This window comes from Salvia splendens, chromosome 6, assembly GCF_004379255.2.
Source record: "Salvia splendens isolate huo1 chromosome 6, SspV2, whole genome shotgun sequence".
Lineage (NCBI taxonomy): Eukaryota > Viridiplantae > Streptophyta > Magnoliopsida > Lamiales > Lamiaceae > Salvia > Salvia splendens.
Window position 1 is genome coordinate 26,838,791 of NC_056037.1, and position 60,948 is coordinate 26,899,738.

At 39.3% G+C, this 60,948-nt stretch overlaps 5 protein-coding genes and 1 non-coding gene across 9 annotated transcripts; 4 read left to right on the forward strand and 2 right to left on the reverse strand.

Annotated features, from left to right (window-relative positions):
- Positions 1-27,021: 27,021 nt before the first annotated feature.
- On the forward strand, positions 27,022-28,287 carry LOC121809039. The gene has a single exon (XM_042209590.1). It carries the CDS (start codon positions 27,022-27,024, stop codon positions 28,285-28,287), a length of 1,266 nt encoding a protein of 421 aa, XP_042065524.1.
- Positions 28,288-32,754: 4,467 nt separating this feature from the next.
- Positions 32,755-34,074, forward strand: LOC121809040. Its single transcript, XM_042209591.1, has one exon. The coding sequence runs from the start codon at positions 32,755-32,757 to the stop codon at positions 34,072-34,074; it is 1,320 nt and encodes a 439-aa protein (XP_042065525.1).
- Positions 34,075-42,522: 8,448 nt separating this feature from the next.
- On the forward strand, positions 42,523-42,624 carry LOC121810132. Its single transcript, XR_006052390.1, has one exon. It is a non-coding gene; the product is annotated as a U6 spliceosomal RNA (small nuclear RNA).
- Positions 42,625-43,639: 1,015 nt separating this feature from the next.
- LOC121807178 (cell wall / vacuolar inhibitor of fructosidase 2-like) lies at positions 43,640-44,408 on the forward strand. The gene has a single exon (XM_042207385.1). It carries the CDS (start codon positions 43,740-43,742, stop codon positions 44,265-44,267), a length of 528 nt encoding a protein of 175 aa, XP_042063319.1. The 5' UTR covers positions 43,640-43,739; the 3' UTR covers positions 44,268-44,408.
- Positions 44,409-47,316: 2,908 nt separating this feature from the next.
- Positions 47,317-51,208, reverse strand: LOC121809901 (chromatin assembly factor 1 subunit FAS2-like). 4 transcript variants are annotated; one of them, XM_042210744.1, is made up of 12 exons: positions 50,876-51,147; positions 50,354-50,465; positions 49,738-49,764; positions 49,583-49,655; positions 49,313-49,416; positions 49,019-49,230; positions 48,831-48,927; positions 48,650-48,722; positions 48,364-48,452; positions 48,126-48,264; positions 47,944-48,044; positions 47,318-47,872 (listed from the first exon to the last, which is right to left on the reverse strand). In XM_042210744.1, the coding sequence occupies exons 1-12, from the start codon at positions 50,987-50,989 to the stop codon at positions 47,622-47,624; spliced, it is 1,392 nt and encodes a 463-aa protein (XP_042066678.1). In that variant the 5' UTR covers positions 50,990-51,147; the 3' UTR covers positions 47,318-47,621. The 4 variants fall into 4 exon arrangements, with proteins under 4 accessions (XP_042066679.1, XP_042066681.1, XP_042066678.1 ...); XM_042210745.1 differs by having other exon boundaries at positions 47,317-47,872; positions 48,126-48,452; positions 48,650-48,927; positions 50,876-51,003; positions 51,077-51,208; XM_042210747.1 differs by having other exon boundaries at positions 47,317-47,872; positions 48,126-48,452; positions 50,876-51,151.
- Positions 51,209-59,318: 8,110 nt separating this feature from the next.
- On the reverse strand, positions 59,319-60,113 carry LOC121807394 (transcription factor HEC3-like). The gene has a single exon (XM_042207609.1). The coding sequence runs from the start codon at positions 60,021-60,023 to the stop codon at positions 59,538-59,540; it is 486 nt and encodes a 161-aa protein (XP_042063543.1). The 5' UTR covers positions 60,024-60,113; the 3' UTR covers positions 59,319-59,537.
- Positions 60,114-60,948: the final 835 nt, after the last annotated feature.

Here is a 60,948-nt window from a genome sequence, read left to right on the forward strand (position 1 = left end):
ATAGTACAAAAGCTTAAAGTAATCAGGACCACTGAAAAGAAATTGCGCATTACCAAAAAGCTGCTACGACAAAAAGTTGACAGAGACAGTTGTCTAACTACCTACGGCCTTCTTCTACGATTAACAAAAGCAGAGCAACGAAACATCCATAGCATATCTAAACAGAGCATTCATCTAAAGCAGACTAGAAAACAAATTCAAGACGAATCCATGCAATTCGAACATGCAGGGAGCAGATCAACATGAAACGACTTAAACTTCATGCAACCAATATCTCAAAACTCAGATCCTAACGTAAATAAATAGAATTAAAAAATTCCAAACGTTAACAAACAAATCTAGACTAGTATCGGAAATCAAGCGAAATCAAACACAGGAACAACAACCATCAACTCAGAAAACATCAGATCCACACCAACTTCAAACCAAAACTTCATTTCATAAGCGATCTTCACAAATCTCAACTTAAACCTCAGAATTCCAACTCAGATCCAAGACCGAATAACAAAACAGGAAATGACAAGAGTTAACTACGAAAGAAACATCAAACAAATAAGATTTAACAGTAATCCAGGAAAGTAAAACTAAAAACATAGTAGCAAATGGTTCGGCCCCTCGGGGTCTAAGAAAAACACAAACATAGGATGATTCTTCGATGATTCAGCTCCCTTCTTCCTAGATGAGGAAGAAGAGAGGGATTGGATGGTAGAACTTTGACTCCAGCTACTCCTAGGTTCCTTGCTCGATACTATCTACGGCTTAGTGTCTACGAGAATGTTGAGTGAGTAGTGATTCGTGATGCTCTTTGCTTCAATTCCTCTCCTATTTATAGGACGGCATGGGCAACAATCACTAGGGTAAAAGTTCTCCTGATTTGGCATTAATACCACTTGCCAAAAAGAGCATCCCTGCTTTCTCTCTCTTCTGAATCATCATCATCTCATGTCTTCATTTGGTTAGCTCCTCTAGGTCAGCTTGTTGAACTAGTCTCCACTTGATCAACTTGCCGCCAGTTATTGCTTCTTTCCTGAATTGATCAAGCCGGTTCTATACTTGGCCGCTTCAGCAATTTTTTGGTTCATGCACACTCAAACAACCACTTTTTCTTATCCTTAGCACCCCGATTAGTGAAATAACTACCAATAAACCATGCTTGTAATGAGCCCTATCACATTGTGTCACCATTCTTGACATACACCCGAAAGGGACGAATGAGAGATAAAGGAAGATGTTGTTGCTCGGTAATCGTAGGATGCAGAAAGTCCCCATCACTGCCAGTATCAATGAGAATGCAGACCTCCCGATCCTGTATTAAACCCACGACCTTGAGGATGAGACTTATTAGCCAAGAAGAGGACGATGAGAGGGAGATTGGCCCTCTCAAAAATACTGATGACTTTGATGTGCACGAGGCATGGGTTCTAATAACGCACAAAGGTGCTAGCCAGTTCAAGACCAGATACTCCAAGGGGCTTGATATCGCAGACCCTATTCTCCGGCTAGCGCAAGTTTTCTTGGCGTACAATCTCTTAGGCCAAGCAAACTCAATCATCACCACACCGGAGCTGTATTTTATGTGGTGTATGCGGAAGAAAGTCAAGGTCTACCTGGGCTATTGGCTTGCGCAATCTTGCCACATGGTGGCGACTCATGCCGTCCACCACCTCTACTCATGCCACCTGCTAGGAGCTTATATGCAGCGGAATATCATCATGAAACTGGCGAGGCCAAATCTCTCCCTGACGATGTGCGACGCCCCTGGCCTATTTGACGTGACCTTCTTCATCAATACAAAGCTCATCAAGGCGAAGGGGTCGACACTACAATTCTATGAAGTCAGGCAATCGGAATGGACAGTTGTAAAGGTTGAAAAGGAAGAAGAAGAAGCAGCCGCACCTGATGAATGGAAAGGCCGGATATAAGACATGATGTGCAAACTGGGTATTGCCACTCTAGCGCAGCGCGGGGTGCTGGAAGCCCAAACAGAGCAAATGGCCTAGGCCATACACCTAATGGAGAAGATGGTCTCCTTGGTGGAAAAGAACATCCAGCCAGCCTAACAGCACACCGCCAGCAATTGAGAACCCACGCAGATTACCCCAGGAGATGCCACAGTGAAGCCAACAATAAGTAAGCAAGTAAGTACCCCATGGAAAAAAAAGGAAGGAAGTAACCACTACCACCAATACCAGTAAGTAACCACTACCACCTGTTGGGGTTAGTATACCAAAATATGCTTTGAGCGTACATGCCTTTGTACAGTCAGCTTATGCATGTATACGAGAAACGCCACGTCCACTTGTTTACCTAATTATGAGAATAAATAATATAATATAATGGTTTATTTATTGAAGTATAATAAATAAGTCTAAAGCTTCTTACTAAGAAGGTCAAAGTATGGAAATCTGATGATTCCTCATGGGTTTTCTAGTATGGGACTTGACCAGATCTAGTAAGAAGAAAAACGTATTCACAACCTAGATAGGCCTTGGCCACCTATTGGCATGGTTGTAGTGTTGGTGATAATTCTCGCTTACCTAAGAAAAGATTAGTAACACTGGTGTGGTAAAGTATTGAAAGGATCTAATACGAAATGTATTCTTTATTGCTATCTACTGAAAGAATATATTTCGGAAATTTTAGTATTTTCTAGTCTATGAAATTAATATTAATATTGTTTATTTAATCAGACGCCACTTTAACTTATCAATATGGGAGAGATTTTCGTAACTCAAACATGATATCTTGGGTGGTAGTAATTGAATAACATGAAGGTATTCGAATAATATTTCATAGAATTCGCGTACCCAGTGTGGTATGATTAAATCCCCAAAAGGTGTTTGAAAAAGGAATTTATTATTCAGAAATCTGCGCAGTTGGAATTTTATTCCATGAATAATAAATAAAGTTTCGAACTAAAAAAACTCTTTGGAGAATTAATTTAATTCAAGTCACAAAGCAGACAAAAGAATTAAATTGACGGATTAAGATAATCTTAAACGCGAGAAATATTATAAAATAAAATGGACCAATGTTATTTGTAATTTGGTGATTTAGATGGGAGTGCAATATTACTTTAGTGGAACAAAATAATATTCTATTGGATAATATATTAAATCATTGGTTAATGGATTTAATTAGATAATCTAATGGGTGAGCCCAACATCTAATTCACTCCATAAATCTCCATTCTAGCCCAACAAGTCCAAGCTTATAAATAGTGATGAGATGTGGAAACCCTAATACACTTGTGATAAGGCTCATATCATGCATCGGTTTAAGGGTGAAATACATGCTACTTGATCGGTTTGTCGCGCAAAACAAGTGTTAAATGTGCAGAAATACCACTTAACCAAGGCAACAAGGCCGAACTGATCAAGCAAGTACAAAAGGCGATAAAAGGCCAAGAATCGGGGGAGTTGATCAAGGGGGAGCGATCAAGCAGTTAGGTGGGGACCGCTGGCTTCTAGAAGAAGAACACGTGAGGAAATGAGCTGGATATAGCACACCATTCTGTTATCAAGGACGACGTTCTAGAAGGGGACACGTGCTGGAATATGAGACGCAAGGACGGAGCTGAGTCACGAATCTGTTACCAAAAAGCATCGTCATTCTAGAAGAACAGCACGTAGCAATCAATGAGTCGCTCACTCTCAGAATGAGCGAATATTCCCTGTCAAGATCGTTATCCAGCTGGCGGCCGAATCGAGCTTATAAATAGAGGGTGTGCCACCACAAGAAGGAATCCGAGACTTTACTTTCCGTCTAGTTTAGCTTAGCTTAGTTATTTAGCGTAGTTCAGCTCTCTAGCTTAGTTTAGTTCAGCTCTCTAGCTTAGTTTAGTTCAGTTCTCTAGCTTAGTTAGATAGCTTAGTTTAAAGGGAGACCGAAAGGGAGCGCTGCAGAATACTCATTTCTGTTAGCGTTATCTTAAGTTTCCTGCTGAGATTTTTCTCAGTTTTTACCGCTTACTTAGATTCCAAAGTGTTAGCTTAGTTTAAATTTCACGTTGTACTCAGCTTTTAGTTTAATCAAAGTTATTTTCGCTTTTAATCCGCGCATTTACTTTTCTGTTATTACCTGCAATTCACTTGATCCAGTAGTTAAATTTCCATTGATCAAGCTAGCTAGTTTAATTCTGTCTAGATTAAAACCAGTAGTTAAAAACTCCCAAGTTAAAGCGTGGCAGCAGCCAACCCCCTTGTTCACTACTCACACACTCGACACACCAACTTCTCTGTGGGATCGACCCCGAACTTGCCGCTTTACTGTTAAAGTTGTGCAAAATTGGGAGTTATAACCTACTTTGGCAAGGCGGAAAGGGCGAGAGCTAGATTGCATTGATTAAGTGGCAACGACATTTGCTAACTGATCCAATCGGTTCGGTTATCATTCCATATAACTTGATCCGCATTCTATTCGTATTTTCGACCTCTTTCCAAGTCCTTCCAAAATGGCGCCGTTGCCGGGGAAGCATGGTGTTACTTTATGTTTATGCGTAGTGCGTAGGTGTATTTAATTTTGTTTCTCATTTTTTTTGTGTTTATCCTGCTGTTGATGAGAAGGTACCACCAAGACGATTACTGGAATCATCCCTTGATATACAGAAGAACTAACACTCAGTGGAGAGTCCAGGAAGCCGGTGTTGTCATCATTCGTCGCAGAGCCGCATTAGAAGCAGCAGCAGCCACCGAGCAGAAAACACAACCACCACCACCAGAACGAACGGAAGCAGAGATGGCCATTGTCGCCGACGACTCGGGAATCGGCTCTCTACACGCTCATGATGAAAGAGAGCCCACACATGCCATCACCGCTACTCCTGGAATGCGGACCATCGCAATCAAATCATGAGTACTGGCCGTTTTGTCCCATTTCTATGGCCTTTCGAAGGAATATCCGTATGCTTTCCTAGAAGAATTCTGCAGATACTGTGATATTCAGCCTGTGCCAGCTGGATCCACGTCCGAAGATTACAGGCTTAAGGTTATTCCCTTCGTTTTGAAGGGCGATGCGGGTGTCTGGCTGTCAAGGCTGCCGGAAGGATCCATCAGGACGTGGGCTGAGTTCCGTATGATATTCCTCGATCATTTCTTTCCAACATCAAAAACAAGTGCCCTGAAAAGGGAAATTACATAAGCCAGACAGGAGTATGACGAGCCCATCGGCCAGTACTGGGATAGGTTCTAAGGGCTGCTTCAAGCATGCCCTAACCACAAGCTGGGAGAGAATGAGATCTACTCGATCTTCTATGGAGGACTCACGGTGGACAGCAAGAATGACCTCAACCTCGCAGCACAAGGGGATTTCTCAAAAACCCTTTTTAGCCAAGCTAAGAATATTTTGGAGAGGCTGATTGAGGCTAAGCGGTCGTACGAAACATCTCGAGGGTAGTACAGAAGAGGAGCAGTGCACGCACCTGAGGCGCGCAACGATGAAAAGCAGGAGGCTCGATTTGAGCAGATGGAGAAGAAACTGCTGGAAGCAGTAGAAAAAACGAGACCGCCGCCACCGCCTGCACTGAAGGAGACACAGTATGTGCCGCAGCCGCCACCACCAGAAGAGCATCATTACTATTACTGCGAGTTTCCCCCTGAGGTAGAGCAAGTAAACGCCGTAGTCCACTGGAACACAAATGGCAAATGGATCCAGGGGAAGCAGAGAGATGCTCCGCGGAGGGACCACCCCAACTTCAGATGGACTGATCAGAATCAAAGCCAACCACAACAGGTACAGCCCTCTGACGGGCAGTCCAACTGGCCAGCTCGAATATTGGATAGACCAAACACTAGAGGGAATAGAATGCAAGGAGGTCAGGCAGGTTGGTCAAGTGGACCTCAAGGGAACTGGTCAAGTGGAGGACAGCCTAACTGGTCAAGTGGAGGACAGCCTAACTGGTCAAGCCGACAACAGGAAGGAGAATTGGGGGTACCAACACCAAGCCCCTCAGTATAGCAACCAGGGTAGGCAACCAAGTAATCAAATGGTAAGTTATGTCCCGCAGTACCACAGGGGAAACCAACAATCCCAAGGGAACCAACAGTACTTCCAAGGAAACCAACAAAATCATCTGTCCTAGAACCAACTAGAGCAGTATGGGTCTTCCGGTTTTTACCAGCAAGGCTATGGAGGAGGCCGATTTAATCAGAGAAATAACAGGCAGCAAAATGAAGGTTCAGGGGATATGATTCCACACCAGTCCCATGATGTTGTGCGAGAAATGCAGGAAGCCCAGAGAGAACAGAGAGCTGCATTGGAAATGCTTACGAAGCAGTTATCTCAGGTCGCCATGTCACTGGGCGAGCTAAGAGGTAATGAAGGAAAGATTTCGGCTACAGTGCAACCTCCAGCAGGGCGAGAGAATGTCAACACAGTCTCTCTAAAATCAGAAGGAGTTTATCTGAGCTCAACTGCAAGTTTTCCAGCATCCAGGACAAGTCTTAATAAAAGCCTTGAATCCAGAGCCCTTGATCAAGTCATAGCGAAAGAAGAGTCAAACATCTATGAACAGGGTGCTGAAAAGAGGAGGAAGGTCGAAGCAGAGGAAGTGACCGGTATGATCCAACCTAGTTATCTTCCCTCCAAGAGAACTGACCCAGGGGTATTTACGCTCCCAATTTCCATCAGAAACGTTCAAATGGAGCACGCAATGTGCGACCTAGGGGCTTCCATCAATATTATGCCATATTCTATATACAAGAGGTTGGAGAATGCTAAGCTCGTCAAAACCAATATGGAAATACAGCTAGCAGACGGGTCTTGCATTTACCCCGAGGGAGTTCTGGAATATGAAATCGTCAAGGTAAACAGATTCATGTATCCCGCCGACTTCTTTGTTATAAAAATGACGGAACCAGGAGTAGAGGAATCTATTGGGATCCTTTTGGGGAGACCTTTCCTATCCACCGCCAACACAGTCATTGGCGTCCGCCATGGGACAATTAATCTGGAGTTTAAAGGAGAGCGACTTAGGGTCGACATTAATGAAGCGGCAAAAAAACCACAGTGCAGAGAGAGAATACAAATAGTAAACGCTATCAGCCCTCGGAAACAGGAGTATTCGAAAAAGGAATCCTTCGAAGAGCCATCCTCTGGTTACACTGAAGATGAGCAGCTGAAGAGAGAGGCAGCAGAATGGTTTGATACGACAGTGACTGGAGCAATGGATGATCAAGCCATTAGAAGGGCAATTATGGAATTTTGCCATCCGTCACAACCAGCCGAGGCAAGAGAGATTACTCAACCAAGAAGGGTCTAGAGACCACCTGACCAAGCCGCTCCATTAAAAGGAATGTTGAAAAAGGAATCCTCGTTTACAAGGCAACTACCTTAATCGCCAAATGCCCTCAAGGACATGCCCGACCAGGCGTATCACAGTCCAGTTGAACCAAGTCTGCATGGACAGGAGGTACAATCAAGAAAAAAACTGAGGCTGGGTGAAGAAGGCGTCAAGTGGAAATCAGCAAACCCGATGGAAATAAATCCGAATTTATGCATGCACCCAGTCACAAAAAAAAAGAAGTGACCAACTTCTCCTCGAGAAAGGAAGAACTCATCGGTAAACAGAGGAAGCTACCATTCCAGAGTCAAATCAAACTAATGACAGGGAAGCGGAATTCAGAATGGGCAGATCCTGAAACCATCAAGGCGAGCACGCACCAAGGAGACACCCTTAGTTCGTTCTTTTTCGAGGTGAATGGTCCTCGTGTTGATCCCTACAGAGACAAGACCAAAGTCGGAGTGGTGGAAGAAATTCCACTAACCTTCCCTAATCTCAACCATTGACCAGGTATAAGGAGTGATCGGGTACTCCTGGGCAGTCTGCTTGATCAAACAACACATTTCAAATTCATTAAAATGATCAAGTGACAACCTAGGAGAACCTGGTCAAGTCATTATAGTTAGTATAATTAGTTTTTCTTGTGTTAGTTTTTTTTATTTCAATTCTTAGAGGGTTAAAGGACAGAAATAAAGGCGAGAAACTGATCAAGTGGAATTATTGAGTTTTCATCTGGATATAATGGACCACTTGATCAGTGCAACAAGGGCTAACCAATGGCCACAGTGATTTAATTAATCAGGGACAGGTGGCAAAAGGACATATGCAGTCATTGGAGGGGTCAGATAGTGCCAACTGTCGTAGTGAAAAGATGTCCTGAAGAGAAGCGTGTAGGAGAAGCTAAGCCAGCTGGCATTCTGAAAAGATGAGCCTGTACGCAAAGAGTCGCAGAGATTTGAACAGTCACGGAGATCCCAACAGCCGCGATATCAGTATAAAAGGACGCTTTATGACCTGTACCCTACTTTTTACCAACTACCTACAGCACTCATTTATTTGCTCCCGCCTATTTATCAAAACCTTTCTCAAATCGCCATTCACTCCACGGAAATCACCTACGACTTTCAAATGGACTCTCCTTCAACCGAACAAGACGAGAGAACGCTGAGGATAACGGCCCGCCGTAGTATTCCGGTATACACACCGGTGGAAAGTAGCGAATCAGAAGAGGTGCAGTACTTGCGCTATCATTCTGAGCGCAGACGAAAAGGAAAGCAAGTGGCCAAAACTCCTACAAAAAAACCAAGGACGACCTTCCCTACTGCGGAGATCAGGGAACCTATTAGGGTACCGTTCACCGAAGGAGAAGAGGTAGCTGGAGAAGACGGTGGAGAAGAAGCGGAGGTCGACAGGTCAGGAGAACCTACCTACGAGAGGAAGGAGGTGTTGGTCACGGAAAAACTCTTGAAGGAAATGGCTCATTTTCCCGACCCACAGAAGACAAAGATTTATGCAGAACGCGGGGCAAAAGGGAAACAGACTAAGTCAGGAAAGCGCTACCACCCGGAATCTCTTCAGGAGATAGAATCAGAGGATGATTTCCTGTCTTACATACGTACAATCGGGTTCAACTGGTTGCTCAATCACAGCACAGCAAAGGTACCGGTTGCCTTGGCGAAAGAGTTTTTCACTTCTTTCACGTTCGAACAAACGACAGACGTATCTGTTGAGTCTATCTCTTTCCGGTTATTTAACAAGAAGGTATCAATGAGCATTCAAGAATGGTCTATGATGATGGGGCTACTCACAATGGATGAGGATATCCACGGCATTTGGGACAAAAGATAGATTGGGCCCCCCAAGGACATGCCGGGATTCACCCCGCAAGCGGCTTGGGACTTGCTTACTGAGGGGCATGGTAGACGTTTCAAACCCAGCGTCTCAAAGGGAGTCCACATTGCCGACTGACTCCTTCGTTTAGCCCAAACCTTCATCGCCTACAACTTACTGGGACAGGTAACTGCCACCCTCACCACAGCTGAACTCTATTTCGGCTGGTGCATGTTCAAGGGGGTGAAGGTCCACTTGGGGTACTGGCTGGCCCAAGCCTGCCATTCACTGACCAGCCATACATCCCGCCATCGATATCTCTGCCATCTGCTGGGTGCCTATCTACAGAGGAATATAATCATGAAAATACCTAAGCCCGCCCCCATCCTCCTAATGTGCAATCCCCCAGAGCTATTCAACTTGATTTTCTTTTTCAACAAGGGACTCTTGTACATGAAGGACGATGCCATCCACTTCTACGATGTAGAGGTTGAAAGGACTGAGGTAACCGTCAGAACTGGGAAAAAGAGCAAGGCCGACGCAAGTACAGAAGTTGCAGAATAGGGCAACTCAGAAGCGACAGCAGAAACTGACGGAGATAGCAGGGCTAAGGGCCACTTGGACACAGAGGGGAGAGTTTCGACAGAAACGGCAACGCCAGAATGGAAAGAAGACATGGCAGCGCTAGGGAGCGCCTTGAAGGACGAAATGACTGCCATAAGGAGCACCATAACAGAGAAGACAGCGACCATGGGGACCAATGTAACGCAGGCACTGGTGACTATAAGAGGCGACATTGCAGAGGAAATGGCCGCTATAAGGAGCAACATCCAGGAGATTCAAACAGCAACAAACGTTTCAAACCCAGTTGAGCACTCTTACAGAGATTCCCGGAGCAACTGCCCAAGGAACTCAATCGGTTTTTCCTTTCCCAGCGGCCCCTCCAAGAAGCAACGTGCAGCACTCCCCTACCGAAACTGCACAGACGACAATGTCTGATGATCCCCCACTTCTACCCTCCAAGCGCCCAAAGGCGTTACCAAGGAAGTCAGGTCCATGAGGGACCGGAAAAAGCAGTTGAAGTACCCCTCACCCCATCTCAGCTAACGTTAATTTCAAAACAATTCAGTTTTATTTTGTTATGTTATGTATAACTGTCATTCTATTCCGTATCACACTTAGACATGTGTTGGGTCTAAGTGTGAGAAGTATGCATGCCCTATTTTCTATGTTGTTAGCCTGCCTATATCTGTTTTATTTTCATATTTTTTGTGTGGTTATTAGCATGTTTTGATTGCTGGCACTGCCTCACACTTAGCCCAGTGTCTGGTCTAAGTGTGAGAAGTTCCCTTGATTGTTGTTATGCCATCGCTTGTGCCTAACCCTTCTTTCCACTGCATCCAGTCCCTCGAGGACGAGTTCATATGTAGTGGGGAGGGGGGACGGGTTAGTTACAATAAGATCATACATGCTAAAAAATTTTCTCAAAAATAACAAATTCCAAGTAGTAATAAATAGGCAATATGCATGAAATTGGATAAATGGAAGACTTGATTACTTTTTGGGAGAGTTAGAAAAAGGATTCAGTATGCTCACGTGTAAAACTTGATTGCAAAAACTTGATCAATTTGAATGACGCAAGTATGATGGAAACACTCAATTTCTAAACCAACTGTGAAGTCTCTCTATATGTGAGTTATAAGCCAAAAGTAGAACACTTTCTACTATTTTTACAAAAGGAAAAAAATTACGAGAGGCTGACTTTTAATATTGAGATGAAAATTGCGCAGGTAGTAATGACTAAAGGCATTAGGACTTAACCATTTGAGCCGTGTTCTTCTTTCGTTCCACAAACCCGCCTCATTAGTCAAGGCACCCCCTAGTAGCCAATTCAAGCCCATACACTCTTTCTCTTTATTGAAGCCTTAAAACCAAATTCAAAGTTTCATATCACATGAGGAAAGATGGTCAAAGAAATGAAGTTTGTCAAGGGAAACAAAAGGGGGATAGCAATAAGAATGGTTGGAATAAAGGGTAGTCGGGTTGATCAAGTTAGACAATCAGGTTGATCATATGAAAAGAATAAAAAATAAAAATAAAAAGAAAGGGCAGAAAATAGTTGTAACATGACCCAGGAAATCAAAAGTAAAAATAATAATAAGCCGAAGGTTATAAGGCTAAAGGTCGAAATCTGACCAAGAGGGGGCACCAAGAAATAAATATCCCAATTCTAATCCAGCGAGTTTAGTCAAATCTTTGGCCTTTCGACTCATGTGATTTTTCTTTAAAAATTTTATATTTAAACTTAGAACCCCTAGGACCCTAACCTAACACGTTACTACTTTTGAGCCCCGTTACAACCCAAAACAAAGACCTTAAGGAACTATCTTGTGTAGTCCGATTCAAAGTATTAAATTTGTGGCAACACCGAGTGAACAGTCCTAACATCTCTAGTGAGAAAGGAGTGACTAAGTGAATGTGGTTTTTAAATTGAGCAATCTTGACAAGCTGACACCTTGATCAAACAAAGGCGAAACAGAAGGAACACAAGCTACTGACAAATGGATTGACCTCGACCTCGGGTATGATTGTTGGAAAATTATTCGGTCTAATACATACATGTGAATACGTGTTTTTATCTTAAAGTTTTATTTTTCTTTTCGTTTTCCTTTACTAGTTAAATAAGTAAACCATGCCTGAAATCTGCCTTATCTTTTTCTTTAATTTTTCTTTATACTTGAGGACAAGTATATTTTAAGTGTGAAAAGTTTGATAAGGCTCATTTCATGCATCGGTTTATCGCGCAAAACAAGTGTTAAATGTGCAGAAATACCACTTAACCAAGGCAGCAAGGCCGAACTGATCAAGCAAGTACAAAAGGCGATAAAAAGGCCAAGAATCAGGGGAGTTGATCAAGGGGGAGCGATCAAGCAGTTAGGTGGGGACGCTGGCTTCTAGAAGAAGAACACGTGAGGAAATGAGCTGGATATAGCACACCATTCTGTTATCAAGGACGACATTCTAGAAGGGGACACGTGCTGGAATATGAGACGCAAGGACGGAGCTGAGTCACGAATCTGTTACCAAAAAGCGTCGTCATTCTAGAAGAACAGCACGTAGCAATCAATGAGTCGCTCACTCTCAGAATGAGCGAATATTCCCTGTCAAGATCGTTATCCAGCTGGCGGCCGAATCGAGCTTATAAATAGAGGGTGTGCCACCACAAGAAGGAATCCGAGACTTTACTTTCCTTCTAGTTTAGCTTAGCTTAGTTATTTAGCGTAGTTCAGCTCTCTAGCTTAGTTTAGTTCAGTTCTCTAGCTTAGTTAGATATCTTAGTTTAAAGGGCGACCGAAAGGGAGCGCTACAGAATACTCATTTCTGTTAGCGTTATCTTAAGTTTCCCGCTGAGATTTTTCTCAGTTTTTACCGCTTTCTTAGATTCCAAAGTGTTAGCTTAGTTTAAATTTCACGTTGTACTCAGCTTTTAGTTTAATCAAAGTTGTTTTCGCTTTTAATCCGTGCATTTACTTTTCTGTTATTACCTGCAATTCACTTGATCCAGTAGTTAAATTTCCATTGATCAAGCTAGCTAGTTTAATTCTGTCTAGATTAAAACCAGTAGTTAAAAACTCCAAAGTTAAAGCGTGGCAGCAGCAAACCCCCCTTTCACTACTCACACACTCGACACACCAACTTATTTGTGGGATCGACCCCGAACTTACCGCTTTACTGTTAAAGTTGTGCAAAATAGGGAGTTATAACTTACTTTGGCAAGGCGGAAAGGGCGAGAGCTAGATTGCATTGATTAAGTGGCAACGTTATTTGCTAACTGATCCAATCGGTTCGGTTATCATTCCATATAACTTGATCCGCATTCTATTCGTGTTTTCGACCTCTTTCCATGTCCTTCCAACTTGCAACACAATTCACACCACTCAGCCCTAACCCTAGCCGCCATTTGTCTGGCCTCTCTCTCACTCCTTTGGCTAAATTTTTGAGCTCCAAGATAAGGGGAGGCTAGGGTTTTTGGTTTAATCTTGTCTTGTTCATTCTAATCCATAGAATTGAATTGAGATAGATTGTTTTGTATAGTGTTCTTCCTAGATCTCATTAAGACTATTATTGATTCTTCAAGATCCGCCCACACAGATGAATAATCAAGGACATGGGAATAGAATGAAAGATGCGTGGTCGATAAATCAAGGATCGTCGGGAGGTGCAGCTAGTAACGTCAATCCTTCAATGGATCAAAAGGTAACAATCAAATCTACATCAAATTGCATGTTAATGTGTTCTTTGATGTGTTTATCTATAGATCTAGTATATTTGCATGAAATTGGAATCGAATACGTAATCACCGAAATAGATCCGTAAGGACCTGTTTGTTTTCAGTGTCTTCCGCTGCGGTAGTCCCAACAATTGGTATCAGAGCCAATTTTTAGGCTCTGATTATGTATTTGATTAATTGAATTTTTTGAAAAATTAGTGTAAAAACTTGGGATTTTTGAAAATAATGCAATTACATGTTATATGTTTATAATATGTATTGGATCTATGTTTTTCTTGATTTTATTTTCGGATCTATGATCTGATGTACTAGATCGATGATTGAATATTGAGATTATTGGATTTAAATCCTAAGATCTAAAAAATATTCTAGATCTATGATAAACATCATTAGATCTATATATTCTAAGTAATATATACTAGATTATATGTTCGAATTGTTACATATATGTATATGTTTAAGTGAATTATGTGTTTGAATCAATAAATAAAGTGATCCATGATTGAATACTTGGATCGATGAAAGAATAATATGAATCTTGAATTTTATTCAAGTTTTTCACAAGAATATTCTAGATCTAAGCAAGTATTCGTAGATCTATAGTCTTATGTTCTTAATATGCTAGAACAATTTAAATTTCTAAGAAGCTTGAATTTTAAATATGCATATTGGTGTGAACATAAAAGATTGTTACAATTGAGAAACGATTAAATAAGATTTAAGATCGCGGTCAAGCGAAGCGACCTCGATGAATCAAGTTAATTAAATTGAAAACGACTAAATGAACACAAGGGTTAAAACCTAAGTGTGTTTCCGGTCCGGGCTGTCTTCATCGGGGATCCGAGATCCAGATCCGGTGAGAAGAGGCAGCAGTGATGTAACGCCCGCACTTTTATAGTGCTTGACGCGCGTAACTCGAAGAACGGTTGAGGAATTTATAGTTGGAACAACACCAAATATTAATTGTTGCGTTGGGTGATTTTAATCGTTGTGAAGACAAGATAACGAAATCTAATAAAGTTCCCGTGAATTTTAATTATCGAAAGAAATGCGAGAATATAAAGTACGTATATTATTATTTGGGCTTCTCGAATTAAGTTAGAGTCCAAATGATTATCTACAAAAAATGGCTTGGGCCCTAACTATTTAAGAATCTAGCCAATTAATAAATATACAAACTTGGACTTGCAACTTTTGAGCCCAAAACAAATTAAATAAAAAATGGGAGCATGCCCAAGAATTCTTTTCTTTTTCCTTCTTTTCTTTCTTCTCGGTCGGTTACATCCTCCCATGGAGACCCTCTAATTTCCAATCCTTCACCTTCCCTCTTCCACATTCAATTCTCCCACCCAAGAGTCACACAAGTTAATACATTAGCCCTTCAATCCTTTTCTCACATTGCACTTCAAAAAAAAAAGAGAGAGAGAAAGAGATAGCGAGAAAGAGCCGAGAGAAAGGGGAGAAGGAGAAGTAGCTTCCATCTTGTTTCAACCACAACCAAGTTCAATTCTTGGGGTATAATCTCTAACCAATCCCCAAAGCATGTTTTTTTTTCACAACATATCATCATGCTCCACTTCCCACATAATTCAATCAACAAGCATCTTCAATCACACAACACGAACTCCCCTTTAATCTTACAAACTTAAAACGCAAAAAGAAGTAATTTTTTTGATTGAACACACAAACGAAACTGAACTGTAATTGTTAGAACTTTTGTCGGGGCTGTTTCGGGTTGATATCGGGGTGGTTTCGGGGCTGCGCGACCACCGACGGAGCAGCGGCTCCCGGCGGCAGCAGCAGCAGCCTGACCCGGCAGCTGAGAGGCGGCGACGAGCAGCAGCAACCTGACCCGGCGGCTGAGAGGCGGCGACGAGCTGCAGCAGCAGTGTCGCCTGCACCGCAGCGGCGGCATCCCGTCTTCCCGACGAACAGCAGCAGCAGCCGAGGCGTTTCGGCGCAGAATTTCGGTTCAAGAGCAGACCGGGGGTAGCGGAGACTGCTCAGTAGCAGCGATGGCTGCTCGGAACAGTGACAACAGCGACAGAGGAACGACGTCGGAGATTTTGGAACTCCCGATTTGGGCGAGGGAGAAGAGAGAGAGAAGAGAGGGAGAAGGGAGACAGTGAAAGGTAGAGATTTAAGCTTGGGCCTCTTTTGTTTTGTTAGATTGGGCCTTTTTATTTTTTTGAGGTTTATTTAAAGTTTGGGCCTCATACAAATTTGGGGGATGTAAATCTAAGCTTTGGGCTTGTGGTTTTTTCTAAAAAAGAAAGAAGCTGGCCGATAATTAATTTAATTGTGACGAATTATGTAATTAATTCCGAAATATTTTGAAGGATGAATAATGCTACCCAAATCCGAAATAATACTCTTTTTTTTAACGATAAATAGTTGCAATAATTAAAGTATACGCTTAAATAATTTTTTAGAAATTATTTTTGACGTTATGGAAAATACGAGGAGCCAACGGAGGAAAGAACGAGCGTAAGCGGCCGACTGGCGTCGCACGCGACGCCTTGGGCGGCCGCCGAATAACTTAAAATGCACGAAAACCGAGAAAAAGAATTTAAAGATTTTAATTAGAGTGCATGCATTCTAAATATCGTCGTTACCGAGAATTGATATGAATCTTATGTATTTTCCGAAAAGGTGGTTCGCACGCACACTAACAGTCGGAACGAGGAATTTTACGGAAATTCTAAGCTTTCGAGGTGGGCTTTATTACTTAAATTCTTTTATTTTGAAATGATATGTTTATGGTGAAATAAGGGTGGTTTAAAATAGTATGTCATGCCGTTTTTATGTTTTGAATTGCCATCTGATTGTCTACTGGGATAATATCCTACTAGACTTTGATAGTTAACGAATTCGGGTCTGACTAGGGAGTGAGTCCCTACTCGGACTAGTGCACTGATAGGGATCGTGAGCCGTCCCCTAGGTCGGCCGGTCCAGTGATCGAGATTGTGGCCACAGTCTCGTTTCACATGATAGTTCAGATATGGTACATGATGGAGATGATGATGGGCTGCGCAGCCATGTTTTATGATAGAAATGATTTTAGTGTTTCTCGGCCTTTTTAAAGTAAAACCCGAGATTCACTCGATGATGGCTTGACATAATTTAATCGATGAAAGTATTTCGGGCATGAGTTCACTGAGTGCATCAAGTACTCAGCCCCTGCATATGTTTTCCCTATGTGCAGGTTGAGCGTGGACGGGGGACGGAGGATGTTGAGCATTGGACAGAGACAATATACAATAAATGATCCGGTTGCTATTGTGTCTTCATACACAGTAGTAGCTAACTCTCAAATGCTTCCGCTACGTCAAGTTTTAAGAATTTCTTTTAATTCCTTTGAATTGTCAAACTATGTCATTCACGTTATGTACCTTCGGGATTTGAAACCTTGTTGATAAATGAAATTTCATCGTTGATCGATAAGTTTTATTGTCTTGATCGTTTTCCCCCTTCTTCCCCGCTTCTTAATTCCCCCATTAGTCGCGATTTTCCCGTGCTTCCTATCCTTAGGAAGTGCGGTCGTGACAGAATGGTATCAGAGCAATTTTTCTTTCCGCTCTGGACCGAGAGTCTCTTATTCAATCTAGTCTAGACTCGTTTCGCTAGACTAAAAGTGTATTCATTGAAGGCTCAACATTCCGTCTCGTCGCGCTCAACAAGAGAGAAGGTAAAATGTTTTGAAATGAGAAAGTTTTCGAGAAAGCAAAGTGATAAAGTTTCTGAGAAAGAAAGATAGAAATGTTTTTGAGAAAGAAAGATGAGAATATTTTGAGAAAGAAAGATGATGAAGTTTTGAAGAGGAACGATGGATTGTTGTTCTACATGAAAGATGAAAGTTGATGTTAAAATATGTTTTGAGTTTTAAAGTTTAAAGTGAGATGTAGAAATTTTGTTGAAAGTGTGAGAGTTTAAAGAAAATTTTTATTTCAAAAGTTTTGAATGTTAATGAAGTTCGAAAGTGTTTGCTTTGGAATGTTAGAATGTTGTGTGTTATATTTGGTTATCCTGAAGTATGAATGGTTTGATGTTGAGATGTGAGATGAAGAAGAAATGATTTTGAATTCCGACTTAGTTATGAGGAGGCTACATGGGAACTAGAGGATAAAATGAAAGAAAAGTAATCGGAGTTGTTCGTTAGAGATGAGCAAATTTCGGGACGAAATTTCTGTTAAGGTGGGTAGAATGTAACGCCCGCACTTTTATAGTGCTTGACGCGCGTAACTCGAAGAACGGTTGAGGAATTTATAGTTGGAACAACACCAAATATTAATTGTTGCGTTGGGCGATTTTAATCGTTGTGAAGACAAGATAACGAAATCTAATAAAGTTCCCGTGAATTTTAATTATCGAAAGAAATGCGAGAATATAAAGTACGTATAATTATTTGGGCTTCTCGAATTAAGTTAGAGTCCAAATGATTATCTACAAAAAATGGCTTGGGCCCTAACTATTTAAGAATCTAGCCAATTAATAAATATACAAACTTGGGCTTGCAACTTTTGAGCCCAAAACATATTAAATAAAAAATGGGAGCATGCCCAAGAATTCTTTTCTTTTTCCTTCTTTTCTTTCTTCTCGGTCGGTTACATCCTCCCATGGAGACCCTCCAATTTCCAATCCTTCACCTTCCCTCTTCCACCTTCAATTCTCCCACCCAAGAGTCACACAAGTTAATACATTAGCCCTTCAATCCTTTTCTCACATTGCACTTCACAAAAAAAAAAAGAGAGAGAGAAAGAGATAGCGAGAAAGAGCCGAGAGAAAGGGAAGAAGGAGAAGTAGCTTCCATCTTGTTTCAACCACAACCAAGTTCAATTCTTGAGGTATAATCTCTAACCAATCCCCAAAGCATGTTTTTTTTTCACAACATATCATCATGCTCCACTTCCCACATAATTCAATCAACAAGCATCTTCAATCACACAACACGAACTCCCCTTTAATCTTACAAACTTAAAACGCAAAAAGAAGTAATTTTTTTGATTGAACACACAAACGAAACTGAACTGTAATTGTTAGAACTTTTGTCGGGGCTGTTTCGGGTTGATATCGGGGTGGTTTCGGGGCTGCGCGACCACCGACGGAGCAGCGGCTCCCGGCGGCAGCAGCAGCAGCCTGACCCGGCAGCTGAGAGGCGGCGACGAGCAGCAGCAACCTGACCCGGCGGCTGAGAGGCGGCGACGAGCTGCAGCAGCAGTGTCGCCTGCACCGCAGCGGCGGCATCCCGTCTTCCCGACGAGCAGCAGCAGCAGCCGAGGCGTTTCGGCGCAGAATTTCGGTTCAAGAGCAGACCGGGGGGTAGCGGAGACTGCTCAGTAGCAGCGATGGCTGCTCGGAACAGTGACAACAGCGACAGAGGAACGACGTCGGAGATTTTGGAACTCCCGATTTGGGCGAGGGAGAAGAGAGAGAGAAGAGAGGGAGAAGGGAGACAGTGAAAGGTAGAGATTTAAGCTTGGGCCTCTTTTGTTTTGTTAGATTGGGCCTTTTTATTTTTTTGAGGTTTATTTAAAGTTTGGGCCTCATACAAATTTGGGGGATGTAAATCTAAGCTTTGGGCTTGTGGTTTTTTCTAAAAAAGAAAGAAGTTGGCCGATAATTAATTTAATTGTGACAAATTATGTAATTAATTCCGAAATATTTTGAAGGATGAATAATGCTACCCAAATCCGAAATAATACTCTTTTTTTTAACGATAAATAGTTGCAATAATTAAAGTATACGCTTAAATAATTTTTTAGAAATTATTTTTGACGTTATGGAAAATACGAGGAGCCAACGGAGGAAAAAACGAGCGTAAGCGGCCGACTGGCGTCGCACGCGACGCCGAATAACTTAAAATGCACGAAAACCGAGAAAAAGAATTTAAAGATTTTAATTAGAGTGCATGCATTCTAAATATCGTCGTTACCGAGAATTGATATGAATCTTATGTATTTTCCGAAAAGGTGGTTCGCACGCACACTAACAGTCGGAACGAGGAATTTTACGGAAATTCTAAGCTTTCGAGGTGGGCTTTATTACTTAAATTCTTTTATTTTGAAATGATATGTTTATGGTGAAATAAGGGTGGTTTAAAATAGTATGTCATGCCGTTTTTATGTTTTGAATTGCCATCTGATTGTCTACTTGGATAATATCCTACTAGACTTTGATAGTTAACGAATTCGGGTCTGACTAGGGAGTGAGTCCCTACTCGGACTAGTGCACTGATAGGGATCGTGAGCCGTCCCCTAGGTCGGCCGGTCCAGTGATCGAGATTGTGGCCACAGTCTCGTTTCACATGATAGTTCAGATATGGTACATTATGGAGATGATGATGGGCTGCGCAGCCATGTTTTATGATAGAAATGATTTTAGTGTTTCTCGGCCTTTTTAAAGTAAAACCCGAGATTCACTCGATGATGGCTTGACATAATTTAATCGATGAAAGTATTTCGGGCATGAGTTCACTGAGTGCATCAAGTACTCAGCCCCTGCATATGTTTTCCCTATGTGCAGGTTGAGCGTGGACGGGGGATGGAGGATGTTGAGCATTGGACAGAGACAATATACAATAAATGATCCGGTTGCTATTGTGTCTTCATACACAGTAGTAGCTAACTCTCAAATGCTTCCGCTACGTCAAGTTTTAAGAATTTCTTTTAATTCCTTTGAATTGTCAAACTATGTCATTCACGTTATGTACCTTCGGGATATGAAACCTTGTTGATAAATGAAATTTCATCGTTGATCGATAAGTTGTATTGTCTTGATCGTTTTCCCCCTTCTTCCCCGCTTCTTAATTCCCCCATTAGTCGCGATTTTCCCGTGCTTCCTATCCTTAGGAAGTGCGGTCGTGACAAGTGATCTGCGTAGTCTTCGGGCAGCCCTCGCGGTTGCGGATCCGGACAGCAGCTGCGTCGTCGACGGACAGCAGCTGCACAGCCACGTGACAGCAGCGAGCAAAGGGCTGGACAGCAGCTCCTTCACGACGGCGTTGACGAAGACGGCAGCCATGGATCCTTGTTGATATAGCAACGGCAGTCACGGCTGATCGGGGGGTAGCGACAGCTGCTCCATCTCCGATCGTGGACAGCAGCGATCAGCTCCGTAGGACAGCGTCAGCCCCGACTTTGGTTAGGGCAACAGCCGCGGTGTTCTAGGCGACGGAGGGCAGAACGGCATCGTGAGGAACTGCTTCAGCGGCGGTCCTCGTTGCTGCTCCAGCGGCGGCTGCTCCAGTGGGAGCGGCGGCGCTGCAGTGGGAGCAGCACCACCCCCTGCACCGGCAGTCGCGGGAGGTGGAGGAGGTCGGACGCGGCAGCAGCGGCTGCTGCAAGGTCCAGTGGCTGTCCTAAATCCTAATTAGGGTTTTTGGTCGCGTCATCTCCTTGTCTCGTTCTTCGTTTTGGTTTCGTTTCTTAATGCACAAGTAATTTATAATTTTGGTTTAAAATCCTAAACCTAGAATAATTATATAACTTGTGGTAAATTGGAATGAATAATTTATTTAATCAAGCTTCCAATTTAAAGAAATTATGTTGCCTTCTCGAAAGGCCAATTGAAATAATTAGCTCAATAATTGATTTAATTTGTTAATTAGATAACTTTGATTGATTCTTTCCATCTAGATAATATCAAGATAATTAACATAAGGAAATTTAATATTTGATTGATCTAATTTTTGGCATTTCCTTAATCATATGAAATTTTAAAGAATATTCTCTTAAAATGCTTTCATGTTTTATTTTAAGGCTTAATTGAAATTGTCATTATTTTAATTAGTGTGTTGTGGAATTATTTCCTAGAAATATACCTTGAGAAAAGACATAAAATTTGATTTAAAGGTATGAGAAATTCATATAGCATTATTTTTGCTATTAAATCCTTAATTATTTATTTAAGTTGAATTTTGTCTTTAATCTTTGATGAAGGTGAATTTTATTTCATCCAGAGAACATCATTACAAATTAAAGATGTAATAAAATTCCTCTTGTAATGTGATTTTACGAAAGCTATGAGAATTTTAATTCTCAAATTTAATTGGTGTGTTTTAAACGGATTTAGTCTTAATTGGATAAATGCGGATTTATATATCCATGTGGGCATTTTAAATTAAGACTTGGCTAAGTAAACCTAGACATTAATTTTAGTATAATGATGGATTATTTCTATCTAAGTAAATCCTAAGTATGTTAAAAGGTAGTTCTAATAATCAAGATACGTTGTTTTGATAAATAATGTATGATTATTTAAGATTGGTTTTAATGTGCAGATAATCTTGTTTATGTGAAAATAGAATTCTAACTCTATCTATATATTAGATGCTTAATTAAATAATCAAGTTTCGTCACTATGGTTATGTGAACTATTTGTATGTATGTTTACATGTTTTGATGATGATTGATGGATATTTAATTTGAGTTATGATTTTATTTGTTAAAATCTAGTTTAACTCGAGCATCGCCAATGTACTTGTTGCATTCCATGCATAGCTAGTACTGAATATATGCAATTAAATATAACATACCGTAGGAATTCAAGAGTTTTTTTTTTTTTTTTTTTTTTTTTTTTTTAGGAGGATTGACGATGGTTCCCCATCTACCCTCCGATGTGACTCGGACCCCCGACCTAACAGTTGGAGGTGAAGCGTCTTACCCCGTAGGTGCGCTTCGTTGTCATTCTGGGCCCACAAGCCCAAGGAGAAATTAATCCCCAAATCTGCACTTCCTAGGATTCGAACCTGCGACCTCCTAGGAAGTGAAAGCTCCCTGATATCAACTCCCAAGCCACTAGAGCAGCTTGGTTGGATCGTAGGAATTCAAGAGTTGTATTCGGACTCCTTCTTCAATTGAGCTCTACCACAAATCTTTTAATATGTTCCCTTTTAACTCGAATTTGACCTTTGTGTGGGCAAAACATGTCAAATCCTCAAAAGCTGGAGAAGAATTTGAAGAAATAAATCTCTACGGAAAAGAACAAAAAAATGATTTTTTTTCCTCTGCAGATTACAGATATCGAAATTTTTAATAAAAATTACGCATGTCTTCTCTTCTTCTCCCTTTTATATTAAGTTAATTATTTTGGGCCAGACCAGGGATCTGTGAAGGATTGGACTAGGCCACAATTCAGGCTTTCGCTAATTAAATTAAAATTAATTTAATTCAAGCTCAAACTTAAATATTATTATCATCCACTATAGATATAATATTGATTGTTCGTCCAAACTGAAATTACGAGTATTCCGGGACTTCATCTTTAATTAAATCATTTACCGTGTTAAAGATATAAATATCCATTAATTAATATCAAGTCTGCTATCTAACTTTTATTAATTGATTTCTTTTTCCAAGAGTGGTCTAGTTCAGAAACATTATTTATTATTCATTGAATAAATTCTAACTGGCCAGTTTTGTGAATAATAAAATATTTTTCTAAACACCTCTTGAGGATATTATCATACTGGCATCTCCCAGCACACGATTCATTGCAATAACAATACTAGCACCACTTAGACATTAATGATCATTAGCCAATCTATCAAGATTCTTGGGCAACGAAATACCCTCACCATTTGATAAGTCAAAGTAATTTTTAATTAATATCGTATGCTCAATGTTATGTCAACAATGATTAAGAAAATACAATTACCGAGACCTCGTCTTTCAGTAAATAGCGAAGAAAGACTTAACTCGCTCTTTGAACCTTTCAGTGCTATACCACACCGACGCCGTTCATTTCCTTAGGTAAGGAAACTTTCGGACTGACGTCGCAACCTTTCACGATAGGTGGTCAAAGCCTATCTAGGTTATGAAACAATTTTCCTTCTGCAAAAACCGACAAGTTACTTATTGTGCACGCCGCTCACAACTTGTCTACTGTGCAGAAGACTTAGACTCATTTTACTTAAACTATGTATTTAAATGGAAAACATATTTCAACATCTCATAAATACATAAATAACTCATAAGCAAAACACATTGTAACAAAATATTCTTTCTCATTAAATGGTAGAAATGGATAAAGGAGTTATCACATATACAAGCATTCGAAAGATGCTTTCAGTATACTAAACTCTAACAATCTCCCACTTATACTCAAAACTGCTTTCGAGTAGACCAAAACTGCAAAATCCTCCCACTTATTCTGAAAGCGGGTCTAGGTCAATCGAACATCTAATCCTTTCACGTGACGTTCAAACGTCCTCCTCTCCAATGTGATCTTGACCACTTCAATGTCTCATCTCCGCACTATATCACGAATAATGTGAAATTTCCTTTCTATGTGTTTGCTTTCCTTGTGGGCACATGGTTCCCTTGAGTTTGCCACAGCACCGAAGTTATCACAATAAACAGTGATGCTCTGGGGCGTACTCGGAATCACATTTGAATCAATAAGAAAGTTTCTGAACCATACTGCTTCCTGTGCGGCTTCTAATGCTGCCACATATTCAGCTTCCATGGTAGAGTCTGCGATGCATTTCAGCTTCACACTCTTCCAAATTACGGGTACACCTCCTAAAGTAAACACAAATCCAGAGGTTAATTTCCTCGAATCCCGATCAGACTGATAGTCTGAATCGGTGTAACCCAGAGGATACATCTCAGATTCCTAGTAAAATAGAGAATACTCCTTAGTTCTTCTCAGATAGTTGAGTATTTTCTTTACCGCATTCTAGTGTCCTTGACCAGGGTTAGACTGATACCTTGCTACCATGCCAATGGCAAAGCAAATATCGGGCCTTGTTGATAAACTCGTATTTTAACTGTTTTATTGGGCATTAAACGTGATGATAATTGGTGTTTAAATGCATATTACTTGAGTTTACGTCCATATTTCACTATAAAGGTGCTTTGATGAGTTTATCCAGTGTTTGAAGTTAAAATAGGTAAAAAATGGTCAAAATGAGCCAAGCCGTGACTGGGGTCTGCTTCAAACGTTAATCTTCCTATTAATATGGGGTCCAAATCCTATTTTGAGAGTACCATTGTCTTCATCATCGAAAGAGCTTCGCGTGGGTACCTCACACGCCCCAATCGGAGTTTGGATGAGAGAGATATAGCCGATCTACGAAAGCCGCGCGGACTGCCGCGAGCTACCCGGCCGGGTGAAATTTATGTGCAATAATTCCACCCGGCCGGGTGGCCAATTTTGTTCATAAAGAGTCCAGAGACTTCTGCCCGACCGGGTGGATTTTATGTGCAATAATTCCACCCGGTCGGGTCCGTCTGACTGACGATTTTTAGCCCAGACGTGATTTTTCTGAAGGGAAATAAAAAGAGAAAAGCTAGGGCAACGAAAGGGTATTCTGAACCAACCGCAAAAACACACTCTCTCTCTCTCTGAAGAACTCTTGGAAGAAGATTGAAGATTCAAGCTTCGATTCCTCCGCCAATTGTAATTCGTATCAAGGTTTTTCTTATTTTTCTTAGTTTTTGTCTGATTTCCGCCATGAATATGAGTAACTAAACCATTTATGTCGAATTCTTGGTGAAGATGCATTGATTCATAGTTTTAATCCAATTGATTTCATTTTTATCTTGCTCTTGTAATTGTTTGAATTATTCTTGTGCTTTTTTCCTATCAATTGTTTGATCACCAATTGGGAGTGTTAGGATTTCTTAGAGTAATCGGGAGATGAAATATTTAATCTTGAAAGAAGAATAATTCACACCTTAATTTAATAAAACTCGGGAGAGTTGAGATTATGAGTGGGATCTTTAATCTAATCAAACATTTGGGAGTTAGGTCTAAGATTTAGAAGGGGACTTCACTTATTACACCTAATCTACAGATTTCTCACCTCGGGAGGGGATTTAATCTACAATTGTGATTGATTCAACAATTCTGGAGACTTTAAATGGTAAATCGGTTTCAATTGGGTTAGGCTATGAGTTGTGCATCGGATCCTTGAATTCTGCATATTTCTCCATCATCTTACACAGCTTTCTTAATTGTTTTCTTGTTAAGTGTTCTACTTTAATCTCTGCATTTACATGTTTTCAGTAGTTGTTAGTGTTAAAACCAAAATTTCTGATCGTCTGGATAGTAGTTGAAATTAGTTCGTGGTACTTAGGTTGACACTTAATTGTCTCTGTGGGATACGATATACTCTTGCTTGCTATTTGCTACGATAACCCCGTACACTTGCGGGTATTATTTGGGTAAAATAAAGTTGAGTCAAGTTTTTGGCGCCGTTGCCGGGGACAATTTTGTGTTATATAGCTTGATATCGTGATAATAATCAAGATTACTACTTCAGATTTTACTGCTTTATATTTCTTATAATTTTTCTTTCACTTTTTCAAGTTTCACATTTGTGTTTCTTGTTCAGGTGTATGCACACACGTTCTAAAGGCTTGCCTCTAGAACCTTTCGATTCGGAGATCGAAGCAACAAACCGGAAGAGGAACGCCTATAGGAGACTCTCACAGAAAATTCAAGCTTCTTCACCTAACCGCATAGGAGCATCCTCAGTTCAAAGGGACCTTTCACCCATCCGATCACCAGTTCAAGACCATATTCTGTTTGATCCCGTTTCTCCTAGTCTGATGGAGTACGAAGAAGGTAACAACGGTCCACCACCCCCTCCTCCCAATTATGCTGAGCTTCTACGACAGCTGGAGGAGTTGCGTCAACAGGTCAACCGTGGACCACCTGTGCCTGTGCAGAATCAATATGTATACCAAGGCCAGGCAAATCCAACTGTTCATAGCAACATCGCGGCCAATACTTTTGAGCTGAAAAGAGGACTAATCCAGATGGCGGAGAACATTGCTTTTAAGGGCAAATCCACAGATGACCCTAACAAGCATATCACTAAGTTCATTCAAATTTGCAACACAACAAAGATGAATGGAGTGACAGATGAGCAGGTTCGACTAAGGCTGTTTCCTTTCTCTTTAGAGGATTCAGCAAAGGATTGGTTAGAGAGTTTGGAACCAGGATCAATTAGAACATGGGATGCTATGGTGGAAAAAATTTTGGAGAAATTCTACCCCCCTAGTGAAGCTATAAAGAGACAACACGAGATCATTGCCTTTCAGATGACTCCTACAGAGAATATCAGAGACGCATGGGGGAGGTTTAAATCTTTGATGAAACGGTGTCCCAACCATGGGTTAACCCCGACAGTTCAAGTCATTACATTTTTCAAGGGATGCGTGCCTGAAGCACAACAGGAGTTGAACTTGAGCTCAGGCGGTAATTTTCTCAAGAAAAGAGTGAATGAAGCCATGGAAGTGATTGAGGAGCTCGCATCTAATGACGAAGGATGGAGCAACGACAGGAGTAAGGTGCGTAGGGTGGCTTCTACTACAGATCATGATCCTATGAGCGCCCTATCCGACAAGTTGGATGCGCTGACCATGAAATTCGACTGTATAGCAATGGGGCAACCATCTCGAGACCCCCAAGGAAAAATGGGGGACGTGAACTATGTGAATCAAGGGGACAACAACCGGTACTTCAATAATCATGGCCCTACTTTCAGGGTGGAGGATATAATCAGTTCGGGAACAAATGGCATCCCAATCTCTCTTATGGAAATCCAAATAATGCTCTGCAACCACCCCCGGGGTTCACAGTTACTGATGGAGTGGTTAATGATCCGAAGAAGATGACCACGGAAGACATACTCAAGTCTTTCATGCTACAGTCCAACAAGCTCATGGAGCAGAACAATCAAAGGATGGAGAAGGTTGAGACAGATGTGCAAAATATGGCCACTCATCTGAAGAACATCGACACACAGATCAGCCAGATTTCCCAGACTGTGAGTACTATTACTCAATCGGGAAAATTCCCTTCGACCACCATCATAAATCCCAAAGAATGCAAAGCTGTGCATCTAAGGAGTGGCACTATTTATGAAGCTCCCTCACTGCCTGCGACCACATCTGATACCGTTCTTGAGCCCAAGGCTGCCGTGGCAGAGAAGGAAAAGGAGGCTGAAAAGGAGAATACTTGCACCACTTCTGGAGTAAAGGTGCCATTCCCGCAGGTACTGAATCAGAAGGAGAAGAAAGATGAGCAGTTCACTCGATTTCTGGACATCTTCAGAAAGGTGCATGTGAACATTCCTTTGATCGAGACACTGCAGCAGATGCCTAAGTACTCTAAGTTTCTGAAGGAGGTGATAGCCCAGAAGACCAGTTGGGGGCAGGTTGACACTATTAATCTAACTGAAAATTGCAGTGCTCTGCTGCAAAGGAAACTGCCTGCCAAGCTGAAGGATCCTGGAAGTTTCACTATCGACTGCCTCATTGGGGGCTATAAGGTGGAGAATGCTCTCTGCGATCTAGGCACGAGCATTAATCTAATGCCACTATCGGTGTTCAAGCAAATGAACATTGGTACTTTGAATCCCACCTCAGCCACACTACAGATGGCAGACAGATCTGTCGTGTATCCAGAGGGCATCGTGGAAGACCTACTGATTAAGGTCGGGGAATTTATTTTTCCCATCGACTTTATGGTCTTGGACATGGAAGAAGACAAGGGAGTCCCTCTACTGCTAGGACGTCCCTTCCTTGCCACTGCTGAGGCAAATAAAAACGTGAAAAAGGGAGAGTTGACAATCTTCATGGGAGAAGAAAGTCAAATGTTTTCCCACAAACCGAGAAGCATGGATGGAAGAACTAAGGAGTGCAAGGTGGTGCGTCTGAAGCACCAAGAGACTACTGAAGAAGGAGGATCGAGTACAGTCAGAAAAGTGAAGCAGAAGGACTTTTATGAGCTTCACATGGAGACGATGGCTTCCACTGACTCGGAGCCAATAGCATGGATCGATGCAGACCATAGTCGCCCTTCACCGGTGCACGCGGTGATAACTGCTGAACCCCCTAGGATGGGGGGTAAAATACCAACTGATGTCAAGGGCTAAAGGAGCCTATCCCGAGAGAGCCTGAAAAGTGGTGGCTCACCAAGACATGGAACGATCTATTTCCTCATGGAGGAGGAGCCAAGCGATCACCTGGAGGCAACTCTGGGATGAAAGGGGATCTCGGTTGATATTTGAAGACGTCGGGCACACGACGATAAAAAGGTGCGCTGCATGGGAGGCAACCCATGGAAGGTATCTTGTATTGTTTTATGTATTTCTTTTAGTGTGTTTGCTCAGTAGGCATCACCTCTCCACCAACGTTTCAAACTTATTTCTTTGCGTAGCTTTGAATAAGTTTGGGGGGTGATATGGTGGATGGTGAACCTATGAGCATGTTTATTATGTTCATGTTATTTTTGGGTAGTTTTAAAATTTTTGCTTAGGATTTTAGTTTAGGATTAATAAACTCCCTTGGATGAAATTGAATGGGGTCGGAGCAATTTGAATTGAATTCAAGCATGTTTGTTGGATGAGTTGCTAATGATGCTATATGTTAAAATGTTTGTGAAAACTTGTTGATATGACCAAGCATGCTTGTATGTCCTTATTGTGATTTGCCTAAAGTGAATTGCTCGTTGTATTGTCCTTTGCCATAACCCTGTGAGACTTGAGCCTATATATTTCTAAATGTGTGATTATCGTCATTGTGTTATATGTTTCTAGAACTTGCTCGCGATCTTCCTTGAGTCTACATAGTGAGTATAGATTTAGGAAGTGACGTTAGGCCATCCGTTCTAGCCTTGTCTTTACTTTCACCCTAAAATAAAAATCATAATCCTTTGTTAGCCATATTTGAGCCTAATAGCCTGTTATTTGATAACTTGGGGTTATATATATGCTTGAAAATAAGTTTGGGGGAAAAGAACACTTTCGGATGATAAGAAGAGTTTAAAGATGAAGTATTGACTTGAATATCTTTGGGAAAGTGGATGTATGCTTTTAGTTGTGAAAAAAAAGAGTTGTAAAAAAAAGAATAATTTGGTGGTATAAGCTAGGCGAAGCTTAGAGGGGGTATAAGCTAGACGAAGTCTAGAAATGCGTAAGAAACCAAGTTTGGGGGAGAATTGGTAGATGAGAAGAGTCTATAAAGACTACTGAGGAGTTGAGTTGTTTTAAGAACGAAGTTATTATAGTTTCGAAAGGGATTATAAGTCACTTTGGCCAAATTTTCCTCACCTAACCAAAAAGCCTACATTACAACCTACAAATAAGACCTTTCAGATCCTTGATTTATAGTCACAAAATAGTAGAGGAGAGGTTAGATTTCGAGCAAGCCTATGGTAAACTATGCATGATTGATTGATTTGAGAGCTTGTATTTTACCTATACACTTTGAGAGTGGGAGAATTACACTACTTATCTATCTTGTGAGGGCAAATTGACAAGGTTGCATACGTGTTAGTAACTTGAAGCTATGATAAGTTGGTTTACATGTGTGTGAAGTTATTGATGCATGCTATTGTTTATTAACTGAGGCAATGATGAGATCCAACTTATGTGTACGAGTTTATATTTGATTGTTGTCTGCTTCTTGTTTGAGGACAAACAAGTGATTAAGTTTGGGGGAGTTGATAAACTCGTATTTTAACTGTTTTATTGGGCGTTAAACGTGATGATAATTGGTTTTTAAATGCATATTACTTGAGTTTACGTCCATATTTCACTATAAAGGTGCTTTGATGAGTTTATCCAGTGATTGAAGTTAAAATAGGTAAAAAATGGTCAAAATGAGCCAAGCCGTGACTGGGGTCTGCTTCAAACGTTAATCTGCCTATCAATATGGGGTCCAAATCCTATTTTGAGAGTACCATTGTCTTCATCATCGAAATAGCTTCGCGTGGGTACCTCACACGCCCCAATCGGAGTTCGGATGAGAGAGATATGGCCGATCTACGAAAGCCGCGCGGACTGCCGCGAGCTACCCGGCCGGGTGAAATTTATGTGCAATAATTCCACCAGGCCGGGTGGCCAATTTTGTTCATAAAGAGTCCAGAGACTTCTGCCCGACCGGGTGGATTTTATGTGCAATAATTCCACTCGGCCGGGTCCGTCTGACTGGCGATTTTTAGCCCAGACGTGATTTTTCTGAAGGGAAATAAAAAGAGAAAAGCTAGGGCAACGAAAGGGTATTCTGAACCAACCACAAAAACACACTCTCTCTCTCTCTGAAGAACTCTTGGAAGAAGATTGAAGATTCAAGCTTCGATTCCTCCGCCAATTGTAATTCGTATCATGGTTTTTCTTGTTTTTCTTAGTTTTTGTCTGATTTCCGCCATGAATATGAGTAACTAAACCATTTATGTGGAATTCTTGGTGAAGATGCATTGATTCATAGTTTTAATCCAATTGATTTCGTTTTTATCTTGCTCTTGTAATTTTTTGAATTATTCTTGTGCTTTTTTCCTATCAATTGCTTGATCACCAATTGGGAGTGTTAGGATTTCTTAGAGTAATCGGGAGATGAAATATTTAATCTTGAAAGAAGAATAATTCACACCTTAGTTCAATAAAACTCGGGAGAGTTGAGATTATGAGTGGGATCTTTAATCAAATCAAACATTTGGGAGTTAGGTCTAAGATTTAGAAGAGGACTTCACTTATTACACCTAATCTACATATTTCTCACCTCGGGAGGGGGTTTAATCTACAATTGTGATTGATTCAACAATTCTGGAGACTTTAAATGGTAAATCGGTTTCAATTGGGTTAGGCTATGAGTTGTGCATCGGATCCTTGAATTCTGCATATTTCTCCATCATCTTACACAGCTTTCTTAATTGTTTTCTTGTTAAGTGTTCTACTTTAATCTTTGCATTTACATGTTTTCAGTAGTTGTTAGTGTTAAAACCAAAATTTCTGATCGTCTGGATAGTAGTTGAAATTAGTTCGTGGTACTTAGGTTGACACTTAATTGTCTCTGTGGGATACGATATACTCTTGCTTGCTATTTGCTACGATAACCCCGTACACTTGCGGGTATTATTTGGGTAAAATAAAGTTGAGTCAAGTTTTTGGCGCCGTTGCCGGGGACAATTTTGTGTTATATAGCTTGATATCGTGATAATAATCAAGATTACTACTTCAGATTTTACTGCTTTATATTTCTTTTAATTTTTCTTTTACTTTTTCAAGTTTCACATTTGTGTTTCTTGTTCAGGTGTATGCACACACGTTCTAAAGGCTTGCCTCTAGAACCTTTCGATTCGGAGATCGAAGCAACAAACCGGAAGAGGAACGCCTATAGGAGACTCACACAGAAAATTCAAGCTTCTTCGCCTAACCGCATAGGAGCATCCTCAGTTCAAAGGGACCTTTCACCCATCCGATCACCAGTTCAAGACCATATTCTGTTTGATCCCGTTTCTCCTAGTCTGATGGAGTACGAAGAAGGTAACAACGGTCCACCACCCCCTCCTCCCAATTATGCTGAGCTTCTACGACAGCTGGAGGAGTTGCGTCAACAGGTCAACCGTGGACCACCTGTGCCTGTGCAGAATCAATATGTATACCAAGGCCAGGCAAATCCAACTGTTCATAGCAACATCGCGGCCAATACTTTTGAGCTGAAAAGAGGACTAATCCAGATGGCGGAGAACATTGCTTTTAGGGGCAAATCCACAGATGACCCTAACAAGAATATCACTAAGTTCATTCAGATTTGCAACACAACAAAGATGAATGGAGTGACAGATGAGCAAGTTCGACTAAGGCTGTTTCCTTTCTCTTTAGAGGATTCAGCAAAGGATTGGTTGGAGAGTTTGGAACCAGGATCAATTAGAACATGGGATGCTATGGTGGAAAAATTTTTGGAGAAATTCTACCCCCTAGTGAAGCTATAAATACTAAAAAAAAAAGTGAAGCTATAAAGAGACAACACGAGATCATTTCCATTCAGATGACTCCTACAGAGAATATCAGAGACGCATGGGGGAGGTTTAAATCTTTGATGAAACGGTGTCCCAACCATGAGTTAACCCCGACAGTTCAAGTCATTAAATTTTTCAAGGGATGCGTGCCTGAAGCTCAACGGGAGTTGAACTTGAGCTCAGGCGGTAATTTTCTCAAGAAAGGAGTGAATGAAGCCATGGAAGTGATTGAGGAGCTCGCATCTAATGACGAAGGATGGAGCAACGACAGGAGTAAGGTGCGTAGGGTGGCTTCTACTACAGATCATGATCCTATGACCGCCCTATCCGACAAGTTGGATGCGCTGACCATGAAATTCGACTGTATAGAAATGGGGAAACCATCTCGAGAACCCCAAGGAAAAATAGGGGACGTGAACTATGTGAATCAAGGGGACAACAACCGGTACTTCAATAATCACGGCCTCACTTTCAGGGTGGAGGATATAATCAGTTCGGGAACAAATGGCATCCTAATCTCTCTTATGGAAACCCAAATCATGCTCTGCAACCGCCCCCGGGGTTCACAGTTACTGATGGAGTGGTTAATGATCCGAAGAAGATGACCACGGAAGACATACTCAAGTCTTTCATGCTACAGTCCAACAAGCTCATGGAGCAGAACAATCAAAGGATGGAGAAGGTTGAGACAGATGTGCAAAGTATGGCCACTCATCTGAAGAACATCGACACACAGATCAGCCAGATTTCCCAGACTGTGAGTACTATTACTCAATCGGGAAAATTCCCTTCGAACACCATCATAAATCCCAAAGAATGCAAAGCTGTGCATCTAAGGAGTGGCACTGTTTATGAAGCTCCCTCACTGCCTGCGACCACATCTGATACCGTTCTTGAGCCCAAGGCTGCCGTGGCAGAGAAGGAAAAGGAGGCTGAAAAGGAGATTACTGGCACCACTTCTGGAGTAAAGGTGCCATTCCCGCAGGTACTGAATCAGAAGGAGAAGAAAGATGAGCAGTTCACTCGATTTCTGGACATCTTCAGAAAGGTGCATGTGAACATTCCTTTGATCGAGACACTGCAGCAGATGCCTAAGTACGCTAAGTTTCTGAAGGAGGTGATAGCCCAGAAGACCAGTTGGGGGCAGGTTGACACTATTAATCTAACTGAAAATTGCAGTGCTCTGCTGCAAAGGAAACTGCCTGCCAAGCTGAAGGATCCTGGAAGTTTCACTGTCGACTGCCTCATTGGGGGCTATAAGGTGGAGAATGGTCTCTGCGATCTAGGCGCGAGCATTAATCTAATGCCACTATCGGTGTTCAAGCAAATGAACATTGGTACTTTGAAGCCCACCTCAGCCACACTACAGATGGCAGACAGATCTGTCGTGTATCCAGAGGGCATCGTGGAAGACCTACTGATTAAGGTCGGGGAATTTATTTTTCCCATCGACTTTATGGTCTTGGACATGGAAGAAGACAAGGGAGTCCCTCTACTGCTAGGACGTCCCTTCCTTGCCACTGCTGAGGCAAATAAAAACGTGAAAAAGGGAGAGTTGACAATCTTCATGGGAGAAGAAAGTCAAACGTTTTCCCACAAACCGAGAAGCATGGATGGAAGAACTAAGGAGTGCAAGGTGGTGCGTCTGAAGCACCAAGAGACTACTGAAGAAGGAGGATCGAGTGCAGTCAGAAAAGTGAAGCAGAAGGACTTTTATGAGCTTCACATGGAGATGATGGCTTCCACTGACTCGGAGCCAATAGCATGGATCGATGCAGACCATAGTCGCCCTTCACCGGTGCACGCGGTGATCACTACTGAACCCCCTAGGATGGGGGGTAAAATACCAACTGATGTCAAGGGAAGAAAGATAACTGCTCCAACACTAAAGGAGCCTATCCCGAGAGAGCCTGAAAAGTGATGGCTCACCAAGACATGGAACGATCTATTTCCTCATGGAGGAGGAGCCAAGCGATCACCTGGAGGCAACTCTGGGATGAAAGGGGATCTCGGTTGATATTTGAAGACGTCGGGCACACGACGATAAAAAGGTGCGCTGCATGGGAGGCAACCCATGGAAGGTATCTTGTATTGTTTTATGTATTTCTTTTAGTGTGTTTGCTCAGTAGGCATCACCTCTCCACCAACGTTTCAAACTTATTTCTTTGCGTAGCTTTGAATAAGTTTGGGGGGTGATATGGTGGATGGTGAACCTATGAGCATGTTTATTGTGTTCATGTTATTTTTGGGTAGTTTTAAAATTTTTGCTTAGGATTTTAGTTTAGGATTAATAAACTCACTTGGATGAAATTGAATGGGGTCGGAGCAATTTGAATTGAATTCAAGCATGTTTGTTGGATGAGTTGCTAATGATGCTATATGTTAAAATGTTTGTGAAAACTTGTTGATATGACCAAGCATGCTTGTATGTCCTTATTGTGATTTGCCTAAAGTGAATTGCTCGTTGTATTGTCCTTTGCCATAACCCTGTGAGACTTGAGCCTATATATTTCTAAATGTGTGATTATCGTCATTGTGTTATATGTTTCTAGAACTTGCTCGCGATCTTCCTTGAGTCTACATAGTGAGTATAGATTTAGGAAGTGACGTTAGGCCATCCGTTCTAGCCTTGTCTTTACTTTCACCCTAAAATAAAAATCATAATCCTTTGTTAGCCATATTTGAGCCTAATAGCCTGTTATTTGATAACTTGGGGTTGTATATATGCTTGAAAATAAGTTTGGGGGAAAATAACACTTTTGGATGATAATAAGAGTTTAAAGATGAAGTATTGACTTGAATATCTTTGGGAAAGTGGATGTATGCTTTTAGTTGTGAAAAAAAAAGAGTTGTAAAAAAAAAGAATAATTTGGTGGTATAAGCTAGGCGAAGCCTAGAGGGGGTATAAGCTAGACGAAGTCTAGAAATGCGTAAGAAACCAAGTTTGGGGGAGAATTGGTAGATGAGAAGAGTCTATAAAGACTACTGAGGAGTTGAGTTGTTTTAAGAACGAAGTTATTATAGTTTCGAAAGGGATTATAAGTCACTTTGGCCAAATTTTCCTCACCTAACCAAAAAGCCTACATTACAACCTACAAATAAGACCTTTCAGATCCTTGATTTATAGTCACAAAATAGTAGAGGAGAGGTTAGATTTCGAGCAAGCCTATGGTAAACTATGCATGATTGATTGATTTGAGAGCTTGTATTTTACCTATACACTTTGAGAGTGGGAGAATTACACTACATATCTATCTTGTGAGGGCAAATTGACAAGGTTGCATACGTGTTAGTAACTTGAAGTTATGATCAGTTGGTTTACATGTGTGTGAAGTTATTGATGCATGCTATTGTTTATTAACTGAGGCAATGATGAGATCCAACTTATGTGTACGAGTTTATATTTGATTGTTGTCTGCTTCTTGTTTGAGGACAAACAAGTGATTAAGTTTGGGGGAGTTGATAAACTGGTATTTTAACTGTTTTATTGGGCGTTAAACGTGATGATAATTGGTGTTTAAATGCAGATTACTTGAGTTTACGTCCATATTTCACTATAAAGGTGCTTTGATGAGTTTATCCAGTGTTTGAAGTTAAAATAGGTAAAAAATGGTCAAAATGAGCCAAGCCGTGACTGAGTTCTGCTTCAAACGTTAATCTACCTATCAATATGGGGTCCAAATCCTATTTTGAGAGTACCATTGTCTTCATCATCGAAATAGCTTCGCGTGGGTACCTCACACGCCCCAATCGGAGTTCGGATGAGAGAGATATGGCCGATCTACGAAAGCCGCGCGGACTGCCGCGAGCTACCCGGCCGGGTGAAATTTATGTGCAATAATTCCACCAGGCCGGGTGGCCAATTTTGTTCATAAAGAGTCCATAGACTTCTGCCCGACCGGGTAGATTTTATGTGCAATAATTCCACCCGGCCGGGTCCGTCTGACTGACGATTTTTAGCCCAGACGTGATTTTTCTGAAGGGAAATAAAAAGAGAAAAGCTAGGGCAACGAAAGGGTATTATGAACCAACCGCAAAAACACACTCTCTCTCTCTCTGAAGAACTCTTGGAAGAAGATTGAAGATTCAAGCTTCGATTCCTCCGCCAATTGTAATTCGTATCATGGTTTTTCTTATTTTTCTTAGTTTTTGTCTGATTTCCGCCATGAATATGAGTAACTAAACCCTTTATGTGGAATTATTGGTGAAGATGCATTGATTCATAGTTTTAATCCAATTGATTTCGTTTTTATCTTGCTCTTGTAATTGTTTGAATTATTCTTGTGTTTTTTTCCTATCAATTGCTTGATCACCAATTGGGAGTGTTAGGATTTCTTAGAGTAATCGGGAGATGAAATATTTAATCTTGAAAGAAGAATAATTCACACCTTAATTCAATAAAACTCGGGAGAGTTGAGATTATGAGTGGGATCTTTAATCTAATCAAACATTTGGGAGTTAGGTCAAAGATTTAGAAGGGGACTTCACTTATTACACCTAATCTACAGATTTCTCACCTCGGGAGGGGGTTTAATCTACAATTGTGATTGATTCAACAATTCTAGAGACTTTAAATGGTAAATCGGTTTCAATTAGGTTAGGCTATGAGTTGTGCTTCGGATCCTTGAATTCTGCATATTTCTCCATCATCTTACACAGCTTTCTTAATTGTTTTCTTGTTAAGTATTCTACTTTAATCTCTGCATTTACATGTTTTCAGTAGTTGTTAGTGTTAAAACCAAAATTTCTGATCGTCTGGATAGTAGTTTAAATTAGTTCGTGGTACTTAGGTTGACACTTAATTGTCTCTGTGGGATACGATATACTCTTGCTTGCTATTTGCTACGATAACCCCGTACACTTGCGGGTATTATTTGGGTAAAATAAAGTTGAGGCACTTGTGCATAACATAGCATACATGAGACTCTCAACTACTGATGCATAAGGGATCCTTCTCATACCTTCTATCTCAATAGGTGTTTTGGGACACATATCCTGAGACAGAGTGATTCCATGGCTAAAAGGTAGAAAACCTTTCTTGGAATCTTGCATGCTAAAACGTTTAACTATCGTATCGATGTAAGATTCTTAAGATAGGCACAACATCCTTTTCTAGCGGTTCCTAAGAACTTTAATGCCTAGGATGTGTCCAGCTTCTCCCATATCTTTCATCTCAAATTGACTTGATAGTCAATCTCTCACGTCTGACAACATTTTCTTATTGTTTCTAATCAACAGTATGTCATCTACATAGAGCACCATAAACACTACATTCTTACCTTCAACTTTCTTGTACACGCAACTCTCATCTGGGCACTGCTCAAAGCCAAAAGACTTACCAGTTTGGTCGAAACACATGTTTCATGATCGAGATGCTTGCTTGAGGCCATAACTGGCCTTCTTAAGCTTCCACACCATGTGTTATTTTCCCTTGACTACATATCCCTCGGGTTGTTCCATGTAGATGGTCTCCTCAAGACTTCCATTTAGGAAAGCTGTCTTGACGTCCATCTGTCATACCTCCCAATCCATGTAGGCTACGATAGACAAAAGAATTCTGATTGACTTGAGCAGAGCTATTGGCGAAAAGTTCTCATCATAATTGATACCTTCTCTATGGGTATAACCCTTAGCTACTAGTCCTACTTTGAAGACTTTAACTCGTCCGTCAGGTCCTCGTTTGCGTTTGTAAATCCATTTGCTCCCAATGGCAGTACAACCTTCAGGTAGGACTTTTAGAGTTTGTATACTCCATTTTAACTATTTATTATCATTTTTCTAAAATGAGTGCTAAAAATGAAACTCCTCTACTACAGAGGGAAGGATGGAGTACTAAAACTCAATTACTATTTGGAAAACCGAATATTTTGGCGATTTTTGAAAACAAAGAACAATTTGATAGCAATAAACAACTAATTGCAAATAAACACGGAGATAAAAGTATAGAGATAAGGGAATTCCAGGAATGTGCGTTCACAGTTATGGTTATACAAGTTCCTACTACAACATCCTAGCACAGTTCTTACTTTGATAGAACTAGTCACCTAGCTTATACTCATGTGAAGCAAACGTTGATTACAAACATTAGGGTTGTCAATCCTAAATACGTAACTCCAAAAAGCTCCTAAGACCCTTGAAAAGTTCTCACTCTCAACTAACAGTGCAGTTTTAAAGGAAGCTAATTGTAGTGTCTATTAAGTGGATCTAACTCGTCAACCTCCTCTCACGATTATGTAGCAAGTTGTATTAATTCATCATAGAATGTGTCACTCAAACGTGAAACATTATCCATTAACTTAAGGAAAACATAAAGTAAGAACAAAATGGATATTAAATAGAAAACATTATTGTATAACCAAAGTCGTTACTAACACATCCCTAGAATCCTATGAGTTTAGTTACACATGATAGAATCCTATGAGTTTAGTTAAGCTCTAGAAATATTTGTATAACCAAAGTCGTTACTAACACATCATAGAATGTGTCACTCAAACGTGATAGCAAGTTGTATTAATTCATCATAGAATGTGTCACTCAAACGTGAAACATTATCCATTAACTTAAGGAAAACATAAAGTAAGAACAAAACGGATATTAAATAGAAAACATAATTGTATAACCAAAGTCGTTACTAACACATCCCTAGAATCCTATGAGTTTAGTTACACATGATAGAATAAACTAAAAACACAGATTGTAGGGAAGACAATGAAAACATAAAGAGTAAAGCAAATAAAATCCAAAGGTAGAATCCTTGTAGCCTTGATGATCTTGAATCCTTCTTCAACCTCTTGCACAATGAAGTACTCTAACTTTTAAGCCCTAGAAATATTTGGCAAAAAGAAGATCTTTTTTATGAAGCTTTGGGAGTATTTATAGGGGGAAATCGCCCCTCTTCATATAAGGAAAAGAGTTGCAAAATATGGTAAATCTTAGAGAGAAAGTAGGGCAAATCTGCTCGCCGCTATTTCCCAGCGGGCCGCCGTTGTGGGTTGGTCTGAGGCTTCTGACTCTTGGCTGGCGGGCCGCTGCACTTGTTTCAGCGGTCGCTAGCCATCATCCCGTAACTCTCTGGACTCTCGGTAGCGGTCGCCACGCATTCTCTAACGGTCGCTGGGCGTTTCTTGACTTCATGCACTACTTTTCCGGAGTGGGCTGCTACTGGCTCAGTGGTAGTTGGGCGCCAGCGGTCGCCGGCTGTGTTGCAGCAGACCGCTGGACATGCAGAACAGCTCCAAATTTCCAACTTCGCATTTTGACTCCCTTTTTAGACTCAAATATGCACATTTCTCACAAAACATGTCACAATACCAAAATAGATAAAATATGCAAATAATAGACATGTAATGCAACTTTGACATTGAAAACGGACCAAAAGAGGGCCTTAAAACCATGCAAAATTCGAGCGTATCAACTCCCGCAAACTTACATTTTTGTTTGTCCTCGAACAAAACATAAAAGACACAAGAATAGACGCACGGAATGCACAAGGACTAGACGTCATAATTGCCTTAAAGTATGGAATAGATAGATCAAGCATGTATTAACGCAATAAAATCAAGCAAGGCTTATTAGTGCACTTTCATTACAAACTCGTGGAACACCTTGAATTCATGCACTCACATGTGGCAAACTTCCAAAGATGGAAGTGTTCTCTCACTCTCAAAGTGTATAAGGTAAAGTATTTAAGCACTCAAATCATGCATCATGCAAAGTTTACCATAGGCTTGCTCAAATTCTAATCCATCATCTACTAGATGTGATTAAGCATCAAAAGTTCGAAAGGTCTTTATTTATTATTGTAATGTAGGTTTTTTGGTAGGTGAGGATTATTTGACTAAAAAGTGGCTAAAATAAAAATCTCAAGTAGAGTAAAATAAACTCCACTTTTCATATAAACCCAAGACACTTTTGAGAACTATTCATCCTTCAACTCACATTCTCAAACCTTTAACATTTCTTTTCTTCACAACCTTTCTTTCTCTTTCTTTTCTTTTCTTTCATAGGCATCCTTTCTAGATTAAGCACACATTTGAATTTTTCTATTTCACAACATGCCTTTTTATAACATTAAGCACACTACTTTTCACTTTTCACAATTTCGCCTTATCTCTCAAATTCATTTACAAAAGATAGAAAATAACTATACTAACCCAAGGAATTATCCCCATTGATTTAGCTTCCAAAGAATAGGCTTAAAGGCTCAAAATTGGCTCTGGCTCTAAAGGGATAAAAGATTTTTTCAAAAAGGGTCAAAATTTTGGATATAAAAAGATGGCCTAACATCCTCCTAAATCAATTTAAATACTATGTAAACTTAGGCAGATTAAGAGCAACGTCTAGAAACATATACATGAATGCAGATAAATCACACATGAAAGAAATTAAGGCTCAAATCTCACAATGTATAAGCCTGATTCAAGGGGAACAAGCAATTCACTAATTATGCACCTTTTTACCAAACCATCAAATCAAAACGTCAAGCCATACTTAATCAACGATGAATGAACTTTATATCATAGGCAACTCGGTCTAATGTGTCCCTAAGCATGCGTGTTTCTAAGTTCTTCAGGTTAAGTTCATGACAATGATTCACCTTCGGGAATTTTTAAAAACAAACACAAAAACAAACTCAAAATCCTAAACTCACGGTCCACCACTTCATCTCCCCGAACTTATTTACAACAAAGTGTAAAATAACTCTCTGGACTCTCGGTAGCGGTCGCCACGCATTCTCTAGCGGTCTTTGGGCGTGTCTTGACTTCATGCACAACTTTCCCGGAGTGGGCCGCTACTGGCTTAGCGGTTGTTGGGCGCCAGCGGTCGCCGGCTGTGTTGCAGCGGACCGCTGGACATGCAGAACAGCTCCAGATTTCCAACTTCGCGTTTTGACTCCCTTTTTAGGCTCAAATATGCACATTTCTCACAAAACATGTCAAAATACCAAAATAGATAAAATATGCAAATAATAGACATGTAATGCAACTTTGACATTGAAAACGGACCAAAAGAGGGCCTTAAAACCGTACAAAATCCGAGCGTATCAGCAATCAGCCCCACCAACTTTTCAATAATTAATTAATTGAACAGATAAGGGTGCTTACATACTTTGAACATGTATAGAGTTTTCGCTAAAATATTAAGATGGAGGGTTATTATAATGATTAGGTTTAATTTGTTATAAGTTGACAACTTTAATATCGCTTTCCCGAGTGAAAAAATATATATATATATATATATATATCAAACTATGGTGTATCCTTACAATAGCGAGATCATACATGTGATCTAATAAAGTCATGTAGCCTTGCATAACATGCCCAAGTGGCGACGCGACATAAATACAACGACCCTTATGACATGGAAAAACAATATCGCCAAGAGTCTATAAACTAAATTATAAAAACGTGGGAAGTCCTTTTCCCGTTAATTAGACAAAAATGCCTATATTTTTTTTTTACTTTCTTTCATCTCTGTGCATGAACTTTATCAGAATCCTAACTAATAGAAAAGAAAAGCGAACATTTTCATAGAAAAATTGCACAAAAACTTTTTTTATTTTTATAGCTTATAGTTTAGGGATTGCAAACAATATTATTTCTTTTCAGAGACCACATGCAGAAACCCTATATTTTGAAGATTAATTTTCAAGTCCATCCTATTCACCCTCGTCACATTCATATGAACTTAAAATAAGTTTATTTAACTTGGCATAGATATCAAGCCCTCTTAAAACTTTCTATCATTGGTCATAAGGTATGTTATAAGTTAACAAATTCTAATGATCTATTTTTTAGGGCTGTGCATCTATGATATGCCCAATCTCCTTGTGATTTCAAATACTCTTGAGCTAAATATTTAATAATCATGCTTGTGAAATTCGTATCCTCATAACTAATTAATGTACAAGTCAACATATATTAGGAAATAATACTTTTTATGTTATAACAAGCAACACCTATGTAGAGATTCATAGTTAATCATTAGACCAAAATTTGTAATTCATATCCCAGACGCCCAAAATTTATTGATTTTGACTATGAATGGAGCTCAAGCTCCAAGTTAAACTCATTCTATTCCAAATATATATAATACAAATAATAACTAGGTATCAAAATATCAATACAATAAACACGCAGAATAATAAATATATGATTAGGTGGTTTCCATTTTTAATTATATGAGTTGTCAAATAATGTGAAATCACCTTAATATAAATTCTCAATAGAAATTAACTAGCTATTCTTTGAAGTGGACTAACACTACTATGGATGGAGAAATTAGTTCTTGAGACTTGAGATATAGAAAATGAAATATGATTCCTATTTATATATGCATGCATGTGTGTGAGAGAGATCTCGGAGGACTAGTCCCTCCGGGAACATCTAATAAAACTGGAATGATACAGAGAAAATTAACATAGCCCTTGCACAAGGATGACATCTCGAAGAAATCGCTTCGCAAAACCAATTGATGCCATATTTTCTTTCCATACTATCCATGAATAATAACATCCTCTCTACTAAATAATTGGACATGCCTAGCTATATGAATAATTTGAGAGATTTATCGTTTAGGTTCACAGAAGCAAGAGGGGCCCTTCTTCTTTGGAAGATGTGACTCTGCCCGTGACCCTATTTTTGGTTCTTGCCTCATTCCAAAATGCCCTAATAAATGTGATATTTGCTGCCAAACAGATGCTTCCATACAATCTCAAAAAAAAACAACTCATTTTGTGGTACATTAAGGCCTCTCCCAAAAAAGTAGTTATAAAAGATTTAGTGGCCATGCTGAAAAACAGACATTGTGTCTACTCACTCACGTCGTCCCCAAAAAATAGAAATCCATTTTATTTTGGTCTGTCCCCTAAAAATAGAAACTTTCTCTTTTAGAAAATTTCTTTCTCTCTATTATCGTGAGATCCATTTTTCATTAACACACTTATCTTTCTATCTCTCTCTTACTTTATAATATTGTATTAAAACCCGTGTTATTTCAAAAGTTTCTATTTATAGGAGATGGATGAAGTATTAAAATATATAGTATTCACAAAAATTAGTCTCATTTGTGGATAGCACGAATTTTAATTAGAAATTGGTAAAGTAAGTGAGATGAAGAGAAAAAAATGGGTAAAGTAACAGAGATATTGAGAAAAAAGTGGATAAAGTATGAAAGAGAGGAGAAAAAGTGGGAAAAGTATGAGAGATAAACTTTGCATTTTTATAAATGAGACTATTTTCTATGCACGCCCTGAGATTGCAAAATGGTACTCCCTCCATCTCATAATAGATGTCACACTTTCCTTTTTAGTTTGTCCCATAAAAGATGTCAGGTTTCTTTTTTTGAAAAAAAATCTCTCTTACATTAATATAAATATATACTGTTTTCTCTCTCCACTTAACAGACAAAATAACATCTCCTAAATTCTCGTGTCATTTTCCAAGTGTTTCATCTATTAATATTTTTCGTGGACTATGGGAGTAGTAAATACAAGACACGGTTTAGAATATATTTAACCCTTTTAACTTCTACTACTAATACTATTACAATCTCCACATACATCACTTACTTCCATTTCATCACACAATGGGCTACTCTTGTTTCACACTACTCCTCTCGTTGGCCATCTTCTTCTTCTCATTCCGGCAGTCGTCGGCCGATCTAATTCGCCAGACGTGCAAGGCCACCAAGTACTACGACCTCTGCGTGTCGACGCTGAAATCGGACTCCTCGAGCCCCAAGGCCGACGGCGCCAAGGCGCTGGCGCTAATCGCGGTGAGGGCCGCGGCAGCCAACGCGACCGCCACCAACGCCTACCTGTCGGCGCAGATGCTGAGCGCGGCCGCGAGCGACATGAGAGCGGCGCTCAAGGAGTGCGCTGACAGGTATGCGCTGGCTAGCGAGGCGCTCAAGAGCTCCTCGCTAGATTTGAGCAACGAAATGTACGATTACGCGTACATGCACGTGATGGCGGCCGCGGACTATCCGAGCGGGTGCCGTGGCGCCTTTAAAAGGGCGCCGGGGCTGCTCATTCCCCCCGAGATGGCTCTCCGGGAGGACGGCCTCAAGCGCATCTGCGACGTCGTTTTGGGAATCATTGATGCTCTAGCTTGATTAGCTGCTACTGTTTCAATTGTGCTTTTTATGTTGAATGTTTTGTAATGTTGAGAATAAAGTCAGAAGATCTGCTACTTAAATTATGTATTGTTTGACTGCTTTGATTTATTTATTTATTATACCGGACCATCATTTTCATTTGTAGGTTTTCTTGAGATGGCATATTATCATACTTTAATGTAGTATAGAATATTGTTAATTTTTTAATGTTGTTTTTATTTAAAATAATTCCGACTCAGATCTCGAGCTCACTTTTCAATGTTTTCTCATAAACAAAACTGTTACTCCCTTCGTAATAAGTCACATTTTGTCATTTTGAGTCTGTCCCACAATAAGAGTCACACTTCATTTTTATCATAAATGATAAGTATGACTCACATTCAACTAACTCACTTCATTCACATTTTATTATAAAATTAATATAAAAAGTGGGTCTCATATTACATTAACTTTTTCAACCTACTATTATTTACATTTTTTAAAACTCATGCCCACAATAAGAGTGACTCCTATTATGGGACGGAGGAAGCGTTTTTCTGGGTGATTGTCTTTCACTTTCATCCAAAGTTATTACTTCCCCATTTTTTTAGTCAACTTTGCAGGGATACAGATTTTAAGAAATGTAAAGCAAAATATATCAAAATAGTTAGTGAAATGTGAATTTTACTTTTATATACTCCCTCCGTCCCACAAGAATATACACTCTTTCCTTTTTAGTCTGTCCTACAAAAATATGCACTTTCCAATTTTAAAAAGTTTTTTCTCTCTAATAAGGTGAGACTCATTCTCCACTAACAATACTTTAATTATTTTTTCTCTCTACCTCTCTTACTTTACCAATTTTACATTAAAACTCATGCCGAACCCAAAGTGCATATTCTTTGAAAACGGATGGAATTTTAATTATATAATAAAATATAAGTATAATAAATTAGTGGAATATGGGGTCTATTTACCATTTATAGTAAAAGGTGAAAATGGACAATAAATGGATGTGGATGAAAATGACAAAAGTGGAAAAAAATAGGAGCGGAGGGAGTAACATTTTTTCTCTCTTTTTTCGTTTTAGCAGGCATTGATCTCACAAATTGCGAGAATCCGAAATGGTAACTATTTGATCAAAGCAAAAATAGAATTTTCATATGTTGCAAATGAGTTGGTAAATTTTAAATGAACATAGCCATTTGAAGCTCAGCTTGATCAGTGTTAGTTTGAACTTGATTAATGAAAACTGTTCAGCTAAATAAATCAAGTTCAGGTTCGGGCCAACCCGTTCGGGTTGTCGGGCTATTCGAGTTATGATTTTTTCTGGTTATAAAAGTTCAGCCCCAGCCCTAACTCTTCGGGTTTCGGGCTTACCCATCGGGTTATTCGGGCCAAAGCGTATGTTTAGTTTTTTTACTATTTTCAAAAAAATAATACATATTTTTAATTTTTTTATTTATATACATATTTTTAATTAGTCATGCAACAATGAAATACGTATTTTTAATTTTCTTGAATATTTTGAAAAAAGATTAAGTTTTTCAAATTAAAATAACTTATTCATTACATATTTACGTAATTATTTACAAAATATCTATCAATAGTATGTTTATGTTTATGTATTTAAAACATAAATCAACACTTTGTTTCAAAATTTAAACAAAAATCAATTATTAGAAAATTGAATAAAATTTTCATAACGTGAGAGGTGAAGCATAGATGTAACAAAAATATTTTGAATAGTTGAAGAGTGAATTATCAAGATGCTAGCTAATTGGAGAAACTCTAAAGTTTTCTTGAATTATGATTGATCAAATTTAATTTATTCCAGCTGTAGATAAGTCAAATACTGATTTATATTTGTTTAAAGAATCATCAAAGTATGCATAATTCAATGACGAAGTGGCGCCAAAACACTTTGCACTATTATATTAGAAATATACTAAAAGAAAGCTTTTATATACGAGTATTTATGAATCCATGAACCGCATAATGATTTTTTCGTGATCTTATATAGTCGGTTGACGTATTTGGATTTTGCATGGTTTTAGAGATTTGACTTGGATGATTTTGATTATATTTCTATATTTTGGTATGTTTACATGTTTGTTGAGAATTGATAGAAAATGGATTAGAAAAATATAAACAAAATATGTGGATGTGCAGCAGCCTTGTTCGAGTCAATGTTTCTCGCGATTTTGAAGTCTGATAAGCCCTAATGCATATCATTCTCTTCGTCTTCGAAAGAGCTTCGTGTGAGTATCTTGCAGGCCTCAATCGGAGCTTTGTAGAGAAAGTTATTCCCGTTAAAAAGACTGCGCGCTGTCCAGAAGCCTTCAACCCGACCGGGCCAGCCCGCCCAACCCGGCGACCCGACCGGGTCAGCCCGAATAGCCTGATTTCAAATTCGGGCTGTGAAATTGCAACCCTAACCCTGTATTTTTATCGGGTTGTTCGGGTCTGCCAGCGGGTTCCGGGTTACATTGACATCCCTACTTGAACGTATAAATGTTCAATTTGTAAATTCGTAAAGACTGTTGTAATTCAATTTAGCTTCAAATATAAGATTGTTAATGAGATACTTCCCAGTCCCAAGATAAGTGAAACACTTCTTTTGGACATGAGATTTAAAGAATTGATATTTAAAGAGTAAAATATAACAAAGAGAATGATAGAGAAGTAAAGAAATAATAAAGTAATCAGAAAATAAAGTAAGATAGATGATTTTTTGCTTAAAAAGGAATATGACTCACTTATCTTGGAACGGATGGAGTACAATTTATACTTTATACTATAATTAGCCATATAGTACTAACCATATTACCAACCTCATGTATACTAAGAAAATATTGTAATTGAACCCTCCCTAGTTGATACTCCCCCATCTAAAAACAATAGTTTCCTTTTTCCATTTTGGTTTGTCCCACAAAATTTGTTCACTTCCATACTTCACAAGTTTTTCTCTCTTAAGTTATGCACAACTCTCCACTAATAATACTTCAATCACTTTTTTCTTTCTATATCCCTTACACTTTTCCAATTTTGTGTTAAGATTCATGCTATCCAATAAAGCATCTATTTTTAGGGGACAGAGTGAGAATATAATTTGTATTGAGCACGGCAATATTAAGCTCGAGCATTCCCAAACTTGCAAACTGAAAGGGCAACAAAAAAGCCCTTTAAAAGCCTCAGATACAGCACTGCTGGTAAAAAGCCCTTTCTACCATTAAAAGTAAAATCCTCAGTCAAGTAATAATAGGCACCATCTTCTCTACATGTGCAAGGAGATGAATGTGGTAGGGCTAGATCAACAGGCAGCTACTTCGGAGTTGAACGATACTAAAACCGAGAGAGCAAAATACCAAGTTAATCGATAGCCATGGGGGTAATACGCCTCTTGGCAGGCTTAGCTTGAGGTGCTGCTGCTGTACTTGGTGAAGCTTGTTTCACATCACCACTCTCATCCTTCTCTTTCAGTAAATTCTCTTTCTTTTCTTTTAGTAAATTCTCTTCCTTTTCTTTTCTACTATCTACAGAAGCACTGCCACTACTGACATCAACCATGGATTCTTCTACAACGAGGCTCGTATTTTCATCTCCCGTCACTTGCTTTTCCTCTACAAGACGAAAATTCATCAGTATACATGTTTTTGCATCTTACCTAACAAAGCATATTGCATGCACAAACCTGATATGGGAATAAGTGCGCCGAGTTCTTGATTTTCAAATTCAAGCAGTGTGCAGTATCCATCTTGAGAGGATAACACTAGAAAATTACCGGACGGTGACCTGTATGAGAAATGTAGAACAAATAAGAAAGCTGGAATATTCAAAGAATCTATACAGAAAGGGGGGAGGAGTAAAGATTACCATGCAATGTCTGTTATAGCTGCATAATGAACTCCAGCTACAATTACTATTGGCTGAATGCTTTCAGTGTCATAAATATACAAGGAGTTCAACGTGGCCACAGCAAATATAAGGCGATAGGGGAGGTTAAATGCTGAAGCTGACCAGAGGGAGAGAGAGAGAGAGTGAGATAAGATAAGTTCGAAGGCAGTGCTAGGACTTTTAGGCCCAAAGAGTGAACAGCAGAGATGAATCATACATGTAGTCGTCCCTAACAATTTAAACTTCATGGGGCAAAACCGAACTGCAACAACAGGTTTACTTGCACCAGGAAGCATTAGAGCAGGTCTGCTTGACAGAAGGCATAAAATAGATTTACAACCTATATATAACCAGACATGAAGAAGCAGAACTATATTCATATATGTCAACATGCAGATATTAAACAAAGTTAGCAAAGTCAGATTAGCGAGTCAACAAAATAGGAATGTCTTATCAAGATCAACATGTTGACCGTATTGGAATAGAATTTAGTTATTTCTTGCCTGGAAACATCTTTTCTTGAAAATACATAAGCAGTATTGACAAGTTCAGAAGTTGGTGTACTTTTGTGAGTACCTGAAATGATAAAAAGTGTATGACAAGAGATTTGTTTAACTTCAGTTGTGGAAGTATAACATGCTCTCAAGCCCACTGAATTATACAAAGAATGTAAAATTTGGATACCTGCGGGAACAAGTAAAAATGATCCATCTGGAGACCAGGCTAATCTTCGAAAGAAAGATGGCAGTGTCTCGTCAAGGAAAAGATGGCTTCTAGCTGACTGAATCATAGTCCAGTAAAACTCATTATATAGGAAATTCTGTATTGTGTAGTGTGAAGCAAGATATTGTACAATTTTTTTGTTTTAAAACCTTAGACTCATCAGGCACTGGCAACTCTGCCTTCGAGATGACATGCTGGCAAACATAATTTGACCTCTCAACACCTTTGGCTTTAGAAGGCTTGTTAACATAAATACGACAAGTTCTATCTGAACTGAATGATGCTGCATATTTCCCCAACGGATCCCATGCTACACCTTGAACATAATGAAAATGTGCGTCCAAAATTTGGTGTACAGAACCTAGCATGCACAATAATGAGTTAATGACTTAAATTCCACAATTCACTGGATACCAGCATTGAATTTATATTTGCAGTATTACCCTTATTAGCATCCCATATGATGCAGGAATTATCTACTGAACCGGTTATCAGATATGCCCCATCAGCAGACCATTGCAGGTCTAATACATCCTTACGATGAAACCTGAAAGTGTCTTATCCATGAATATATGGCAAATGACAGTTATAACCAGTTACTGGCATATTCAATTGAATAAACACTTTTTCAGATACAAAGTGATTACACATTTTGGTTGCAATTCTCAGGCTGCAAAAGCTAAATACATTAAATGGATACTTTGAATGCTCACACTAAAGACTTGTGGACTTTCCAAACTTCACCAGCATCAGTAACATTTAATTTCCATAAAATCAGCTCACCACCTGCAATAACAACAACATAAAGCTTTAGGTTTTCTAAGGAAGAATAAAATTTAAATGAACAATCTAAGTTTAGGCAACTAACCATCAGCGCCAGAAGCCAACTGGTCTCCTGCAGTTTTAGAATAAAGTTAAATTTATGAAAACCTAGTGACAGAGTAACAATCATGTGATCGCAAATCCACAACAAAAACAAAAGGAGGTCCCAGTTAATGACTACTAAATGTAAATTATAGTTCTTCATCACGCTTTACTAATAATACCAGATTACTTCAGCTAGTGTCTCCAAATTTAGGTCCTTAGTGTCCAGAAAATCTCATTAGCAGAAACACAATCATTGGTCTTAACAGGGACGAATTCAGCAAATTGATTTACCTTCTCTCTTCTCTAGTCCGTAAGCATGAAAATTATTAACATCTTCATCTATGAATCAAAAAGATTTATCCTGTACAAGGCTAGATTGAAATCCAGAGACTGTATTATGAAACCATTCTCTCATTTAGGTGTCCTTATCATTGCCCCTTGCACTAATATCTGATGCACTGCCAGGATCTTCCATTAATTTGGTAGTAGGTACTAATAATTTTATAAATGTTATTTTCATACTGTAGATAAAAAATCATTTAAGTAACCTTGGAGCACTGGGGACATTTAGGCAGAATGAAAATCTCAGTTCAAAGTGAAACAATAAGAAAACTGACCAGACGGGGAGAAGCGAAGTGCATTTACAGCAGAACTATGGTATGACAGATTGCTCTGGTAAGCAACCCCAGGAGCCTTCTTTTGGTCAGAGCTAGAAACCGTTGCCCAAATCTGAGATACAAAAATCCACTATCAATGTTAAAGATAATCCGAGCAATACTCTCCTTTGCACCTAAAATTCCATACCTACAATTTATGCTTGCAATTTTGAATTAGAGAAACAAAATCCAGCATCAACGTTAAAGAAAATTCGAGCAATACTCTCCTCGGCACCTAAAATTGCATACCTATAATTTATGCCTCCAATTTTGAATTGGTAAAATTTGTAACAGAATACAACAAAAAAGAAGTTTGAAATTGTAAAACCAAAACAATTCCTGAAATCCCAAAATAAACTAAATTTGGAAGAATTGTCAGTTCCAATTAGACTAACTCTACTCAAAGTTGTGGGAAAAAATGACTCCACACCGGAAAAAGTTGTCAATTTCATGGAACTACTAGCCTTAAGGGATTAAATTAACCTTAATGTCGTAGTCGGCGCCGGCGGTAGCGAGGAGGGCGGAGATCGGATGGAAATCGCAGGCGAGTACGGGTTTGGAGTCGTGCCAATTGATCTGAACCGTTCCACCCCTCATGTTTCTTCTTAAACCTAGATTTGTTCAACAATTAAAGAGAGAAGGATTGCAAATCCGAAAAAATCAGAGGTATTTCAAAGATGGTACTAGGGTTTGAGCAGTATTAATGGCGGGAGCAAGACCAGCTGACAAGTGAAGTGGATTTGGGCGGGAAAATGGACCTCGAGAATTGCCCTGGAAATTGTAAAATCGTGTTTTCTCTTACAAAATAGAGCTCACATACACTCCTCTCAGTCCGTTAATATTTGTCACTAATTTCGTTTCAATACGTCTATCAATATTGGTCAGACTTAGTTTTTATTCCCTCCATTTTTCAAAAATATAAACTTTCAAAATTTAATACAAAATTGATAAAGTAAGAGATATTGAAAAAAATAAAAGCTTCATCCGTCCAGAAGAAATAGGCCCATTAATGGACGGCATGGATTGTAACGAGAAATTGATAAAATAAAATAAAGGGGAAAATAAGTAGGTAATATAAGAGAAAGAGGTAGAAAAAGTAGGTAAAGTAAGAGATTAGGGAGAAAAAGTAAATAAAGTATGAGATATAAACTTTCCACTTTAGAAATGAGACTATTTTTTATGGACATCCCAAAATAGCAGAATAAGACTATTTTTCATGGACAAAGGGAGTATTTGTTAGCGGAAAATGAGAGTATAATTTTTTATAATGGACCTCATATTCCACTAACATTATCTTATTCACATTTTGTTACTCCCTATATTCCACTAAATATTGTCACATTCTATATTTCCATTTCCATCCGCCCCACAAAATTTGTTACTTTTTACCATTTTTGGTAGTGGACCACATATTCTACTAACTCATTCCAACTCACATTTTATTATAAAACTAATACTCCATATAAAAGTAGGATTCACTCTCCACTAACTTATTCAACTCACCATTACATTTCTTAAAATCCGTGTCCGATCAAAGTGTGACAAAATTGAAGGGAAGGATGGAGTATAAAATTACTCCCAAGGCCCCATTAATTTAATGTCTCATATTTAACCGGTGCGGGTTTTAAGAAATTATTTGACTTTGTCAGCAAAAGTGGGTAGAAAAAGTCAGTAGAATGTGAGTCCTACTTTTTTATACTCCCTCCATCCACAAAAAATAGAGCACATTTGTCATTTTTGGTTGTCCACAAAAAATAGAGCACATTTAGAAAAGAAAAGTTTTCAACAACTCTCTCTTACTTTTTCCATTCTCTTTTACTAATAATATGGACCCCACAATCCACTAACGCTACTTCTCTCTTACTTTTTTCTCTTTTTATCTTACTAATAATGACTCAACATTCCACTAACACTACTTCTCTCTTACTTTTTTCTCTTCTATCTTACATTATCAATTTTACATTAAAACTCGTGTCATTCACAATGAGTCCTATTTTTCGTGGAAGGAGGGAGTATTAATTGTATAATAAAATGTGAATGAGAATAAGTTAGTGGAAATATATGATCCACTGCCAAAAATTATATAAGTGAAATAGGACATTTATTGGGGACCGTCGAAATAAGGAAATACTCCTCATGTTCCATAGTAGTGGAGGCATTTCTTTCCGACATAGAGATTAAGAAAAAAGTGTGTAACGTATTAAATAAAAAGATAATAAAGTATGGGAGAGGAAAAAGTAGAGAGAAGAAAATAAGAGAAAGGGAAAAGTATGTGAGAATAAATGTGTTGACTTTTACTAAAAAGGAAAATAACTCAATTACTATGGAACATACCAAAATGGCAAATGAATTTACTATTATGAAACGGAGGAAGTACATGACATTTAATGGGGACCGGCAGAAGTATTAAATATATCAAAGTAGGAATACGATTCCATTAACTTTTTCTATTCATTTTTCTTTTGTCTTTCTTTAAGTTCGAGTCAGGTCAACTTGTGGTACTTTATGGCAGACATGAGTATGATTGTTTATTACTCTCTCCATTCCCTAAAAGATGTCACATTTGTGTGATGACACGAGATTTTAGAAGGTTTTATATTAACATGAGAGAAAATTTTTTCCTAAACTGAAAATGTGACATTTTTAGGGGACAAACTAAAAAAAGGTGAGACATATTTTTTACATATTGAATTTATTTTGTAATTTAATGTTATGACTAAATGTTTTGATTTTTAGGATGTGATTTAAGTTCACAAAACAAGTTTTAATTTCCTAAAAACACTACTTCTACAAGTATACACACGTGCAGTGTAATACAAAGGGTATCGAATCCATAAGAAGGGGATTAATTGCTAAAACTATTAAGTCTAACTAAAAAGCGGTAAATTTGTGGTTCTTAAAGGTTTGGACAAACGACTCAAGCAAATAGATCGAGAAAGTAAACTCGAGATTAACACAATAGAGGGGAAGAACTACTCCTAATTTGGTTCGGGTTGCTTTTTCACTTGACTTCTATTTTCTAATTATTTTTCCAATGCTTTTAGGGTTTATGTTGATTTTACACTCACTCGCAGTTGATTACTGGTCGATGAATTGTACACCTAGAATAGGCTGATCACATCTCCTAGGCTCTACTCACTATATCTCCCCTACGAGACACATAGTAGGCTTTAGAACTTCTAACATGGTTCAACACAAAGGATCCACCTCTGGTTTACCCCCTAATCGGTTCTAGCCCGAAGGTTCCTTATCTTTGTTTGCTCCTTATTCTAAGTTAAAGAGACATTAGAATTAAGGCAATTCTCAAATTAAGTTTTCATGCTCAACTCAATAAGGATAAGAATAATCACCAAAAATAAAAACTACAAAGCAAAGAAAGTCATAAATATATAATTTAAAAGGCAAAGGAAGTCAATAGTCATCTTATGTACTTTCTATCCAATCCAATATTCTAACTTATAAAAAAACAGATTGTCGCAAATAGTAAAGTACTATCAAAGTGATCAACAGAAAGAAAATAATAGCGATTTGAAAATTAAAACAAAATACATAAACATATCGCTAATTAGTAGCACGCGTGAATCTGACTAAAATTAAATGAAAATCATGCATTTCAAAGGAGTTGAATGACGTTATTAATTGTATACCCAAAAAATTAAATTCTAAGTAGTTAAAAAGATAGTATAGGTAGTAGTATGTCAAAAAAATAAACTCCATAGAATTGAATGACATTCTTCTACATCAATAACTTTTGAAGCTTCAACCGGATCATTATCTTCGAGAGGAAAGACATAATCACGTAATATGTGTTTAATATGAGTACATATTAATAATATCTATATTCCATATAACCCTAACTTTCAATTTGAGAGAGAAGACATAATTACCATATATACTTCATATCAATGTTGTGTTTAATATTGTAATTACCATATATACTTCATATAAGTATATTACATAAAATCTTAGTTAAAATTTTTATTCTAAATGCTCAGCCCATGGGTTAACCCGCCACCCACCCGACCAGCCCGCATAACCCACCGACGCGAACGAGTCAGCCCGTGTAGCCCTATTCTACATTTGGGTTGAGATTTTCCGGCCCTAACCCTAGGATTTTATCGGGTTATTCGGGCCGATCCGCGGATTTCAGGTTAGATTGACATTCCTAATTCTAAAGGCCAATCATATGACTAATTAATGTTTTTATATAACTGAAAACCGAGAATAAGGTTTTACAAAAGGCAATCATATTTGTTTGTATATATGCGTTGCTCGATTGATTTTTGTGTTGATAAAATGATAAGCCTATGGTGTTGGGCTGCTGTTTTGGGCTGATTATGCATTGGTCCGAGTTGTTAGTGGGCTTGTTTTGAAACCACTAATACGCTGAAAACAATATTAGATTAATTTTCTAAAATTTCCTTGGAGTATCACACGTTCGAATTTATGAGAATAATCATTTCAATTTTATCTTTGTTTTATTTCCACTTCCATTACATTTTCTTATGTTATATTCCATCAAGCACCTCCAAAAAACATTTCCTTTGATCCCCATAAAATATCACATATTTTATTAGTGGAAGGACCTGAATATCCATTTCATTTTTATAATTTTTAGTAAATAAATTCACCTTTCACTAACTTTTTACCCTTACTTTTTTCATAAAATTAAATAATGTATTAAAACTCGCACCTATCAAGTACTCTCTCTGTCCCATATTACTTGCACTATTCCATTTCGGCTCGTCTCAAACTACTTACATTATTTGTAGTTTAAGTTAGAATTAATGTATTTAATCAATATGTTAGATTAAGTTAAGAGCCCCTTTATTAAGTTATGTCTCATTCCACTTAAAATTCTAATTTAATTATACTAAAAAATCAATCACAAATTTACAGCATAAAATGAAAAGTGCGAGTAATATGAGACGGAGGGAGTACTACATAAGACATCTATTGGGCTGGGGGTTTAGTATTTGGAGTACATGGATTAAAGGTAGGTGCCAAACTTTTCATTGGAATTGACGCATAATAGTCGGGAAGATATTAGAAGTGGATGGGAGTTTTGGTATCCACAAAGAAGTAGGGATCACTGAATGTGGTATGGTTTGAAGGAGTTGACAAACTCCTAGCTCACCATTGATTGAAGGATTGGAAACTTTTTTTTATAATTTTTTATAGTTATTCAGTTTTATTAGCTTTGGTATTTTGTACTCCTAAAGTCTGAAAAGTCCCACAAAATATTTTTGCTTGACAAAAGAGAGAGAATCCCGAAATAGTGAGTTGTTTTGTGAAGAAACAGTTTTGCCAAGGTAACTTATCTTTTCTTTTTTGATGTCCATAAGGTAACTTCTTAACATATATTTCTAACTATCGAATTACAATTGTGAAACAATACTCCAAAAACTATATATTTCCTCATATGATGCAAGAAAATCAGCTTCTTTCATTCTTGTTATTAATTTTCATCTATTTTTCTTAAACAAACTATCATACTCTTAGGTATATTTGAATTAATGTGTACACTTTGACCTAACCAAATTTTTCATCCGTCATCAACTTATATAGTACATAGTTTCTCAGTAACATTAATGTATATAATTAACACAAATACCTTACGTTTAGCAAACTAAACCCTAATTAGCATTTAACCAAAGAGAATCACAATCTAATTAATACAAGTTTAATTAAGAAACGAAACTTAGAGCATTTATCTCTAAAAGACTTTCATTTTCCAAATATAAAAACTCAATCTTACTCATTATATAGTAACTTTTTTTTTGTTCACAGGTGTACCCAACCTTCTTATGGTGGAATCCAACTAATCCTGCTCGACCGGATTTATGAATTAAGGCTTAAAGTCTCCCAAATGGTGGCAGGGTTTGAACGCGTGCCCTCAAGGCCACCACAGCTCCGCACTGCCTACTACTCTACGATCCGTTGATTTTATTTATTAGTAATTTTAATTACAAGGAATCCAACGACATTAATTAATCATTCATCAACATAATTTTGGAGTATAGAGTGTGTATCTGTATATATTACCTAGATCTACTGAAACTTAGGCAGCAAATTTGCAACTGAGGAAAATCTTAGTACTAGTCTGTCACAGTAGGGTTTGATCGGCTATGTTGATCTCTCTGATATTTGCAGTACCTACTGCAAAATATCAATCATTTCTGCCTATTTTGGAATATCCATTTAATATCACCATTCACCACACTCACTTCCATAAGCCTACACTACACACACTCATAGGTGCAACTGTGTGTATTATAGTACTATATGACATATTTTTTTATTTAAGGGAGGGAATTACAGCATCATTAACCCCGGCCTGTATTCAGACCCCAAGTCCCCTCCACGTCACCATTCTCTCAAATTTGAGTCTCGGGCCCCCAACTGCTCTAACCCTGCAGGCCCCAACCCGGGCCGCAACTACTAATTGACACTATACACAACTGCAATCTATTTTACACGTAAAATTAAAAATGCCAAAAAATTTATAACACGGAAGAGTTAATTTTTTATCGAAGATTGAAAATTACAACATAGAAATTTAAAAATACAAAAAAAAACCATTAAAAACATAACGTCAATGCTGGAAAACGTTGGTGCGAGTCCAAATATCTTCGATTAGATCGGCTTGGAGGCGAGTGTGTTGTTCCTCTTGGCGCATCACAGCTGAACGGGACATGACATTACGGATGTCGGGAGGAAGGCCCTGCACGCGCGGGGCGGTGACAACGTAGTCACTCACGGTGCTGGCGAGCGGATTGTCGCTCCACAAAGTGACATTTTCTTCCTCGTCCTCAACGATCATGTTATGCATTATGATACATGCATACATGATGTCGGCGATTAGTGAACGCTGCCAACCACGGGCCGCTCCCTTCACAGTAGCCCACCATGCTTGGAGGACTCCGAATGCACGCTCCACATCTTTCTAAGCCGCCTCTTGCCTTTGGGCAAACAATGCCCTCCGATCCGTTGTCGGGCATGTGATAGTCTTCACAAACACGGGCAATCGAGGGTAGATCCCGTCTGCCAGATAGTACCTCATACTATACCGACGGTGGTTGGCCGTGAACTCTACGTTCGGCGCTCGCCCGGTACACAAGTCATTGAACAATGGAGACTCGTTCAACACATTGAGGTCGTTGTTGGACCCCGCAACACCAAAGTAGGCATGTCAGATCCACAATCGTTGGTTGGCTACGGCCTCCAACACAATCGTGGGATGTGTGCCCTTGTGCCCGCTAGTGTATTGTCCTCTCCAAGCCGTTGGACAATTCTTCCACTGCCAGTGCATACAGTCGATGCTGCCAAGCATCCCCGGGAAGCCGTGGGTTCGCTCGTGCAAGTTCACCAACTTTCTAACGTCATCGGTTGTTGGCTTTCTCAAGTATGTATCCTTGAATGCTTCGACAACTGCCCGACAGAATTTAGCTAGGCACTCTCGTCCAGTAGGCTCGCTTACATGGAGATACTCATCGAACATATCTGATGTAGTTCCCTAAGTAAGTTGACGTATGGCAGAGGTGCATTTCTGCAACGTCGATATACTTTGTCGGCCCACAGCGTCGGTGGTTTGGGAGAAATACGAGTCGCGAGCTACAACTGCGTTGACAATGCGTAGGAACAAAGGCCTCCGCATCCGGAACTGGCGACGGAACATCTGATCACTCCATCGCGGATCGCTAGAGAAATAATCTATGAAAAGCCGCAAGGCAGCTTGTTCACGGTCTCGGTGAATATACATCCGAGTACGTGGTACCCGGATTTGTTGTTCGTTCCAAGCTTGAATAGCAGCTTGGTAGCGTTTCACTTCGTTGTTGATTTCTTCTTGGATTGTCGGTACCGCCTCTTCTAACAATCGGGACATTTGAGCTTCGAATAATCTTTGACGATGAGGCATTTTTTCGAATTTTATGAAGAGAAATGAAGTAGAATGGATATTAAAATGGATGGAGTGGTATTTATAAATAAATTTTCAAATTTAAAAAAATAAAAATTCCGTTGTGGCCCGAACCAAACACGAATTAACGCTGGGCCGGGCCGCGTTGCGTCCCGTCCCAAACCATCCAACGCTAGCCCGGGCCGGACCCGGGAGCGTCCCCAGGCCGCAACTCCTCCCCCTCCAACGCCAAGCTCGGGCAGGGACTCGCTTTTTTGCGGTCCGGCCCCGAGCGTTAATGATGCTGTTAGGCGAAAGGAACTTTCAGATGACCAAAGGTTTTAATTTATTGCACATTTATACAAACATACAATAAATAAGTTAGCAGAGCTAACCGTTTTTTTATTATTCCGATGCCCATTTAGTCAACGAAATCCTAACAAACCTTTATTTTTTTTCTTATCATCACATGATGGCTCCCATTTCTTCATCAAATACCACTTCATTTAATAAATTGAAACAAATTATTCAGTTGGAAATTAGGATCATCACCTCATCCCGTCACGTCATCGTATATATTTCGAACTTCCATCACTTATTATTTTATGATTTGTTTTTTGTTACTTTCATTCCTCTACCATTCATATCAATATTAATTGTTTTCGATGACTCTCAATAGTGAATTGAGCTCCTAACCTAACGTTAAAATCCTTGCTTCTTTAAACAGTATGTACGTTAAAATCCTTGCTTCTTTAAACAGTATGTGTATACACACATAAATAATATATTTTGACCAAATCACTAATATCAATTCATTCCAATGTTCCAATTAGTACTCCATATAATATAAACATACATATTATATCTAATTTCCAGTATATATTCCTAATTTTCATTATATATTTCTAATTTCCATCACTCATATATTATTATATAATATTTTTTTTGTTACTTCTCTTTATATTTATGCCAGATAAAACTGCAGAACTCTCAATGGTGAATTGAGCTCCCAAACGTCAAAATCCTGGATTCGTTAATAAGTATATGCGGACATAATACAACTCTAAATAGTGAATTGAGCCCTCAAACGTCAAAATCCTAGCTTCGTCACTGAGTATATACAGACATAATTTTGACCAAATCACAAATATCAATTCATTCCAAATGGTCCAATTAGTATATACTAATATAAACATACATATTAGTGCAAACAATAAACTAAATTAAACGAACCAAACCTCAACAGATTTATTGATCATGACCTGCGGCGCCGCCGAAAAAGTACGCCGGCGGCGGGGGCAGGCCATCGCCGCCGCCGCCTCCGAGGATTCGGACTTGTCTCTTCAAGAACTTGACATACCTAATAGCCTCATCGAGCATGGAGGCCGTGTCCATCTTGGTGCCGCCCGGCACCAGCCGCTGCAGGATGCGGATCTTCTCGCTGATCCGCTCGCGGCGGTGGCGGGCAGCCACGCTCTGCGGGTCATCACTGATCTGCACGTTCCGCCTCCTCGGCTTCCGGATGGTGGCCGGGTCGATGTCGACAGGCTGCATTGAGGCGATCTTGAACATCATCTCCTTCATCGCCCCGAGCTCCTCCTCCTCCCCAGGATCCTCCTCCTCCTCCTCGTCCCCCGCGTGGTGGAGCGGGAGGTAGAGATCGTATTCGTTCGGATTGTGACTCTCCATTGCCATTGCCATGGCGTATGTGTTATCCCAGAGCTTGTGTTCCATTATAAAGTGGAGTATATTAATTTTATCTTAAGAGGACAGAAGGGGATTAGGATTTATGAGTCTCCTCTATGGAATAATAGGAAGGGAGGGAGGAAGGGTGTTTGTAGTTTTGGGAGAGGTGGGAAATTGTGATATAAATAGGAGGGGAATGGAGGTGGGACCAGCCTTGGGATAAAATGAGGGAAACTAGTTGTCAAATTTCTTCATCACACAGATTGTTAGGGTTTTTTTTTCAACTATTGCTTTTTTTTCATGCTGCATCCACTTTTTAATAGTTATACTCTCTCTATCTATACATATGTTCACCAAGGAATTTCTTTTTTTTTGTTATTTTCATGGCAAAACTATGCTGAATAAAATTAATTAGTAATAAAAGTTTTTGTTGCGGCTGTATTATTTGTTTAAATGATACTTTAATAAACGAGATTTGGAAACATTAGTTTCTGTATCGGTTGGTTTCGTTTTTCTTATACGTTTTGAAGCAAAATGTTATGAAAATTGACTGAACTGCTGAGTAATAAGGAAAAATCAAATTTGTGTTCGAAATAAATTCACCACTATCTATAAGTAGCCAGAAAACTCTAGAGGCAGAAAAGAAAATGAAACGAAAACTAAGAAATTAAAAATAAGTCCGGAAAATGAGTATAGCACCTAAAAAGTGTGTTTCGGTGCGTGCGAATTTCAAGCCAGTCCGACAAAGAAAATTTTTTTAGTGTTGTCGTCGAGACGTCGACTGATGAAACTGCATCATATTCGGTCATTCTCGATTGCGATTTGACATCCATTTACTCACTCCATTTTATGACAAATGTTACTCCTGTTTAGCTTTTTTTCTTTCTTCCTTAATGAGTGTTCAATCTCAAAAAAATGGAGGGAGTTTTTGTTTATGAACTCATACTTTTTAGAATTTCGTTTATCAAAATTT

What these genes read in the sequence shown, in the direction of transcription:
- LOC121809039 (XM_042209590.1), top strand. Translation starts at nt 27,022, where the DNA reads ATGACCACGGAAGACATACTCAAGTCTTTCATGCTACAGTCCAACAAG.
- LOC121809040 (XM_042209591.1), top strand. Translation starts at nt 32,755, where the DNA reads ATGACCACGGAAGACATACTCAAGTCTTTCATGCTACAGTCCAACAAG.
- LOC121809901 (XM_042210745.1), bottom strand. Translation starts at nt 50,989, where the DNA reads ATGAGGGGTGGAACGGTTCAGATCAATTGGCACGACTCCAAACCCGTA. An exon ending in ACTTCGCTTCTCCCCGTCTG is followed by an intron (nt 49,765 to 50,353) that starts GTCAGTTTTCTT and finishes CTAAAACTGCAG; the next exon opens with GAGACCAGTTGGCTTCTGGC. An exon ending in CATATGGGATGCTAATAAGG is followed by an intron (nt 49,231 to 49,312) that starts GTAATACTGCAA and finishes TGTGCATGCTAG; the next exon opens with GTTCTGTACACCAAATTTTG.
- LOC121807394 (XM_042207609.1), bottom strand. Translation starts at nt 60,023, where the DNA reads ATGGAACACAAGCTCTGGGATAACACATACGCCATGGCAATGGCAATG.
- LOC121807178 (XM_042207385.1), top strand. Translation starts at nt 43,740, where the DNA reads ATGGGCTACTCTTGTTTCACACTACTCCTCTCGTTGGCCATCTTCTTC.